Raw genomic sequence first — 60,948 nt, 5'->3', positions numbered from 1 at the left:
AAACTAAAACAAGAGAAATAAAACTGCCATAGCGTGTGTGATGGATGTGTACGAAGAGTACATCACGTATATTCACGTAATGTCGGTTCATGTAATTAACTCTGTAGGAGTAACAAGGTTTTTTAATACAGCACTCAGAGAAATAAAGATGATACTTCACTTCTTTCAGGGGCTCAACTATTGATTGCCGATGTCTGCCTTAATGATGAAAGATGACGGTGCTATGAAAAAAAAACGCAAGGAAGTAAAAGAAGAATTTGATGCGAATATTAAAAAGCTTAAGTTTGAGACAGTGAAGCAACTGTACCAGTTCTTCTGTTCGAGTGAAATCATTTTGAAAATTATTTGCGTATCTAAACATGCAACATACATATCAAATTGATTGGATAAAAGTTTTCCAATAAACCGAACCGGGCCGCAAATGCGCAGTTCTCAGTTTAGCCCTGAGCCCGTGATGACTATGACCTGGTAGCACTAAACCGTCAAGAGGATCTCTTGGATAGCATAAAACTTGAGAAAAGTCTGCGAGGGATCGATGTTCAGTGGAGATGTTAAGCGTGTCCTTTTCTAGCGTACGCATCAAATAACCACGGACGTCAGCCTTTTACAGACTTGATGTGTTTTATCCCAGTTTTGGTTTTTCTTTTCTCCATTGCCCGTCTGACACAATGAGTGACACTGTAGCCAACTGGTTGCAACGAACTTGCGAGTTCCCTTCCTCTCTCGCCACGCCCCTTCGCCCTTTCCCGCCAGTGAATGGCCTAGGAGAGCGGCCTTCACTGCATGGCAAGCATCGCAAACAGCTGCACCTGATTTCATGCTCATAGCAACGGTCCTTCCATCTTGTCAGGTCGTATGTCTCCCTGCACAAGCCTACCACGTGTGTGTCCAAACACGGACGAAACTACGCACATCTCACGGAATCAGCACTTCTGGTTCTGTCGGTGGCTCGGGTGTGAGTGTCAAAGTGAGCAATACGATCTAATTATCTAGCAGTTTTCCGAATTGAAAAAACTCGCACAAAGTTACTTAGTTATTTTTTTCCAGCTGGCACCTGCTCTTAAGGTGCGTGTGCGTCATGCTGTACGCATTCCTAACATTTCTTGTGCTTGCAGCGTCTTCTTTGTTGTGGTAAGTGAATTTTTTTTTTGACATCATGCGGAGAACAGCTTTAGTCTTGTGGTTAGCTTAGGTGAAGATTGCTCAGTGAAGCTAGTAAAGAGGACGGAGGGGGAAATCTTACTGGAGTCCGCAAAGGTTGCATAATTTTTTCCCGGTATGCCGCAGTGGAACTTTCTGCTGGGTTTCAATTGCATTTGTGCGGAGAGAATAGCGATGCCACCGCTATCAAGAAAGCAGAAACGCTGGGAGTCCTTGCAGATACGGTGCCTTACCAACGCCTTCCGCCGATTCGTCACCATATAATTTGTGCTCAGAGCTCAACAATTGCAGTGTGTTTCGCAATAAATAAAGAAAGCTTAAAGTATTTCGTTATTTGTTTTATACTTCTCTGTGCAGTGCGCCCTGTCCATATTTTTTCATCAGAATGCTTTGGCGCAATAAACTGCACTTGACCGCGGTGGGTCAGTGTAACTGCAAGATAAACGCGTTTCTTCAGAGGATATAAATACGCGAGGTAAAGACGGGGAGCAAATTGTTCTGTGTCAATGGAGCGCTTGACATTGTCCTTGTGTTTTTCTTTTGACATTCTCGCTGTTAAGAGTTGTGCTCGCGTAAATCCTGCAAGGCTGACGACGCAGCTGAAATTGAAATTATCTGATTTATCCCATATTTGCGCGAACCGAATAATGAAGATGGGTAGCTTCCCTACGGTGGTTTGTTTACATTGCTGAAAGCCGCATTACCAGGAAGGGTAAAGTAGGCTACAATGCGCACTAAAAACGGTGTCAAACGCGCTTTTATGACATGCGCCCTACAATCTTGTTGAGCGATTAATAGAATTTCAGTTATTAGTACAGAAATAAAAGTGGCGAAAGGAGCTGCGAGGAATGAAATAAGTTTCTACTGTGGTCGTTGTTGGGAGCCCCAAGAAATGTTTCCCACGAGATGGAACAGGGATTACTCATTCGCATGAGAGTATCTTTTTGGTGGCTATGAGTAGGCATGAACAAGATTTGAACTTAAGGATTACCGGGATTGGAACGATCGAAGTTAAAAATCACCCAGACATCTGGGAATTTATTACTGAAGTAGCGCGCATGCAATAAATATCCTTGGCAAATTACAACGGCGGTTGCATAGGCACATTAAGTGCTGGCATAATGTTGTCTTTGTCTTTCACCATCTTTTAGGTGGGTCAGAAAGACTTTCACGTTCTGGAGAGACAAGGGCATTGCGCATCTCACCTTCTGGCAGTATCTTCGTTTTTTATACGACATATTCACAAAGGTAAGTTACAAAATGCCGTCGGTCTCATTGAAGAAAAAGAAGTCAGTTTGCTTTGTGATTTATATTCGCTACTGTCCGAGAGGAGAAAAACCGTTTGAAGTCATTATGGCATAAATCGTATGTTGTCATCACAACGAAATGCTTCCTTTATATTGCGGCTACCGTACAACAAGAAGAATTACTCCTAATTTGTTTCTAGCGAAAACTGCGCTTGAAAAAAAGGGCGCTGACTAAAGAAACGACCGACACAAGCGCTTATGTCTGTTGTTCTCTAGTTTGTGCCACATTTTTCAAACGCTGTTCTCGGTACAAGTGGAAGTACCAAATGGACCGGCTACGTTTTTCAATGTACTTACTTTGCCTGTGTGTTTAAATGCGTCAAGGTGTCACTGACTTGTGTCAAGGCGTTACTTTAAGCCATATTGCCCACTAGAGAGAATGGACATATTTTGGAGAGTGTCGGAAAAGCTGCAATACATGGTGCACGAAAATAATTGGTCGACGATTACACTTTGCATGGAAGGAAGATATGAGCGTGCCCTTTGAAACGGGATGGCGGCAGTTGCGACCATGCTCGGTTTGTCAAGCTCGGGCATCTCTTAACGGGTCGCTGCCGCGGAGCCCGTCTTCTGGCTGCCGCTGTACCCTATTCCTTAGCTTTCCTCATCGCGCTCTCTTCGCTATCGCCCTACTTTCCGCATTCGCTCTCTTTCATCGCTCTCTTTCATCTTCTGCTGTGCTGCTCGTTCGCTCTGCCAGTAACGCTGAGGGCGACGGCGAGGGACGAAGCTCAACCCACGAACGGCCACTTAGGAGCTGCGCTCTAAAACACGAGCTTATCATTTACGGCAATTGTTTTCATCTAGCATTCCGCAGGTCTGCATTACAAATCATGAACATTATTTGAAGGCCAGCACTCGGCGTTCATCTCTTTGTAATATACACTAGTCTTGTAGTGAATAATAAACGTTGAAGAGGACGTCTACTTTCTGAAGAATCATCTCGTAGATTTGTAAACTTGCTTTTCATTGCAGCCGCTAAATGAAGTGCTCCACCGTAATTACAAACGCTATGGCCGTGTTTATGGGTAAGTGAACAACTCCACTTATGATTTACGCAAATAGCAATCCTAATGTACTATTAAAATCAGACTCTAATGGCTATGCACGTATCATAGTATGACTGGCAACTGTTTGCTACCGAAGGTGTCTTAGTAAACTGTTTTGATTCTCGCAGCATCGTTCTATGTTTTTGGAAGTCACCAGTTTTGATTTACATAGGCTTTTTATTGTAGTACAATAATTTTCAAAGCACTCTCTTTTTTTTCTATGTGTCGTAGCAAAGCATTAAACGTAAGCACCTGTAACGTTATTCTGCCTGCAAACCAGACTTTTGTGGAAGTTCTGTATCTGTTCGTTTGATCCCAATGGCCAAGGATGCTTTTGCATGTTTCATAAAGCAGACAGGTTGATATTAACGACTGAGCTTACTTCTCAATTAAACAACTGTATCATTTAATTTAAAGGGGCGCTGTCTTAAATTCACTTCGTATGTGGAACGGAACGCCGATCCAGTGATTGCTACTCTTGAACGTCTGAGAATTGTGTGGGATTTCCTTTCAGCTATTAAAGGGCCATCTTCGTTTCCGCGCTCCAAAAAACGACGTAATGGATTTAAAACAGCGCTAGTAAGAAGAATTTATGCAGTTTAAAGTTGGATTGGATTGGTGTTTATTTCTTTCAAAATGAAATGGGAACCCAGAGCAAAAGGCGGTAGACCTCACTAAGCATTGGCTCCCTGATCCAGGCGGCAGCACACACACCTTTAGCTCAAATATAACACAATGATACCACACAATATAACAACAATATGACACAAACAAGCATGAATTGAATAGATCACGTGATACCTATACGAGCCAATCGGAAAATACAAATAAAGTACCAATACTTATACTTCTTATTACAGAGAGAGACAGAGAGAAAGACTAACGGAAAGGCAGGGAGGTTAACTAGGCGACGCCCGGTATGCTACCCTACACGTGGGAAGTGGAACGGAGGGAGAGATAGAAAGAGGAGAGAGCAAAGGGAGATCACTTTTCCACATGTCTGTTGGCCGTTGCTTGCAGGGTACACAGGGCACACACTGATAGTTCACAACCTTGCACTCAGTCCTCAGTCCTTTAAGAACTTGAAAAGTGCCTTCAAAGCTGTCCTCTGCGATGAAGGCGCACTCCAAGGACCCAGAACCTTGGCTTCAGTAAGGGGCCGAGGATCTAAACGGCGGAGTGCTGCAGCCAGGAGGACACGCTCACGCTGAAACCGAGGGCAGTTACAAAGGTGTTCTATAGCTTCGTCGCACCCACCGATCTCACACGCCGGAGAGTCTGCCATTGCGATTAAGTGGGAGTAGGCTTTTGTGAACGCAACTCCCAGCCCAGCCACAGGCGACACAACAGCGTAGCACCGCAGCGGGAGAGGCCGGACGGAGGACTGAGTTAGAGTAAGGGGTCTAGGTGGTGCAGACGGCATGTGGAGTTTCCAGTAGAAGACCATGACGCTAAAAGCTCTCTTCGGCCAAGCATTCGCAGATGTCTTGCTGCGTCGGCTTTTGTCAATGGTATATGGACGATGTTGGCACTCCCGTGAGCGGCTCGAGCTGCAGCGTCAGATGCGTCGTTTCCGAAAATGCCAGAGTGTCCCGGTATCCACTGGAAGACGATGTCATGACCCTCTTCCTACGCCTGGTGTTGGAGATGTCTTAGTTAAGCTACGAGTTGATCATGATCGCCATGGCGTAAAGCAGAATTAAGACACTGCAAGGCTGCTTTTGAGTCGCAGAACACAGCCCATTTGTGGGGTGTTTGTGCACCGATGTACTGCACAGCCGCACGAAAAGCGGCCAATTCTGACCCGGTTGAGGTTGTCCGATGCGAAGTTTGCTGGTTAATACCGGTCTGTCTCGCAGGAATGACCACGGCGTAGGTTGAACTTGTACTTGAGACCGAACCATCTCTATACACATGAGTGCGGTCACTATATGCAGCGTGGAATAGGCAGAGTGTCAACTGCTTAATGACCGGCGTCGTAAGTTCGATTTTTTTCGTTATGCCCGGAATTGTAAGGCGCACGCATGGCTCCCGGAGACACCACAGCGCAGAGGCAGGCCGTGCTGTCGGGGTGAACTGTGATGAGATGGACGACTGGTGGGCTGCTATAATCTTGAAGATGCTGGGTGTGGTCTTTGATCCGCCACAGACACAAGGTGGTGCTGGGGAATCCATGTTAGATGCCGTATGTGGATCCTCAGGGTGTCAAGGGTTATATACGTCGAGAGTGGGTAGTCCTGGGAAATTGCAATGGTAGCAGCTGTTGATGCGCTGCAAGGGAGACCCAGGCATGTGCGAAGTGCCTGGCCTTGTACAGTTTGGAGGGCACGCAAATTCGTCTTGCATGTGCTTGAAAGCACCGGCGCACTACACCGCGAAAAAATCCCAAAAAGATTGCTCTGTACAGCTGCAACATTGACAGAATCGACGAGCCCCATGATTTTTCGAAAGAAATCTCAGCAGGCGTGTGATAGAGATTGGCTTTTTCTTCACAAAGCTGCAATGCGGGCTCCATGATAAATTCCGGTCTATGATAATTCCTAAAAAACGATGAGGAGCATGATAGGCAGTATCATGGCCGTCAATAGTTAGCGGATAACGAGTCATACTTATGCGCTTAAATGCCACTATAGCGCACTTCTCGGCTGACACGCTCAGACCCTGCTCTCGGAGATAGGAGGAAGTTATGGTTGCTGCCCTCTGAAGTGTTGCTCGCACCTGGAGACGCGTCACAGAGGAGGCCCAGATGCAGATGTCGTCGGTATACATAGATATATTGACGGTATTAGGTAGGTACTCCGGGAGTCTCATAAGTGTTAGATTAAACGAAGTATGACTGAGCACTCCGCCTTGGTGCACGCCCCGGTAGGTGTAATTCACGGGTGTGGAGCCATCTTCACACATAATAAAAAATGTCATTTTGGTCAGATAGCTTTGGATCCACCTATACATCCGTCCACCGATTCCAACAGCCTCTAGCGCATCAAGGATGGCCTCATGTGTCACGTTATCGTATGCACCTTTGACACAAGGGAATAGTGCCGCGCACATGCGCTTCTGGCGTTTCTGTTGCTCTACTGTGGACACAAGATCAATGACGTTGTCTATAGAGGAGCGACCCCGTCAGAAACCCGCCATGGCATTAGGATACACGTTATTGTGCTCAAGGTACCACTCAAGACGCGCCAGAAGCATTCTTTCCATGACTTTTCCCACACAACTGGCCAAAGCTATTGGCCTGTATGATGACAGGTCGAGCGGGAATTTCCCTGGTGTTATTACAGAGAAAATAATATAAAGCATATGCTTCGGTGACAAATTTTATGCAACAGGACGTCTACACAGAAGCAGAAGCACTAGTGAAAAACATGTATAAGCGAGTATTGGCCACGAAATTATACTGGATGCTCATTCAAATATGTTTTCATATATTTTTAAACACCTTTGTTGATGTCAAGAATTCCACATCTAGTGAAGTTTGGTTGATTACAAATGGCAGCTGGAAAGTTAATTTTCGTTTCCCATAGTTAGTCCGAGTGATGGGTACAAGTTTTCTTCTTGTTCTCAGATGATATATTACGGCAGGCCTGTCAGGTAGAGTGCCATACAATCTGTTACGGTGAACATACTGCAGTAAGCGAGAATAAATTTGTTGTGCTGATAGAATAGCATATTTTTTTGTATAATGGTTCGGTAGGCAAATCTCGTGATATTTTTTTTACAGTTATTTAATGGCTTCAACCTTAGAATTCTGAAAAGCAGGCCTATACATTCCTAAAGGGAAGGAATTACCGGATACCTTGAGCGTACGATTAAGAACAGAAAAAGTTTAAATTGTGAACTCTGTGAAAGTACTCGGAGTGGTCTTTTCAAGGCACCTTACATGGAGCGACCACATAGATTACTTGCATTCAAAAGTTGCATCAGCAGTTTGCGCCATCGCCCGAACAAGATACTTGCTGCCTTCTAAAATAAAACTCTTGTTATATAACGCGCTTGTCCTACCGCTCTTACAGTACTGCAGCTTAGTCTGGTGCACCATAGGGGTAACCAACTTATCCAAATTACACTTGTTGCAGAAAAGAGCATTACGGTATGTTGCGGGTGTGTCTTACCGTCATCCAACCAAAGAGCTTTTCTTGAAGTATAATGTCCTCTCTTTGTTCTCCTTTTTTGATTACAAGATAATCGTAGCTTATAAATATTTCATAAAATCTAATGTAATTATTGTCGTAAACCTTGCAGAATTAAAAGAAAATATTCGAGACCGACAAACCCGACACAAAGAAAAATATCTCGTTTCAGTGCCTCGCACGTATTCATACACTCAATCATTATGCTACACTGTACCAAAACTACTGAATAAGTTGCATGCAACTGGAATCGATCCAGTATATGAGTCTAATCGCCGAATTTGCCTTTTTTGCCGTGAACAACTGTTGTGAACCTAGTGTTGCTTTGTATTTAGAATGTTATCTTGATGTATTCTAATTTTAAGACTATGTTTTTAGGATGTGTCTAATTTTCTGTTTTTGTGCTTTACTGTGTGTCTTATTTTCATACGGACAAAAGTAATAATATGAAACTCTTCGATGTATAAAATGATGCAAACTGATCTTTCTCCTAGCTGTTGCTCTGCCAATTATTGTGGGGGGCCAGGGCCTTGTCAAGCTGTCTTTCACAGCTTTTAGTCCTGGCCCCTTTCTTTTCGACGAAAAGAAAAATAAACTTGACTTGACTTGACTTCATAGCCTGATGTCAACACGACGTAAAAACCGGTAAAAAGGGCTAGGCACATTTAGCTCAATATTTCGACATGTAATATCTACGCCACCGTGCTTTACGAGTTTCATGCACGATTTCAGAGAGACTTTTCAATCATGATAACGCCCAAGATATTTTTCTAAAATTCATAATGTGTAAGTGTGTGTCGGTCGCTACTAGCTCATGCTATGATATCTTTCAGTACGTCGAGCAGCGTGATTTCGATGGTATTGTTTTCCTTCAGCAAACTTAAACAGAGGTTTCGTTTTTCTAGGTCGTACCAAGGCACTGCTCCGACGCTTGTGGTGGGAGACCCTGATATCATCCGAGAAGTACTGGTCACAAAATTCCAGAACTTTTCCGACAAATCGGTGAGAATTTTTCCACAAGGAAGGCGTAAAGCCAGACAACCAACTCCAAGCCATATATGATACACCTTTGCGTAATGCAAAAGTTCTTCTAATATACAAAAAAAGACCTGCTGCCCCACAGATTCATTTAGGTAGCAATGAATCAGCGGAAACACGCGATCGAGTGGTAGTGGCAGCAAACTGGCGTGTCGACTCGTTCCCTTGTCGTGCTGCGATAGTCAGAAACAAGCAATGTTGCGAAGGAAACGTTAGAAGAAAGCACAGAGTATATAAAAGAAAACTTGTAACGCTGTATTAGAAAATAAGTACCTGAAGTAAAGAAATGTTCCGACTTCGGCCGCCATTGAAGTGATAGCTGTCAAAATATTAACGAATGAAAGTATTAATGGAGAATTAGTCCCGACCGCAGCAAGCAAATGATTCCGCGACTGCTGCAGCCATAGAGTTTCTTACTATTAACAAGAGGGAAAGCTGGCGCCCGCCAATGGGAATTTGCATGGAGCTTCCTCGAGACCGCCTGAGCCACCATGGGCACTCTAAGCATCACGGGGCGGAGAGCTACCGACCGCGGAACCACAAGTTTTGGCCAAAAAATAATGAAAAGAACAAACGTTGTTCGATAATCAAGAATGCGCTAACATTCAATATCCTGTCTATAAATTATAATAATAAACAAGTATAAAAGCATGTTAATGTAAAGTCTGCCCAAAATAAGCGATGGCTTGGTATCCTATTGGCTAAGTATCGCAGACAACAAAATCCAACATTTCGTGCTTAACAGGTGCTTTTTAAAAAGAAATATGTTTTTGAAAAAAAGTTTGTAGTTTCAAGACTTTAAGAGGATTTTTAATGGCACTTCGGAAACCAAAAACCTTTTATTGGCGTCGTGTGCTGTTGTGTTTTCACTACTGAAGCTTTTGCGCATTACGTCTGCGCCAAAGTCGTCTGCACCGTGGACGGAACGGGACATCTCAGCAACGCCACTCTCTGTTCCTGAAAAAAAAAAAAAACAGACTATCCCGCAATAAGTCGCTCATCGCCCCATGATTATTTGAGCACTCATGGTGGCTCAGGTGCAGCGCCGCCAGCTTTACCTCTAGTTAATAGTAAGAAACTCTATGGCAGCAGCATACACTGGCCAGTCGTAAATGGCGCAATGATGTGAGAGTAATTTTTTATATTTGAAGCTTCGGCAAGGAATTCGCCGGCTGTCGATGGTGGGCTGCACACGAGGCCTGCAAACTGGTGCTCTTTCACGCTATACTCATTATTCAGCGCTGCAGTTTCTTTTCTTCAAGCATGGTCGGACTAGCTCGCCGGAAGCGGCGCTTCATGTCTTCCACGCACTACATAAGGACGCTTTCGTTCTGCATCTGGACGCGGCAGTGGAGTGCACGCTGAGTTTGTTCGCGCCGATCCGCGCTAGCGTGGGCCTCGAGCAGCCACGACGGAACTCTCGCCACGTGGCTAAAACGTCTCCGCGGTTTTTCAACCCTGTGTGAGCGCCATCCTCCGCTGTGTGGTCCCAATGGGTAAAAACAGCGACGCGCTCAAATTGAAGCAACCAGACCTCCTCGACAACCTCGACAAGGTGCCCATTGAATGTCTTCTGAACCCGCGGGGTCTGTAAGGTGTAGTGGGCTCACGTGGCACCGGTGGCTTTCACAGTGTATAGAAGCAGCTTTCACCATGGCCCCGAAGGCAGCCCCTAGATCGTCCAAGCGATGCATCGAGGGCCAAGCAATAAAGGGCGGGCGTTTTGACTGGCGGGGGGAGGGGGGGGGGGTGTTCTTGCGTGGGCTAACGTTTACTGGCCGCCTCCATCAGACTGTCACGCACTTGTTGGTGAGACGTGCTTAAATACCTGGAGCCGGGAAAGAGGAAATGGCAGTGGTTGCGGAGACGGCATAGGGCAAGCGCTACGTATCGTCGTCTTCCAGCTCAGCTATAGTAAAACTCTTGCTTGCGCTTGTTGGTTCATGCTGGAAGATGTAATAGAAACGGCGTCAAAAGTAGAACGCACAAAAGAAGAACATGGCGCTGGTCCTGTCCGGTGTGTTCTACTTTTGTCCTCGTTCGCCGCGCAGCTTTCATGACATTTTCAAGGTAAACATGGCCAACTTGCAGACTAGATGACGAAATTAACTTTTTAATAATTGATACTATGGATTTAAAGGTTCTCGTAATTGAGGGAAGTCTCAGAGACAGTGACAAAATCTTCAGAAAAAATATACAGAAGAGCGCAGTATGCGAATATAACACGAATTGACAAAATGAACGGACCATGCACGGGTGCTATGGTCATCTGGTGAGAATCCTTTGAATTGACTTTAATCATTTCTGCAGGAAGCTCAGCGTATTGGGAGCGACGTTTGGTGCAAAGCCATTGATAACCTCTCAGGCGACGAGTGGAAGACAGCAAGGAACATATTCACGCCGGCGCTAACTGCGACCGGGCTAAGAACGGTGAGCGTTTCGTGTGAGCAACGATCGCCGATTAATCTGTTTTGAAATACGGCGGGCCCATTTCTTGGTATTCCGTTAGGTTGGCTTTCTGTTCGGTTAAGATATTTCGCATGCATGAATTTATTTCACCTGATAAATTTGTTCACTTCTGGGGCTTTATATCCTCATCTAGTATCGAGGACAAAAGTGTCCAGGACGCGTCTTCGGCAACTCAAGCCGACAACACTGTGATGAGCCGGTAGCTGGACACTACATTTGTCGAGCTGAAAGTCGGAATTGAATACTTTGGCGTGTGCTTGTAAAATCAGGTGATCACTAACAAATCTGGTACACGTACTTAATAATAATAATTGTTTTTTGGGGAAAGGAAATTGCGCAGCATCTGTCTCATATATCGTTGGACACCTGAACCGCGCCGTAAGGGAAGGGGTAAAGGAGAGAGCGAAAGAAGGAAGGAACAAAGAGGTGCCGTAGTGGAGGGCTCCGGAATAATTTCGACCACCTGGGGATCTTTAACGTGCACTGACATCGCACAGCACACAAACGCTAAGGCGCCCGTGTGCTGTGCGATGTCAGTGCACGTTAAAGATCCCCAGGTGGTCGAAATTATTCCGGAGCCCTCCACTACGGCACCTCTTTGTTCCTTCCTTCTTTCGCTCTCTCCTTTACCCCTTCCCTTACGGCGCGGTTCAGGTGTCCAACGATATATGAGACAGATGCTGCGCAATTTCCTTTCCCCAAAAAACAATTATTATTATTAAGTACGTGTACCAGATTTGTTAGTGATCACCTGATTTTACAAGCACACGTCAAAGCATTCGCACGCCAAAATCGCTTTTTGCGCGTCCTCCACACTTTTGTCTCCGATAGTACTTACTGAGATATTTACTTATTCAAATATAAGCTCATAGGGCAAGAAACCTTCTTCAAAGCTGCACTACTGTGTTGTCTGTACAAATAGAGTAGGAGAAAAAGTTAATTTTGTATCACAAAGAAAATATTCCTTAGGAAGGCATTTTATAGAGTGTGTTCCACATAAGTTTTTCCACAGTTTTTAAAGATAGGCTTTTTGAGTTAGAACGGTGCTTTTTCGCGCACAGTGCTGTCCGTGGCGTAGTGCACAGCGTGCTGCTAACAGGTGCTAACTAGGAGGATGGTTAACTTTTTAACTGTTAGGCTCCCTAATTATTGAGAGTTGTTCTGTAGCCCTCCGTACGTAATCACCATACCAGTTTTTAAAATTTTGAAAACGTGGTTGCCCTCGGCGTCATGGCCCAAAAAATTTCGGCTGCATCGTGCCAAAATACATGCGCTTTCGACAAGCCTGCAGGCAAAGCAACCGCTCCAGTGCACGTTACACGTCGAAATAACCAAAGTTTGTTGGGCCACAGCGCCGAGAGTAACCGCGTTTCCGAAATCCTATAACTGATATGTATATTACTTAAGGGGGCATACACGCCTCTCAATAATTAAGAAGTTTAACAGTAATAATGAAAAACCTAACCGTTTAATATTAGTTAACCAGCCTTCTGGTTAGCACTTCTTAGCTATAATCTGATGTACTACACAGCTGAGAATGCTACCCCAAGAAAGCGCTCTTCTAACTTAAAAAGCCTAATTTTAAACATTTTGGAAAATCTTAGGTGACTCACCCTGTATATTTCAGTATAGCGTAGATTGGCACACTAGAACAAGTGACAACTTTACATGTTACGTATTGTAGCGTGAGGAATAAAAAAAATGACCGCCACATCTTCCTTTTGACGTCCTGGGCACTGGAACGAAACGTTCACTAAAAGCACCTAAGAGCCTTTAAGATGAAAACTTTAATGAAAGCACAAGAGGAGACATTTTATTCGGCTACATTTAAATTTGGACTAGTAAGCTTGCTAAAAGGCTGTACGAAACCTTAATTGAATACTATTCTTCTGGCAGTAGGCTCCATTCCAATTTTTCCATATACTAGAGAAGCGTACACTTATTTATAAACGCTCTCATTGCAGATCGTTGTCAAGATCAAAACCATCGCTGAAAAACTTACTTCTCGCATCGTTGACGCAGCCAGCCAAGACGAGCCTGTCAACTTGAGCGAGTAAGTTTCTCCCGAAACGCTAAGCATATGCAGAACACAGAAAGTGCTGGCCTACATGTCTGGCCCACCCTGCTCCCTCTGATGTGCTCAGGAATCAAATATACACACCTGTGCTGGCAAGCCCGCTCATAATAATGATTCGCAATTTCCCAGCACTTTCGCTACCTTCAAATAGGCTATCACATCTCATGTGCCGATTAGCCAAGCTTGGGAAATAATGATAGCCACCTTAGAGTTGGCTCTGAAGATTGGTCCCAAAGCGCGTTCTGACCTTCTCACCACTTTTTCGTACAGCTTCAGTCTCAAGAAAAAAAGCAGTCACATGTGAAGCAAAGGCTAGAGTTAGAAACATTTTTCTCTTCATAGTTTCTTAACATTTTCTCTCAGCATTTTTCTCTTCTTAGCCTTAAGGCTCCCGTTGAGTCGTAGTCGGTGGCGGTGGCTTGAACGAAAAAACCCAAGAGAAGCAACCTAGGTGGGACACCTAGGTCACATGACCTTGTGTCGTCTTCATAACCTGCCCATCGTTTTGTGAGCAAAATGCCCATCGTTGCAGGTGGCAGAGAATTAATGATCGATCTCGAGAGATTGGTCGTCATGAGCAACCAGGGTTTCACAAGCCCCGCCTGTGGCAGCACCTGCCATCGCAGGGCAGTGGGGCATCGTTTAACAGCTGCACCACTCCGCCTGTAGTGGCGTGAGGACTCCCAGGGATCTATGAATGTAGAGAATGAACAGATCCACATATATGAGCATTAACGCTATCATATCATATATTTAAGGCGGAGTTTAAGTGCCCTCTCCAGTTTTTTTTTCTCAATTATTCCAACTGCCAGCTCCGAGAACACGGCATGGCGCATAGGTAACAAGCAATATATGTCTGCGGGTCTTGTGTCAGAAACGCTTTTGAGGAGTTGGTGAAATGCGACACAGTGAATTAGCGAAAAACGCAATTGATCTCAATCTCAGGTGCAAAACTGGAATAACTTGACCCACGGGCGGTGGTTGTACACCGTCTAAATACAAACATAGGTGTCGTCGTAAGTACCACCCAAATAATTCAGTGGTTGACAAATTTAAGGGCTGCTTTAGGACATTTCAAGAAGTTCCATATGAAACCAGCCTGCAAACATTAACAGGAGAGATGTTATGAAACAATAAAAATTTTTTGTTGTAGGCTTTCCTTCTATACGGCGCTGGATACTGCGGCTGCTTTGAACTACAGTATTGAGTTGGACAGCAAGAATGACCCGAACCATGCCCTAATTAGGTGTCTTGAAGGAATCTACATGAACGAAGGTGGATGGAAAGTTCTGATGCTGTGTGAGTATAACTGAATTCTTTTCGGAACAGTCACACTTGTAATATTTTGATTTGCTTTTCAATCTTATATCTGTAATATATTTATTTGCAATGTTACAGCACTTCATTCAGAAACAAGATTATTTACCTTATTATATATCTAATGTTAGTAGTGACTGGTCCCAAACTTCCAACAATCAAACGGTGCCTTCCTACAAAAGTTTTCGGCTTGTTTCATCGCCAAGTTTTTTCTTAGGTCTGTTCATCGTTATGATTGCAATTCTGACATGTGTCAGGTTTTGAAACTGCCATCAAAACAAATGCCTTCTCTGCACCGATGCGAGCCGTACTCAACAAAACAGTTAAGGTTATTAAACCTGTTGAACATATGGAGAAGCGGGCGAGTGGCGACCGGCTGTCGTAGCGAGCGGACCGGCCTCGCGTCTGCTCCGACGAGTTCTCATGCTAATGGTGCGCACAGTGCGTGAGACGGCTGAAAACCAGTGGGGATCCCGCTTAGCTTCATGACGGGCATCAGAAGACACCATTTAGAGATGGGCAGGTCAATGCTCGCTGACGTTAGAAACAAACAAAGCTGCGAGCACGCCGGAGAAGAGCTAAGCCTAATGCCAAACAAAGACCTCGGCCTACTACGCTGGGGCCGCGGAGAAGAGTAGGAGGGGTAACGAGAGGGAGGCCTACAACCCGGGAAGCATGCTGATTGTGAAATTACAAACCAAGGAAAAATAACTGGATTTTAGTTGGAAATAATGCGTTCGGAAGCATGATAAAGAGTGTGCGCACTCCGCCAACCGAGGAAGCCGACAACGGAGCAACTGGGCCGCCGAGAAGACAGGCTAGACTGCCGCCATCAGCAAGATTAACAAGGCCGCTGTCAAGATAGAAAACCACCTAAGAAGAAGCGAGGGATACCAGCAGAACCCACGACAGGGAAAAGAGAACTGATAATAGTAAGCAAACTCAGAGGGAAGCTCGACGTCAGCTAAAACCGATGAAGAGAATGACATCGGGGTAGCTGGGAATGCAGCAGCAGCAGGCGGAAACAAAGGACACAGCACCCTTAAAGCTGTGCCCATTCGGAACGAGATCTTCATAGTAGAAAACTTTAAGACCTCCAAATCATTGAGAGGAAGATCGACCTCGATGGCAAAAGATCCGAGATAATGGCCTACCTCAAGATGCCAGAAAACGCAAACCGGAAAGTCATCGTAGGCATTAAGACGTAGGCATTAAGGAAGAATTATACTCGGAAAAATCCAAATCTTAGCCGCTAAAGAACTCAGGAAATCCGGGCTGGAAATTGTCGTCTTTGAAGCCAAGGAAATCCCTTTTTGCCGGTACTACAGCATCTGTATAACGCACGCTCTGTACAAGGAAAACGACGGCCGCATGCTTCAAAATGCGGAATCCTTGGACACTGAGCTGACGTCTGCCCTTATTTTTAAAAAAAAGATTCCCGGCTTGTCGAGCAGTGGATCCGGGGAAACGCGCACGTGCTACCCCAAAAGCGCCATATGATAAGTTAAGAGTGCACGGCCTCTATTACTGACCTTGAATTACCCAGGGAAGTTGAACACGCTTTCGTAGGAATTATACCTTCCCCCCATGGCACCGAGGGTGTGCTTATGTTAAACATCTATAGCAGACCCAGAAAACACTTTATCAGGCCAGAGGTTACTTCAAGAATGACATCATGTGACTGTCTCGGGCGACCCTGGTCCAGTACCTAAATACCCTCAAAAAACAGCTGTCGCTGAAATAATAAATTTTTTTTATTATTCCCGCAGTTTTCATGCCGAGTGTATTCAAGGCGTTGCAGCCTGATTACCCGAGGAAAGAGAGCACAGATGTGTTCAGAGCGTTTGTTTCACACCTGATACAGGAGAGAGAGTCAAAGGAGAAGGTAAGTGGCGAAGATAAGTTTTAGGTTAATTATTTACCAGAGATGATTATTATGTGATTTTTTTTTACATCGTCAGTGTGTCAAGCGCTTCTGGGGATGACGCATACTTTTTCAGAATAAACACTAAGCTCATTTTATCGAGCTAGGTTGTGAAACAAAATCGAAACAAATGGAAACAGTCTCAGATATTAGGCACTACCTGGACAGATTTAAAGCGGCACAACGCAGAAAAGTTGGTGCTAAGTGTACTAAACATTTTCAGTTGCAGAAATGTATACTAGCTGCTCTGGCAAATTTTGGCAGTTCTTTTAGGGCGCAAACACTATTCCGATGGGTAAACCCTGAGCTAAATCTTGTGATGATTGTGGTTTTATGCGAAGAAAAATAAATAAATAAAAAGTAATCCAATAAATGGTCGTGACTGGCATTCGAACCCGCGGTGGCGCGAACAGATCAGCTTCGCTGGCCACTGCAGGAGAGCACTATGCTATCGCCGCAGCTGATCATGCATCGTGTTAACCTGCAACACACACTCTCGCGTTGTGCAGTGCACATCATCGTCTTCATCAGCTAATACTACTATCAGACTAATTTTCGCGCTTTGAGCTATGTGGCGCTAGTGGCAGACAGATGTGCGCGGCATGCGTTGGCGTCGACAATGCTTTGGCAGAAACATGGCACTAGAGCAAAACGCGTTGGCGTTGACAACATTGTTGCAGAAAGGCCGCACTGGAACATAGGCAGCGGGCGCCTATGTTCCAGTGCGCCTATGTTCCAATTCGGTAAATTGGCGTTGACGATGAAAAAGTAAACGACGGGCTAAAATGGCTCCCTGGGTCATTGGACACCTCAATAGCGCTTTCAGGTACGTGGCGATGGTGTCCTCTTGAAAAAAAAAAACAACTGTGCTTTCACACAATATTTAGGTGCTTAGCAATGCTAGACCGCCAGCCATTCTTTATTAAGAATCGTGAATCATCATGAACGCGGGGCAGGCAGATTTGTCAAGTGGCACTTGAAAACAAGTGTTTTGTTCAGAAAACATCCTTCTACGAGCGTTCGACTTGCATTGCCAATCATTGTTTTTCAGGAAGAAGACGACTTCCTTCAAGTGTTTATGAATGCAGACTACGACTGGGAGAAAGCTGGAAATAATAAATCAGAGAACACGGAAAAGAAAAGTGAGATTTAATGATCACCCCATCCTTAGGAACCTCTGAGCTTTCGTGGTTGTATGTCGTGGGATGGCACTATAGATAATTCAGTGTGTTAAAAAATTTAATTTCACGAATTTTTGAAAAACTGCGATGAGAACCATTCTAGAGGAAACTATTATCGCACGTCGTTCCTGTCACCAAGCGGATACAAATGGACACTGTAATCGTTGTCATTAACCTCATAATTAACCGGAATCAATAAAAAATGTTCCGCCCAGTGCAGCTAGTGTAACGAAAGCATAGAGGCGGGGATAGTTATGAATTGCCCTATTCAATAGAATTTACATAGCACGACGGCGTTCCAGATATTCGCCTCCAAATTTCGCATAACTCATCATTTTAGGCAATGGCGATCGATGCGAAACTCCTCCCCATTGCGCCGAACGCCCCACCAGCGTTACCCGTGGTTAACCTCTTGGCTAGCTTTAGTGCGTAACGTTTGTCTGTCACATTTAACAACCATGTGTAAATAATTGCAAAACGAATGCGTATATAGTTTGTAAGATGGCTTTCATCACATTGCTCGTGTCGCCGAGTGAACGAGTACGAGTACGAGTACGAATACGAAGAGAGTATCACCGCTATACCACCAGCGGGAAGAAACGAAGAAAAAAAGTGGTTAGCGTTTTAACGTAGTTAAACCGAGTAGACGTGCGAAAGCATGTGCTCATTCTGTCCCTCTTCTTTTTGGCATGTGCATGAGCGCGCAACCGCGTTTCTCGCTCTTCACCTTCACACACACTGTCCACTCGGCGGCAGCTGGCGCGACGCCCTACTCCCATTGGCTGCAGCTGACGCGACGCCCTTCTCCCATTGGCTGCAGCAGGCGCGACGCTCCTCCGAACTGACCCGAGCTTACCCGAGTTACTCCGACACTTCACACAACATTTTTGGTTGGGTTTAACCGTATTAAGTGCCTTCTCACTTAAACTGGGTGCAATTAATTGCGAAGAAAAATAAACTGCTTTGCAGATGCTACCGGAAGCTAGAAGAAAATTTTATAAGGGCTTGTCACAAGATGAAACAAAAAAGCAAAGAGCAAATGGTTCTGTTAAAATATCATGTATATTCTTGTCTCAGGACATACGTAATCAACATGAGGAAGTTGCATTACTTTGCCGAAATGCATTTCCAGAGATGTCACTGGACGAGATAACAGCGCAGGGTATAAGCTTCTTCATTGGCGGCGTGGAGGGCGGCTCGATGACCCTTGCGCTTTCCGCGTACTATCTGGCTCTCCATCCTGAATGCCAGGACCGTGCGATTGCTGAAGTGGACAAGACCCTCTCTGAGGTACCGGTGAAATGTATGCCTCTTTATGCTTCCAAAACTATATTAGCATAGGAAAGGATGCATTACATAGAAGCCCCGCTCGATGCCACGGTTCGAACACCTTGAAAAATGGGCGAACAAACGAGTGATGCAGTCTTGGTGCTAGAGACGACAAAATTTCAGCGTATTTTTACTCCTTCGTCTTACAACTAATATTTCGGGCAAGTGCCGAAAGCTGATTGTCTCTTTATTCTAAGTGTGCTGCTAAGGTACTCTTCCTCGAACCAAAAACTGGAACACCCTGAATCCACCGTAGTGCTGTACCACTATATTTTACTGCCCGTATTTTCAGTGCCTCGGAACACAGCTCGGAATTTGGCAGCTTTAGAAAGACACTCATTTTACGCTGGTCGTAGGAGTTGTTTTAATCCAGCAAGCAAGTAGTAACTTTTTCCTTTGAATGCATGAACGCTTCTAGTTGTTTGTGCTGCTTTAGTTCGGAACCGGCCTTTTCAGTTTTCGCTTTTTGAAACTTTGGCGCTTTTTTGTTTTATTTGAAAGCACAACTTACTGTTATTTTTTGGCAAATAATAATTCCTGACGGTGAATCTGCCTCTTTTATCAGTAAGTACTGCCTTATCTCTGTGTGGTCAAAAGTCACGCAGAAGCAATCTTGGCTTTCTTTTTAACCATAAGCGTCCGATGTATAGTAACTCACACCGAAATGATCGTATTTACACTTGCGTTGATAGAAGGAACTGTAATCACTGTCAGAAAAAGTAACGTGGCAGCTGAATGATAAGTTAATCGCACAAAAAGGCTAGTAGAAAAGGTTCCGACAAAATGACACTTCTTCAGGACGCCATTGCACAGTTTCGTGCCCGAGCTCCCTCGTGCAGCGGAAGAGCCTACTTAACCGAGTAAAGTCCCCTGAGCAGGTGAAGACAGCGAACAAACAGCAGAAAGTAGGCGACGCCTGGTGAGGAGATTGAGCCCTCCGGTTTGCGGAGATATATCTGCGGCCGGGGAGAAATTCCTGAAAAGGCATAACCGTATACTACTTAATTCAATGTGCCACATGTCCCATCGTAACCCTCGTGGGCAATATTCGCTTGTGCCGGATTATAAATAACATGCAGAAGCCAGCTAGCTTTGATGCACTAGCCAGTGATCCTGACCTTTATCTGTTAAATAATAATAATAATAATAATAATAATAATAATAATAATAATAATAATAATAATAATAATAATAATAATAATAATAATAATAATAATAATAATAATAATAATAATAATAAGTTTTTGGGGAAAGGAAATGGCGCAGTATCTGTCTCATATATCGCTGAACACCTGAACCGCGCCGTACGGGAAGGGATAAGGGAGGAAGTGAGAGAAGAAAGGAAGAAAGAGGTGCCGTAGTGGAGGGCTCCGGAAAAATTTCGACCACCTGGGGATCTTTAACGTGCGCTGACATTCGCACAGCACACGGGCGCATTTGCGTTTTTCCTCCATAAAAACGCAGCCACCGCGGTCGGGTTCGAACCCGGGAACTCCGGATCAGTAGCCGAGCGCCCTAACTACTGAGCCACCGCGGCGGGTATCTGTTAAAACCAATTTTATAAAATGTGCGTCCTAGGACTTTTATTCGCTTCTTTACGGTTTAAACCGAAAGATCCAACTGCTGCATATGTACAATTCTGGCGGCTAAAAAAAACGTGCAAATTTGAAAGTAAAATAGAAGAAAAGAGCAGAAACATTGTTAGTATTCTGCTATGCAGGTGATTCAAAACATTACCGCTGTTCAGTAAGAGTCATGAAAGTTTAAGCTGACAAGTAGGAAACCGAGGCCAAGTCAGTAAAGACTTCAGAGCAGATCTAACGCGCTGAATACTCTACAAATTAGGCAATTCAACGTCGGGTTTAGTTTTTCATTGTTTTGCACTCAAAAGACAACTCCGGGCATACACCATGCCTAAGTCATGTAACGCAACAAACCGAGTAAACAGAACTGGTTTGCCCCGAATTACTCACGAGGCCATGAGAGGTTTTGCTAATCTGATAAATTTTATTCTTTCAGGGTGACATAACGTACGACGCTCTACAACAGATGTCGTACCTCGAGGCTTGCATCAAAGAAGCGCTGCGCATCTGCACACCCGACAATATGTAAGAAACGCGTCAGCGCAATATGCTTCCTGCTTATCGAGCTCGATAAATGAGCTCTTTTTAATGCCGTAATAGTTTTCGTCGCGCCTCAGTGCAGCTAAGCCTAGACGCTTGGATCGCAGTATAGGACTGCAAAAATGCTAATGGCCAAGTTAACGGCTTTCGGGATCCATAACACCTTTTGCCGAGCTGACAGACACGGTTCTGGCTTCGAAATAGGCTGGTCTGCTGAACACGGAGGCGGGAAGAGTAATCCTTCGCCGTACCGGAACGGTAACAGAGCTCCGCGTTCTCGATGGCCAACGATCGCTCCTGCCCGAGGTCAGAAGCAGGATCAAGGCGAGCCCCCTCCCGAACTACATGAACCACAAACTCCACGGAGGTCCGCTCAAGGCTCGCATCGACCGGCAGCGGCGACAATTCAAGGGCGATCAGCACGAAAATACCTTTATCTTTCGCCTGCTATCCTCTCGCGTATCAGGTCATTTTCCGTTCACCTTCATGTCTTCTCAATGAAGCGCTTGCATCACTTTAATGTCGCCACTGTTGGCGCAAGACAAGCAGTAACTACATGCTGTATCCTCGTATTGGTGCTAGAATTGCAGAATTAGAATAGGTGTTAGAATTGCTGCAGAATTGGTGTGTGTAAGAATTTTTGGTGCTGCGACCGTTGTAGCATGTAATAACAAACCAGAAAAATGTTTCCGCTCACTCGACGAGCGAGCGGGAAATTGGACAACGGAGAAGAGATGCTATGTTGCTACACTAAATTTTTTGTGAGCTTGGATCTCAAGTTGTACCATAAGTTAATTAACAATTCAAGTAATTTAAAACGATTTCATTTCAAGTAGCTGTCCGTAGCAAGGAATCCAGTTCTTGACCTCCATCATCGTAATCAGCTTGACTATGTCCAATACAGGGCAAATGCCCTTCCCATGTATCTCCAATGAACCCTGCCTTGTGCCAGCTGCAACACTTGATCCCTGCGAGATTCTTTATCTCATCCGCCCGCCTCACTCTTTGCCGCACCCTGCTATGTTTGCCTTGTTTTGAAATACACTCTGTTCCCTTTAACGACCATGGGTTATCCGGTCTTCGCATTGCAAGCCCTGCTCAAGTCCTTTTCTCCTTGAATTTGTCGAGGATGTCATTAACTCGCGTTTGTTTCCTGACCGACTGGTGCTTTGCAGTTTATATTCTTAGTGACTTAGCAAGACAATTTATTCAGCGAATCGCAAATTATTGAGGTATTCTCTATTAACTGGATCTCCAACTGTTCAGAATCCGGACCTCTGGATACCTACTGTAAACAGGTGGTTAATAACATTACACGCGAGATTGTGTCACCTTGCCTGACACCCTTCCTTACTGAAATTTTTGTGAAGAAGATGACACAGAGAAAGCAGATGACTCATGACAAATAAGAAGACAGCCGTGCGCCTCAGCCGTATTGCTATCGCCACAGATGTCAATTCCTGTCTTTAGGGCGGATAACGGTGGCTGTGCATCCATTATAGATGTCTTCCAGTACGTTTACATAAGACTCTTCTACACCCTCGTTCCGTAACGCCTGCATGACTGCTGAGGTTTCGACTGAGTCAAATGTCATCTCTTTACTATGGCTATATATATAAACTCCTAGATAATTGTAGTCAACAACGGAAACAATTTTCGCACAGCGATTCTTCTCTTTCCGTGCCTTGACAAGACTCATAATGTCACTGGAAGCGCTATATTTATGTAACTAGCAACCTTTTGTAATGGGAAGACACGCAGTGAGTAATATTTTGTTCTTAGTAGTCAACGGTAAAAAAAACAAGAATACGTAAGCCTGTAATCATTACCCAGCTTTAGTATAGCGTTTGCGTTTCTTGCTTACGCAACATACAATACGGCTGCGCACGCTAAATCCAAAGTGCGATTTACGCTTTTAGCTGACTGTTTGCGGACTGTTGCGCAACAAGTGCACACCACAGAGGATACACAACGCTCAAGTTCAACCATGTTTGGATAAGCACCTAGCACCACCATGCGCGGACAAAACAAATCTGAGGCCGATTCGATCCACTCCAAGCCAAGCCAAGCGCTAGGGCTGTTTGTTGTTAGGCTTACAGACTTGAAAATCGACTGCTGTCTCTGAAGCGCCGGCAGGGCATCACATATAAGATAGCGCCCGAGTGAGATGACAGAAAGCGGAAGCGAATCCTTCCATTTACTGCCGATTTCATCGCCGAATAACGCAATGACGAGGCGTCCTAGAACCGAAGCGGGCGAGTAGGGCTTCGCCGCGTAGTCTCCGCAAGCCCCGCAAAGCCGCTACGCTATTTCCAAGAAAATTGCGTGCGTACGCAAAACGCTAAGGTCCCTTTAGCGTTCTGCCCATGCGAACTCTGCATACGCTATTTTGTTGCGTACGCAAAGGTTTTGCGCACTCTATACTAAAGCTGCCTATTTCGTCGCACATAACGATCAAGCAGAAAAAAAGAAAGATCTCAATTCAGCTCGAACGAAATACTGCAAGCGAGTTTGATAGCAGTCGGCACGAGTAGGTGAATGCCCATAGCACCTGCAGCGTCTACATTCGTAGTATCCTGATTAATATTGTTATTATTATTATGCGCTGCTAGCGGCGTCCAAGTCTCCTGTTGCAGGTCTCGTGAGGATTAGTATGAAATAATCCCTAAGTACTTTTCATTGTTCGCCATGTCTGCCGCGCAGAATATTGCGACTCTGCACTGAGGAAACCACTGTTGCTGGCATCCATTTTAAGCCTGGAATGTGTGTGGCCATCCCCTTGCCATGCATTCACCGTGACAGCGAATACTTTGCGGAACCTGAGAAGTATAACCCAGATAGGTAAGTGTGAATATTGTTGTGAAGGTGTGAGGATACCAGCTGCGCCTGTCTAGATTCGGCGCCTTTAATCCACCGTCATTTTTAGGGATCTGAACTGAAGTTGGTTCTTAGGCTCGAGGCGTTCTGTGCAAACAAAAAGCAAGATGACAGAGCATACTCTGCAAAAATATCATTGCACTTATCCTCTGTTATGCTTCAGGCTGTTTAAAGAGATGACATTTTTTTGCTGTTATCGTTTTCTGGACCAGTAAAAAACATAGCTCCGCGGTGGATCAGTGGTTAGAACACTCGGTTACTGAAATGGAGTACATGGTCTCAAACCCGGCCGCGGCACACGCCGAAGCGCAAAAGGTGCGTATGTGCTGTGCGATGTCAGTGCTCGTTAGAGATCACCAGGTGGTCCAAATTATTCCGGAGCCCTCTACTATGGCACCTGCTGCTCTCTTTCTTTTTTCACTCCCAATTTGATTCCTTCTCTGACGGCGCAGTTTAGGTGCCGGTCGATATGTGAGACAGATACCGCGTCAATTCTTACCCGGAAAAACCATTTTTTTTTTACTATTAGGAGTAAAGATTAGATATATAGAATATTGCACGCGCGGTTTGATGCCTCGAAGTGGCAGATGAGTTATGAGGAACGCCGTAGTTGTGGGGTGTGGATTAAATTGGAGCGCCTGAGGTTTTTTAAGGTTCACTGACCTCGCACAGTACATGTCTGATTTTGCCTTTCGTCCTCAACAAAATGCGGCCATCGCGGCCTGGATTCGATCCCGCATCCCTTGGCTGAGCAGCCGAACGCTCTAACCACTAAGCCGCAGCGGCGAGTAAGTAAACAGTATTGGACAACAACACTGTGGCTACCTCATTTCGGTTGCAAAATTTCGGCCACTCGCACTTCTTTCGTTGGAACCCAGCGGTTGTTACACACTAAAAGCACCAGCACCAGCACTCTAGAGAAGAGAATTCCAACTTCGCGAAGTAAACATACATTTGGCTGTGAACGGGTTGTGGAAAAAAAGAAGAACGACATTTAAAGAAGTGGCAAATCGCATAGCTAAGGCGCTCTATTTAATCTAGGTGTAAATCTAATGAACGTTTTCAAGATGCCATGACTAGTCCCTTTGATGTATTTCAGGTATTAGAAACTGCCATTCGGAGCACTAGTGTCAGCGTGCCAAATATTCTATCGGTTCTTGAAAGGTGAACTTGTAGCAAGCGGAGAGAGAATGAGCAACTAAGGGTAGTGACGCAGTTTGAAACAATTGTTAGGTCGCACCACCTTTTCATGAATAGACTTCTTGTTAAATTATGTCGCTGGCATTTCGACTTCCTTTGGGAAAAAAAAAAGTGGAAGGGCTAGATGTGCGCCGAGCAGTTTGATCTCTTTGTTCGCCTAAACATCCGGGTCCTCGTATGTATACCACTGGCTCAGATGACGTATGGGACCTTGTGCTGCTTTGATATCCTAGATCAAATCAGCAGTCAGGAGAAGGTAAGGCGTGCCTATAAGGCCATTGCTTGCGTAGATTTTCAAGACGGTGCTAAATTCACTGCAATAAAAATACACATGTGAGGCAAACTTCACTACCACAGAAGAAAGTAACACGAAGACTTGCACGGTGCAGTCAAGGTGGCTGTTGCCATACAGCACTATTCTATGCTGGTGAAATGTTTAAGAGGATTTCCCAAGGTTGAGAAGATTCGTAATAAAAAGATTTGCGGTGGAAAAGATTCTCGGCGGTCCTGGGTTCGAATCTCGGACCAGGACGAATTTTTCTTTAACTACGGAGTTTCTGAGAAAGCTGTATAGCTTTCCTTTGTAGTCGTATGGCTGCGTTTGGGTGAATGCCAATGAGTGATTACTCCCTAATTACAAATCTTCTCCACCTTGAGGGATTCTCTTAAAGATTTGACCAACACGGTTCTCACTTCGAGTTATTGATCAATTCGCTCTCGCCCTACCATAAACATGCCGTCCATGTTAGCTCAGCTGGTAGAGCGACTGCTCCGGTGAAGCGGTGGTCCCGGGTTCGAAGCCCGGAACAGGACGAATTTTTCTTTAACTACGGAGTTTATGAGAAAGCTGTATAGCTTTCCTTTGTAGGCGGCGCTTTGGTAGATGTCACTGAGTAATAACTCCCTTATTACTACACCATGCTGTTCGATAGGTTCCTGCTGAAGAACAAGGCCAGCATACGGTCCTTCACCTACATGCCTTTTGGGGCTGGACCACGGAACTGCGTCGGCATGCGGCTGTCATTGATGCAGGCCAAGGTGGCTCTCGCTTCCCTGCTGCGCCACGTCAGGTTTGAGACCTGCTCGGAAACAATGGTAATCTTCGAAAAGCTTGATTGAAACGAGGCATAAATGCGGCGTATCTCGCCACTTGGGTGGTAACCAGCACTGCGATGAAGAACGTCATCTTAAGATTATTATCAAAACGGGAAAGAGATGTGACTTACGTGTTCGTGACACACGGCACACGTCGCAAGACAGGCTGGCATTTCTTTCATCAAGCGTGGCTGCTTCTAAAATGCGTGGAGCCAGGAAAGAGCGGAAATAATGAGCGTAAAAAAAGTTATGCGCGCATTGCATGACTGATATAAATAAGTTAATAGAGTACTCAGAGTACGCAGTTCTAGAGGCGGCATAGTGATGATGATGGCTTCAGCTCCAGATTCCGGTCTATTGCTGGTGCATATCCTGACCACTTGCAAGAAAGGCCAGGTAGAGATAACAACTTTTATTCCGGTTTTAGGGCATTTTTTTATTTCTTAATAACTACCTACATCCACTCCACGCTCCCTTAAAATCATAGAATATGAATAGAAATATAAAGGGGCGATGTGTAGCAGCAGATACTAGCGGACCACATACGACAACGAATGGCAGTATGGTGGAGCCATTCACTTTAACAGTAGAGCGTAGTGGTGATCAAGAATATGTTTTACTGCCACGGTGGCTCAGTGGTTATGGTGCTCAGCTGCTGACCAGCGATAAGGATGTTCATGAAGAATATACTGATTTTCGGACTGTGCCACTGCATCGAAAAACTGTCGCTTGACCTCCTAAGCACTGAGAAGAGTATGTACAACGTATTGGTGGGTAACACACGAGCCTGGATGTTCTTGAGAAACTAGAGGGGGGTCGATCAGTGATTTCATTCATTCATTCATTCATTCATTCATTCATTCATTCATTCATTCATTCATTCATTCATTCATTCATTCATTCATTCATTCATTCATACCAAAGAATGGGCTTTGTGTGGATAACGTCTTACTAATCTACACTGCATTAAAGTCCATCTGAGAGACTTGCTGTTCAACTGTATTGCGGCTGTTTCTCCATACATATAATATGGCCGGCTGAGGTTTTGTAGCAAAGCCTCCCCCACTTTACCGTGTCAAATAGCAAGTAAATTGCTGATACACTTCAAGTTAGCACTCTGCTGTTGAGCCTCAGTTTCTTATCGGCAGCGCTGTTTTTTTTTTTCTCGAGAACTATTGAAAAACGCTGCCCTGAGAAATATTTTGTAGTTTTACGCGAATGGTTTGTTACTATAATATAAATTCTTCAATCGAAGTTAAATAACTAATCGTTACAGAAAGAATAATGCCTGTTTTATATTTACAGTGATGTGTCGCTTTTACATCTCAAGTTAAGACCGAATTTACTGAACCTCCAACATTTTTTTTTGTTTGCAGGTCCCACTGAAGTTTAGGCCTCTCCGGCTCGATCCTGACTTCGATGGTCCTCTGGTACTCCGTGCCGTAACACGTCACCATTTGGCAAACTAAGCCGCCTGACTTAATGACATTTCCTTACAATGCAAGCGGCGGAGATAAGTTACGACGCCGAATGAGCTATAAAATAACAAGACGGAAACAATACTGGGCCTTGGGTGCAAAGACAACCCAATTTTTTTTGCTCTTTGGTACAAGGAAGAGAAAAGCTTGTTTATATTACGTCATTGCGTAGAATAGGCAGCAGTAAATCTGTCGACTTAATAAAAAACTTCCCTCGAATAATACTTTGGCACAAGTTCATCCGTAATCTCATCTAGTTCGATAACGAAGCTTGTAGTTGTCAAAACACGAAGCTGTGGATATGCTGTGCGCAGTGTTTATTCTGCTCGTTCTGAAAATGCTGCGAGCTGTGGCTACTGCAATACATGGCTCGCAAGCTTGTGACACAATAGGCATAATGCGATCTATGGTGCTACCGAAGGCGTGGTTCCTATGGTTACTTTCCTTATTTAATTAATATGTATAGTTGCTGTAGCTCCGACGAACATAATTTAATCATTCAAACATATCAAACATCAAGAAATCAGACATACAACAATGTTTAGGAAAATTATGAAAACAATGAATAACTGCGCAAAAAGGCATCTTGTCACCTTGCAAGCTGTCGCGTTTGTGCAATTTAGTTAGACCAAATAAGAAAAAGAAGATTGAGTGTAGCACTAACCACAGGAACAAGTTTGTGCACTGTAGATCGAATGTAATCTATCAGATTCCGCTGAGTTGTGGTAAGGTGTACGTCGGGCAAACTGGCCGCTGCATCAACATTAGATTATTAAAGCATGCCATTTCCTTAGCTGATAAAGGGGCAACATCTGCCCAAGCATTGTAAGACCTGCAAGTATGACGACAAAGAGTGCACTCCGCTTTTCGGCAGGACTAAAATTATCGGACACGCGAGGGATAAGAAAGAGCTTGAAATTATCGAAGCCTTGGAAATCGCGAGATTAGTGCTTAACAAAATGTGTTAGCGAGGAATCCATACACTTGTACCGCAAGCAGTTGGAGTTTCTCGGTTTGACGAGATGGTTATGGCTAAGTTGGTGCGCATGCGCTTTGTTGTTGAAGGAAGGAGGCGTCGGTGCAACAAACCAGTTGTTCATCTGCGCTTGTCTCGTGTGGTTCTTCTCTCTTGTCCAGTCCTTTTCGCGCAGGTATTCAATGTTCTCATAATGTCGTATCAACTAGCCCCTCACCTTACACTTCTAGATTTCGTTTAGGAACAGGCTTGTAAATTTTTTTATTGATAATGAACGGATGTTATCCGCTAAAAAGTTCCAAACTTCAATGATGCGCGAGAAAAAGCCCTGCTTATAGCGGTCAGTGCGGGCATGACAGGACGAAATGCTTAGGACGTGGTGGCTCTTTGTTGGTGTACGTCCAAGATAGATAAATAATTATCTTGCGAATATAAGCGAGGTGAATTGATTAACCTGTGCATGAATTTGAACCTTTCGAAACGACGACGTGCGACAAAATTTGTAAGGTCCGATTGCGTAAAAAGGGCAGATTGCGAGAAAGTCATATCAAATGTACACAAAACGAAACGCACCGCTTTCTTCTGCAGACATTTCAGTTAGTTGATATCATACTGTTTATATGACTTCCAACCAACACAACCATATTCGAGAATGTGGCGAATGAGTGTTTTATATGTAGAAAGTTTAGTGACTTGAGGAGCGACACACTGTTTAGCGATGTAAGTATCGTAGTCTTTTAAGGACATTATTAGAGATGACATGAATGTATTTTGACTGCGACATGTCGTGCGTAAGCAGGACACCGGGATATTGGTATTCGTGCGCTGAGTAAGTTGATCTCATTATACCTATGTGTGAAGAAGGAAGGGTACAGACGCAGCGGAAATGACATAAAGGTGGTTTTAGAAAAGTTAATGTCCACTTGCCATGTCTTGAACCAGTTGCAAAAATCAGTGAATCAGTTGTTAACGATATCATGATAAATTGGTGATTTAATGGTATAATATAAAACGCAATCATCGGCATAATGAAGGCGCATCTTTACTCAAGTGCAAAGGAGCAAAACATTAAAAGTACCCAAGACTGAACCTTTGCGAGATTCATATTAAACTTAGAAAAGGTGAGTTGGTAGAGCTGTAGCGGCGCTGATGAAGATGAAGTTGGCGCGACCTGACTCGCGCAGACCAGAAGTTCTCGCTCGTGCAACAGAGAACGCTTTCGCCAACCGGCCTGGCCAGCAACGTCAACAGCCCGCTCCGCCCGCTCACCAGCCGCCGCTACCGGGACTCCAAACAATCTGGTTCGCCCATCCACAGAGCTGAAGCGACGCGCTGGGATGGCTGGGAAATAACTTTCGATAGCCACTTAATAAGGGGCGAGTGTTTTAGTATAGCGTAGAACTTGAGCATTATTTTAGGGCACGAAACTGTATCAAAGGCGTTTGTAAATCGATAAATATAGCATCGACCTGCCCCCCCCCCCCCCCCCCCCCGCGCCCACTTTATGTCCGCTCCTCCCTATATCGAGAGAACTGCTGGTGTCATGAACGAATTCCGTCAATTGTGCTATGGTACTTAATCCACAATGAAAACAATGCTGGAAAACACTTAATATTTTATTACTTTAAAGAAATCGCATGATATGCTTAAAGACAATGTGCTCCAGTAGTTTACAAGATTAGACTGTTAAGAAAATTGGCTATAGTTCGATAATCATTGCATATTACCAGATGTGACTAAAGAGAGAACTTCCGTAATTTTCCACGAGGAAGGAAGTCCGGTGGTTGTTAGGAATTTTATTAAGAGAACTCTGCTGGGTAACTGCTAGATCAAAGAGAGTAACGAGCGAGAAAGGTAACAGCGATGCCTTCAGGACCACACGGTTTTATGGATATCGAAGTTTATGATCTTGTTAACCACACTTTCACTCGACATTGGCACATTACCGACAGAAGAATGTGAGTCAGAAATACACGCGGGAAAAACCGAACTGTCTGTAATGAAGACTGAAAGAAAGTAAGCGTTAACAGCTAAATAAGTCGTTAATGGCTCAGAAACTGTGGTATTGTTTATTATCAACTTATTCGAAGTAGACCCAAGGGGCAGAATTCACTACTATAATTTACGTTGATTAGACTTCATTAATTTTGGCAAAGTGACCTTGTAATAAAAATATTTTCTAGCGTTCATTTTAACAGGAAGCTCCTCTTTGCCGCTAGTAAACTGCATGATCGTTACTGGGTCCCCAGTGCGTTTTGAAGGTCGTAATTTAGCGACACGGCATTGCAAATGCAATAAGGCTCTAGTCATTCAGAAAATAGCAGAATTCCTTTTCTTTCTTTTTAAAAGGATGAACCGTTTGATGCACATTCTGACACCACTTTTGAAGAAAGTTGTTAAAGTACTGATATCGCCAGTGTAACTTATATGCTGGAACTCGTCAAAACAATCGCATAGCGTGTGGTTACTTCCAGATTGTATGCGCGGCTAAAATCAGGAAACTCTGAAGCAGGCAAAATCACACTTAGGGACATTAAATGCAAGCAAAACTAACAGACTTTGTGATCGGATGTCCGCTTAGTCCTCTACAAGATCGCATTCATAACCGTTGTTTATAAGAGATGTGGTGGGCAGATGTGCAGTCGCTCCGAGAAGCTTCTGTGCCGCTACTTCGGCTCATAAGAGCTAATCCGCAAAGTGACGTAAATTACAAAGCTCCCGCAGGACACTATTCGCTCCGCCAGGGAGCAGGCGACGTCAGACACCGCCCGAATGAAGCCCTAACATGTCCGCTAGGACTTCGTAGTTAACGAGTGCAAAAAAAGACGAAGACGCAGAGAAGAAGACGACAACACGACACAAGCGCTCACTCGCAACTGAACGTTTATTAGGAAAAAACAGAAATATGAACACAAAAAGGCGAAAATACAAAGAAGCAAGAGACTGAGGTTCAGTGACGCCGCACCGGAAATATAAATCAGGAACGGATTGCGCACGCATCAACAAGAGATCCAAAGCAATGCAGTGAACATCGGCACGAAAGAAGAAATACACGAGACAAAATCATACGTACGAATAATACGTACGGGCTAGTTGGTAGGAATACGCAACAACTAGGCCAACTTCTCACGTTACCGCTCGGACATCGCCGGCTGTGCCTAGCGCTGCGGACTCTGTTCAAGCCCACCGTGGTTGCTGCTGTCTCTGCCTCTCCTTGGAGAATCAGGTCGATGCCTTTTCAAATGGGAGATGAAATGCCACATTGTTAGCTACTTGCTGGCACTGGCATGCGGTCGGATTAGGTTCACTGGCGCTCGTCGGCCTCCGCCGTCCCCGCGCGGGAGTCGGTCGGCTAAGATATACGTGCCTGCCGTGCCTAATAAAAGCTCTGACTTAGACGGTCTATCGGCCCTTGGTGACAATATTGTGGACATGTCAACACGAACTGCTGGTAGCAATTTATTTCCACAATTTCATGGCCGGCAATTTCGGACAAAAATTTTGAACATTTCAAAATTGCAATATACTTTTGCGAAAATAATGAAGGCAATGGATGATTCTTCTGATATACAGCAAAATGTTTATATTGAAGAATTTCCATCGATCGCATCGAACATTTAAGACTCCCATAGAAAATCAGTGGGGAACGCTTTTGACGATAGAAAAAACCTTAATAGAAAAAAAATTCAAAAGTACCGTCGCGTGATCTGCGACTGTATTGATTGTTATAGTTAAATCTTGCATTATATGAAAAAAATTGCGCTCATAAAATGTATCCCGCTCAAAAATGGTTTTGTCCACAATTTCTGGCTATGCAAAGTAAAAAATTCCAAAAAATTTCTCATAAATCAGTAAAAATGCCAATAAAAATTTCAGTTTTAGAAAAACGCATTTGTCGTCCTTCTCGCTGTGTCCTGTATCCTTGCCCTAAATTAGCATCGAGAACCTTCTGATGGATCGCATATTCTTTGCAGACCTTAAGTGTTCCTCTTCCGAACAAACGCGTCCACCAGCCACTGATGTCAAACACTACAAACCGGATGCATTTTATCCCACATTTGGTCTTTGCTTTATCCCTTCTCCGTTTGACTCCATGCGTGACGCTGTTTCGCAACTGCGGCCAATTGGTCGCAGAGAACTTCCGACTTCCCTTCGTCCCTCGCCTCGCCCATTCGCCTTTGACCGCCGACACATGGCGCGGCAGCGCGCGCTTCTTTGCCACTCGTCGGGAAACAGCTGCGCCTGTTTCAATACGCATGCCAACAGCCGTGACACCTTTTCTGCTCCTATCTCGCCATCCGCTTGTTTTGGACCTGGCGGCCGCGCACTTCCCTATTGTTTGCGTGTATAAATACCGCAGGCACTACTCATGTCTCACGAATTCAGCACGTTTGGTTGTTTCTGTGGTTCGCGTGTACAAGTCAAAGTGACCAAACTGATGTAATTAATGGCAGTCTTGTAAGTTGAACGAACGTGCGCAAAGTGACATTCTTTTCGCATCTAGTGCCTGCTCTTGAGGCGCGTAGACCACGCTGCACGCATTCGACACATTCTTGGTGTTTGCGGCGTTCTTTTTGTTGTGGTGAGTGTACCTGGATTTTCTTCGCATTTAGAGGAAAACAGTTTTCGCCTTGCGATGTATGGATTGCATAGTGATCGAAGCTAGAATACAGAATGTGAAGGAAATCCCTCTGGGGTGAGCTGAGCCTACACATCTTGATCGCTATGTCGCAGTAGCACTTTCTGCATGGGCTCAACCGGTGTTGCGCGCACAGGATAGTGATATCAGCGGTACTAAACTAGTGTGTGGTTTTGCGAATGGGGTGCCTGAGCAACGTCTTCCGCCGCTTCGTTGCCACTCAACATGCTCTGAACTGATTTCGCACTTCTCCAATGTAGGAGCCTGCAGTCCTCTACAATTTTTTTCGAGTTGCCTCCTCTCCCCGTTCCCCTCTTCGGCTGTTTATGTGCCCAAATACAGATCAGTTGTTAGTACAGCCTCTTGTCCTGTCTTCTTCCTCTCTGGTGTCCCTCATTGGCAGCTGTTATACTCGCTTCGCAAAATAGTAAAGTTGCTTAGAGTGCTCGCAGGCGCGGCGTTGCATGTCACGAGACGTTCTATCGCTATAAGAAGAACGTGGAGGAAAAACGCTAAGGCGCCCGTGTGCTGTGCGATGTCAGTGCACGTTAAAGATCCCCAGGTGGTCGAAACTATTCCGGAGCCCTCCACTACGGCACCTCTTTCGTCCTTTATTATTTCACTACCTCTTTTGTCCCTTCCTTTATGCCACGGTTCAGGTGTCCAACGATATATGAGACAGATACTGCGCCAATTACATTCCAAAAAACCAATTATTATTATTATTAAGCTCAGGTAACATTACACAGTACTTTGATGGTCTACTGATCGCAGCGGCACGCAAAGCGGAAAAGCAATGACTACCTTCTGCGGGATTCCTTCCGCTCACGCGTCTATTGAAGCGAAAGCCTTTATATGCTCATGGCTCGCCAGCGGGGAAAATTAATAATAATAATAATAATTGGTTTTTTGGGGAAAGGAAATGGCGCAGTATCGGTCTCATATATCGTTGGACACCTGAACCGCGCCGTAAGGGAAGGGATAAGGGAGGGAGTGAAAGAGGAAAGAAAGAAGGAGGTGCCGTAGTGGAGGGCTCCGGAATAATTTCGACCACCTGGGGATCTTTAACGTGCACTAACATCGCACAGTACACGGGCGCCTTAGCGTTTTTCCTCCATAAAAACGCAGCCGCCGCGGTCGGGTTAGAACCCGGGAACTCCGGATCAGTAGTCGAGCGCCCTAACCACTGAGCCACCGCGGCGGGTAATTGACAATTGCGTTTTGGGGAAACGAAATGGCGCAGTATCTGTCTTACATCTTGGCAGAAACCTGAACTGTACCGGAAGGGAGGGATAAAGGAGGGACTGAAAGAAGAAAAGAAGAGGTGCCGGAGTGGAGTGATCCGGAATAACTTCGACCACCTGGGGATCTTTTAACGTACTGACATCGCGCATGCAGCACACGGGCGCCTTTTGCGTTCCGCCTCCGTCGAAAGCGGCCGCCGCTATCTGGTTCGAGCACCGGTACTCCGGATCAGTAGCCAAGTGCCCTAAAAACTGAGTCACTGCGGTGGGTATTAGGCGATGTTCCCAGAAAAGTGTCAGGCTATAGTTGTCAATCAAACGCGGTTCGGGTGTCCACCGAGATATGCGAGACAGGGGGGGTTAATTCCGGTCCTCTAAACCCATTTTCGTTTCATTTTCCTTCCCTTACGGGGCGGTTCCGGTGCCCCCCGAGATATGTGAGACAGGCGTAATATCCTTTCCTTAAATTGTCCAACGGGCAAGGCGTCGCGCCGAACGAGCGATGGCATTCCGTGGACTTCTTGGAAGCGCTGCAACACGCTGTCGCGTCCAAATCTTAAAGACTAAGCTTAAGCGTCCTTCAATGCGGAAGCAGTTGTGCGCAGCCGCGATCAATCGAGATAAGTCAGGTGGCATCGCAAGGAAAATGACAAATCCGCGTGGCTGATGAGCGTGTGACTTCAGTGAGTGGCGCAACCATCGTTCTAGAGGAGCGCTCTCCGGACAGTCTTACCGATCGGCTCCTGAACGCCGATCTGGATGGATGCCGCCTAAACCCTTTTGCAGTCTTTAATCAACATCTTCATCACAAATCAGCGACACAAGCAGCAACACCGGGCTAACGGCTTTCACCTCACCGCACTTAAGGCCAACAAAGTGCCGCACTGAATTTTTGCTGTTTAACGCTGTTGCTTTATATGGTACGACAAGAAAATACACCATGCCACTAGTGAAAGAAGCCACGCTGCGACAAACTAAAGCTGCACAGTTTTTCAATGCTCGGTTTCTTCAGGAAGCTGTTTGCTTTTTCTATGAAACTGTGCGGTTCGGAAGGCAGGCACTTGATATTTTTGCAGATATAAAATTCATTGCCCCGTTCGCGAATTCTCTTATCCCGAGGAAAATAAAAATTCCTTCTCTAATAGGATAGGATAGGAAAACTTTTATTGAATCATAAGTATTTAGGCGATCAGAAGTCTTCTTGCTTGCTTCGCGTGTCGCTGTCTTCACGCTGCGCTGCAGGGAAGGGTTCTTCAGCAAAGGGTGGTCCCTCAGTCCAGGGCTCCACTGAGTTTGGCTGCATCCCGTGCGTGCTCTACCATCCTCTTTTGGACGGCGAGCTCGCAGCTGACGAGCCGGCTCTCCCAGTGCTCCGCACTCGGGGGTTTGTGTTCTCGGAATGCGTTGTTTCGTTCGCATTCCTATGTTATGTGAAATAGTGTGGGAGTGGCCCCGCACCACGGGCATGTGCCCCTATATTGCGTTGGGAACATCTTGTTGTATATAAAGAGGTTGGGGAAGGAACCTGTTTATAATTACGCCAATCTGTTGCCTCCTCCTTTGTTAGTGCTTTATGCGGGGGCGGATATTTATATGTCACCATTCTGTGATGTTGGAGTAGTTCTGAATAGCTGTCCCCGAGGATCATGGCGCTCAGACCACGGCTCTCCTGCTGCTGTCCGACTCGGAAACAAAAAGCTCGAGCTAGACCATCCGCCGCCTCATTGCCCCTTATGCCCTCGTGCGCAGGTATCTAGACTAAAATAAGTTGGACTGTTATGCTCTCTGAGAGGTTGCACTCTCTGAGCACCTTAAGAGCAGCTTTGCTAATTCTGCCCTTCGTATAATTTCGACAGGTCTCTTTTGAGTCCGTGAGAATATTCAATGATTTGTTCTCCCTATATCCTTTTGCTGCCGCCAGCGCTACGGCTAACTCCTCGGCGTCCGTTATACTCCAGATTTCCGTGGATGCCCCGGAGGTTAGTTCCCCATATTTGTTTACTACCACTGCCGTACCTATGTATTTGCTTCTGCCGCTCGCTACTTCCATAGCGCTTGCGTCCGTGTAGAAGGTGTTATCCTTCCCCGCTAGTGTTCTTTCAATGTGTTCTGCCCTGGCCTTCCTTCTGCCTTCGTGGAGCCTGGGGTCCATGTTCTTTGGAATGGGTCTGACATAAAATGTTTTACTTATTTCGGTAGGCATGTCTTCGTACCGCTTTGTGTCGATGTATTCGCAGCCTATTCTGTCGAGCAGTGATCTTCCAGTGTAGGTCCCTCCTAGTCTTTTAAGTTGCGATTTTCGTTGCGCTTCCACCATTTCTAGGAAGGTGTTAGTTAAGCTGCCGGGCTGTTGCTCAGGGACCGATCGCGCGCGCACCCCGAAGCCGGCGGCTTGGCCCCCTTGGTTGATGTGTGTTAGCTGTTTTTGGGGCTCCTCGAGAAGCCGCCATCCAGGCGCCGCCGAAATAGGTTTGTTTTGAGACAAACGCGGCAGATGTCGGCAACGACGGTTAACCGGCAGTAAGGAGGCCCGTCCTTGCAAAGTCGCACTCGGGCCGCAAGACGCGGCCGACGCGCGGACCCCTGGGGTTTCGAGAGGGGGTCGCGTGTAAATTTATTGCTTTCAACGGCGAACCGGCCGCGGGACGGGCCGGACGCCTCGGAGCAGGCAGCAGAATTGGGGGGCACGACCAGGGCAGTGTGCGTGGTTCGGACTGGGTGTTCGGTTTCCCTGAGCTTCCGCTGGCGTTTTTAGTGATTTTGTGTCTCTGTGCTGTAGCCAAGCGGAAATGCGCAACGTCTTCGTGGAATTCGCGCGGTGCCCGCGCGACAACAACAACGTGAGCATCGGCGTGCTATTGGCTTCTTCAGTTTGAACGAAATTCTCCTGATTGGCTCCGAGAAGCGCATTTCCTATTGGTTACAAAAAGGGTCCCCAGAATGCTGGGCGAAAGGATTTAAGGGCGAGTTTTTGGCGCGAACGGGGGATTGGAGATCGGAGGGCAGGTCGCCTGTGAGCGCCCGTACAATAAAGAGCTGGTGTCCCGAAGAAGTTGTCCAGTCTGTTCCGCAACGTGTCGCCGGATCACCGAACCATCAGAAGACTTCAATATCAACACCATCGATCTGTCGGTCACCAACATCGATCGATCAGTCACCCAACATCAAGCAAAAATTAACTGTGTTGTTGACGCCAAGCTGCATGAGCTTTTCGTTGGGTGTGTTTCTTGACAGGTGTAATGCTGTCTTGTATGCTTTCCTTAGAATGGTTTCGATTTCTTCATTAGACGTTTTGGTCCTTACGTGGAAGGGAAGCGAGTACGTAACTCTGCTTACTATGAGGCTGTTGACCAATCTTAGGGTGTCTTCTTCTTTCATCCCATGTCTTCTTTGAGAGACTCTGCTTATCATTCTGCTGACACTTTCTGTCGATTTCTTGAGTAGGGAAATCGTGTGGTCGCATTTCCTCCTACCGTGCAGCCACATGCCGAGGATGCGGATCATTTTGCATTCCGGTATGAGTTGTCCTTCGAGAGTGACTTCCAGTTTCGCCTTAGTCTGGTGTCGGCCCACTCTCAGGAGTTCAGACTTTTCGGTAGAACAGTTGAGGCCTCTAGCTGTCACGTAGTCTTCTACGCATCTCGCCGCTTCTTGCAGTGCGGCTTGCTTTTCTTCTAAGGTCCCTCCGGTAGCCCAGACCGTGATGTCGTCCGCGTACATCGCGTGTCGGACTCCCTGGATTTGCTCTAGTTTTCTTGCTAGGCCAATCATCGCCACGTTGAATAATACGGGCGAGATTACGGAGCCTTGGAGCGTACCTCTGCTAGGCGTTGCAAAGATATCGCTCCTTAGTTCTCCTAGGCCTACTAAGAAATTTAAGACTAATATAGAGCATTCGTCAGCCCAAACTAAAAGAATTAGCAGTGGCTTAGCTCGGCAATGCCAGGATATACATAGCGTGAGCTACGCTGAGCCGCTGAGCATCAATTATTTTCTCCTCCATGGCTATACCACACTGGCAAACACTCCGCTATACGTATACCCCCACTGATACCTCTGCGCATGCGCACAAAATGAGAGGCGCTATCAAGCGGCTCGGGCGCAGCGTCAGACTTAGCTACTGCGCAACGAAGGCGTACCGCTGGGCACGCACCGGCGCGAGTGCGTCTGCCGCGGCTATGACGTCACTGTTCTGGAATGCGCAGACCGGCGAGGCGCGTGTGGCGGCGGCGGCTCCGGGCGCCAGCTGAGCGCCGTGTGACGTCACAGCTCCTCGTGTATGCGCAGCACGGCTCTCCAGGCAAAAGCCACGCGAAACTGCTCAACCTCGGCCAGTGTACCTCACGGCACAAAATCATTCCGCTTTAGCTAAGTTATTATGCCTATCCAAAGCGCTATGTTGAATAGTCACATGCAGGTGTCACAGATAAGAAACAGAGCGAACGGCCTAATGTCTACTGACTGAAAATCGAAGAACACTACAGTATGCAGTGCAACTATATCTGCTCAATTTTGCCATCTATAGCGCATTTCTTGTCAAATGAGGGAAAATGAAAGCTGCTTTCACTTTATGAATACAACCATACAAAGTGTAAGATGACATGACCTGGGTGAAGAGCCGCTTGCGGTGATAGCTCTACGCTATCTGCTCGTCAAATAATTATTTCTATCGCCCGCGCGTTCCAGTCCCTGTAAAAAAATTGTGGCTCCAATCCACGCTGTGAAGATGGTTGGAAAGCGAAGCTGTAAAATAACACCCAATTACCCATTGCGACGTCACTTGAAAATTCACACACGTGGCTCTACAAAGAGTGAAACTAGATACAAGTGAAATGTACTTATATTACCCTTTATTACTTCCCAAAGACATTCACGACTACTTTATAATCAGTATGATATACAATTTAAATGCAGTTGGTTACTTTTCCACCCGGAGTAGCTTACGCAACCGTAATCTTTACCGGGAAACACACACGGGGAGGAGGAACGTGCTTCGCATTGTTTGCAGGACGATGGAATTTATGGAGTGGCCAAGCCAGCCTATTGAAATTATTTCAGTTAAATATATATATATATGAATAAGGCCTGTAATGTGACAAAAAACACGGAAGATTCGGTACCAACTGCACGACATGGCAGTGCCGTCGAAAACGCGTCCTCGCTAGGGAGTCGACTTAGCGACTACCATTTACTACTTCTACTTCAATATCCATATACCGTTAGTCTGAATACTAGAAACCGAACATGATGACAGTGACAATAACATCGAGAGTGTGAATGAAGAAACACAACTGAAAAAAAAGAGAAATTGCTTCGTTCTATTCAAACTGACCGGCGTCGTCAGTATGATGCCGAATGCTCTCATACTTCATAGACAAGCAGCGTAGTGGTTTCTGCCGCATTTTTTTGTTTGCCTTCGTCCATGTTTCAGGTGGGTGAGGAAGACTTTCCCGTTCTGGAATTGCAAGGGCATCGCAGATCTCACCTTCTGGCAGTATCTACGCTTTTCATAGGACATCTTCACAGAGGCAAGTTAAAAAAAATTAACCTGCCCCAGAGGAGGAAAACAACGTTTGGCTAGAGGTTTCCTATTCATAGCAGTCCAATTGGACAAACACTGTTTGAAGTCATTACTGTATGGACCGTATATTGTCATGGAAATAAAATGCTTCCATTGAATTTAGGTTATCTCGCAACAAAGAGTCTGCATCTTAGTTTGCTTTAGTTTTCGCAAAAAGTTTAAGCACCAACTATTTTGATTACTTTTTGCTGTGCGCTTACTTTGCTTGTTTACTGAATGAAAATGAAAGTCAAGGTGTTATTTTCAGTAATGTTGAACGCTGGAGGAAGCAAGCAGACGTTTTATGTGTCGGAAAATCAGCAATAAATGTTGCGCCCAGAACACCCCCTCATAATTTAAGATCATGATTTGCGTCTAGGATTCAGCAGGCCTGCATTAGAGCACATGAACAATATTAAATGGCCATGACATGGCCTCAACTCTTTGTTCCATACATTACCGTCCTTAGTGACCCATAATCGGGGCAGTGGACGTTTACATTATGAAGGTTCACCTCGCTGATTTCTTTGTTTTCCATTGAAGAAGCTAAATGAAGTGCTTCTCCGTAACTACAAGCGCTATGGCCGTGTTTATGGTTAAGTGAACAACTACTGACCACTAATACTCTTCATACACTGTTAAAATCGGATTATCATGCGAGCGCATGTAATGCAGAACGGACTAGAAGTGTTGACTGTAGAATGTTATCTCAGCTAAACTGCTCTGCTTGTCACAGCAACATCTTCAGTTATTGCAAGGGTTCGGTTCTCACTTTGTAGGCTTTTTATTGGAGTAGAATCAATTTCAGAAGCACTCACGTTTTTAAATCAAAAATATCAAAATTGGCCGTTTTATTCATGACAGCAATTCTATGAATACTTTTGAAGTCTTGTAAACGACACAGTGCCGTCTGTACGGATGCTAGAGCCATCTCCGACCTCTGTCAAGTTTTTTCATGTTTAAACTGGGGCTAAAACTTAGCCGTGACTAAGGAAAAGAACAAAGTGACATTTGCCCTAGCTTTCAAGAAATCTGTCGCTTCATCAGTCCTGTAGGACTCTACGGGGTATACGCTTTGTCCGCCTGATTAATTTGGGAGACCTTTACTGTAGCAGCCGTAATGTAATTTTGCCTGCCAACCATAAAGCTTTTGCAGTTCAGGATATATTCATTCGCTCCAAATGGTGGAAGGTCTCCTATCTGTTTCATCAACTGGTGAGGCTTGAACATACTTCCCGATTGAAAAATTGTATCCTTTAAAGGCATGCTGCTTCAAAGCCAACCATTGGTATGTGGAACGAAATGCAATCCAGCGATTGCTACAAGTTATATCTCTGAGAGTTGTGTCGAATTTTTTATTAGCTTGTAAAGAGCCTTCATTTCCACACACCATATAATGACCTATTTGAATTAAAGCCAGCCACCTAAAAGAATTTTCGGCAGCTCAAACGTATTTATTGGACTATACCCACAAAGGGCCACAGAAAGGGGTGTTGAAGCTTGGCCTTGCACTATGTAGAGTACAGGCCACCGAGCCGCCATGCCGCGTGCGAGACCTCAAAGGCGAATGGGAAATTTACAATACATTTTTAAAAATTCCGCTTTCGCCCCTGGCTGCGACGCGCGGTGCCGGGCTTTCGCACGAAAACCTGGCATACGACGTCACGTCTTGCAAATGACGTAAGCAGCCGGGGACTATCATTGGTTCACGGCGCCACATCACGCGCTACCGCGGCCGCGGCCACTCCGCGCGCGCCGCAGCCGGCGGAGGTAGGGGAGGGGTTGAGTGAGTGGGCCCGGCTGAGGAGCGCCGCCGTTTTGGCGTGCGAGAGGAGAGGGAAAGGCGCGAAGACGCGGAAGTTCAAATTTTGTCTGCATATAACTCAGCTTCCACAAAACGCATTAAATTATTCTTGCTGGAGGATAATTATGAACCGTCGTCTTTTAACGTCCCAGACATATCGCACCTTTATTGCGAGCCCATTTCTGGGTCCCTTTAATGTCTCACGAGCTATTTTGTATTCTTAATAACCTAATGTCTATGCGATGCACAAAGTGGTGAAAAGAACTTGGAACTTCTGGCTCAATGTTGCGGCGAGTAATATCTACGCCATCCTGCCCTACGACTTGGATGCAAGACTCGAGAGCCACTATCTCACAATAACGCCCTAGTTTTTTTTTTGCAAAGTCGTACCGTATAATTTGGTATGAGCCAGCACTAGCTCATAACATGATAACTTGCAATACATGGAGCAGCACAGTTACGATGACAGTATTTTGCTTCGCCTAACGTCACGGGGTTTCGTTTTTCTAGGTCGTACCAAGGCACCGCGCCGACAGATGTGGTGGGAGACCCTGATATCCTTCGGGAAGTTCTCGTAATGAAGTTCCAAAACTTCTCGGACAGAACGGTGAGAATTTATGCATGAGAAAAGAATAAAGCCGGAGTACAGGTGGCACCCCATAAACGAACCGCTTTATGCGCCGAGCAAAAACCTTCTTCTAAAATAAAAAGAAACTGCTGCTCCACAGCACATAATTGAAAGGTGCTGACAGCAGCGTTCGCTTGTCGACCTGCATGTTTCATTGTCATACCGGTATCGCCAGAAACAAATGATGCTGGCGAAGAGTTTTTAGGAGAAAGCACACGGTACATACGACACAACCTGACGCTATGTTAAGAAATAAATACCGAAAGCGAAAACATGTTCCAATTTTGGTCGGTATTGGAGAGACAGCTGCGGTAGTATGGGGACTGTTAATTGATTCATGAATAGAGGTCATGCTGATGGGATATCTGGTGGGCTTCACCATGAATGGCACAAACAGGCCAGCGCTAATTGTGTTTGTCGAGAGCATGGAAGTAGTTCTGCAGTCCTTACTGTGAGCTGAGACGTTGCAAGAAAGAGTTTAATTTAAGGAAAGTGAGCAGTGTCCCGCTGCAGTGTAACACATAAAGTTACCACTCTTCGCTTGGTTGGCGCACTATCTAGTTACGTCCCTCGAATGCGCCTCACCACACAACTCTAATACATCCTCCTCGAGTGGCTGAGTAGTTATGACTCTCGGCTGCTGGCCCGAAAGACGTGGGTTCGATCCCGGCCGCGGCGGTCGAATTTCGATGGAGGCGAAATTCTAGAGGACCGTGTACTGTGCGATGTCAGTGCACGTTAAAGAACCCCAGGTGGTCGAAATTCCCGGAGCCCTTCACTACAGCGTCTCTCATAGCCTGAGTCGCTTTGGGACGTTAAACACCAATAAACCATAAACCAACGTCCTCCTCGACACAGATCCGTTAAGGGGAAACGAAAACTTGGAGTAGGCAAATTGATTTTGTGAGGAAGTTGCGATAGGGCATTGTTCCGTTGTTTGATTGCTACCTTTTGCGCAGGTAGCTTTGACAGACTTTCGGAACACGCTGCATTAAAAAAAAAACATACTTCACACTCGTTGCCGGGCGCTGCGATTGAGATGTACAAAATCAGCAGCCGGACAGCGACCGCTATACTCCTGGTTTGCATGTGTTTAGCGTTTTGTTAGCGCCTCTGGAGGCGTGTACATTTAGCTCGCTGAGTGAGGTGCGCCTGTTGGCTGCAACCTCGGGCAAAATGAAAACACGCAGTGCTCGCAGAAGAAGCCAAGCATGTACGTGGAGCTCGTGGGTCGACGTCTACGTTAGCCCGGGTGAGCGCAGGTTCGGCTCCCAGCGGAGCCGGGAAATTTTCGAAGCCTTATGCATATTGAATGAAAAAGATAAGTGTATCAGTGCCCCATCTGTCGCGCTCGGAAAAAAAGGAAATTGATTATTTGCAGGTAAATGTGACTGTAGGTTCAGGCAGGTAAAATAGAAAAAAGAAAACAAAAAGTCTGCGATGTGCTCTTGTACGCAGTTGGTTGATTTGTCTTTGTTTAGTTCAGATGCTTTCGTCATTTGTACACCGGCGTGTGTTGATAGCTGTGAACGGTTGGTGGTGATAGTGGTGCTGCTCTGCATATAAGAGTCCCGCAAGTGTGCAATAAATTTCAGTTGATGTCCGGCGTTCGTGTTGTCTTTCTTCTTCCTTCGTCCTTGCTTCTCGCGATGGTACCATGTTCCATAATAATGCAAACCAACTAGTCCAGCTGTCTACCCTTAGTGAAATCATGAGCCTGCCCTGCAGAAACCCCGTCCGTTTTCGACTGTTTTCCAGTCTATTGAACACGGTTGTTGCAAAATGATACAAGTAGGGGAAACATGGCTGCGTGCTGGCTGCATGCTGCTATAAGCGCAGGCGCATGCGCAGTGAGCGACATCAAAGATTTCCGAAGTAGTCGAGATGAGCTGAGTTCGGAGTACATAAGCCGAGAGCACTAAGACGAGGAAGAGCCGAGACAGCATAGCGGACACATCACACTCAATTTTATAGGGAAATTAATGAGGTCACTACGCGAGTGCCTAAAACTAATAAGGCAAATTAACAGTGAAAATGTGATGTCTCATGCGGGAGTTTTTGATTGGCACAAACCATGTTTTTAGGTTAAAGGGAGCTTTGAAGATGCACGACCTGTGCGCCCTGCCACAACAAAAACAGAAGTAAAACTTCTGAAAGTTAATGAAATTGTTCACAACAATGGTCAGTCGAACATAAGAAAGACAGACGCGGTGCAAATAGATAAATAGGTAGTGCGACATATTTTTACTTGACCATCTCAACTTGCGCTATATGCCAAGGAGACGTCAATGAGAAAACGACAGAGCTTCTGAGGAGGCGACGCATGAGTGCGTGAAACACTTCGTACAACAGAGGAAAATTAATAAAGCAACGATGCACAGAGAAGGCAGGGGAGTGTGTTGCACGTGGCAACAGTTAATTTGCATGGTTGCAGCAGTAAACGTGCTTTGTTACCGATCTCGTTATTTATTAGCAAGACCTCGTATATCATTGTTTCTAATGATTTCGCTCTAACTCGGGAGGCTTTATTTAAAGCATTTACCCAGAGGGAATTGTACAGCGGCTCAAAAGAGCACCGGCGTAAATTCTCTTGTGAAAACCTGACTAAAGCATGGCTATTGTTTCCTAAAGAATCCTTCTAAGCTATGAATTGTGCTGTGTTTGAGGCAGAGGTTCTGAGACCCTGCGGAAGGAACCGTGATAACAAAAAAATTGGCAGTAGCTTAACTTGGCTAACCCTGGAATTCAGCGAAAAGCAAGCACGCTTGCTAAGCGTCTGAGGCTCGTCCATGGCAGCTCCGCTACACGCTCGCTACAGCCGTTCTATATATACCCACACGACCACGTGGCTGTGACGTGGTATCACATGGTCTTACGACACCCCCATCGGATGTCATCACGTGGCTTGGCATCACCCCATCGGATGTTCTTAAGGTCAAAGGTCAACGCAAAGATCACTCAATGTCAAAGTTCAACTAAAGGTCATGGGTCAAGGTCAGGGGTGAAGGGTTTGACACCATAACTGTACCACATGTGGTCATACACGGCTCACGTGGTTGGGCTGAAGGTCGTTCAAGGTCACTCTCCGGCCTACGCGGCGACTGCTTTACCTAGCGTAGTGGAGCTTTTCGCTTTAAAAACGACTAGGTCCAACAACGGCCTGAAATAAGTATACGACATCAGGTGGGAAGAATCGAGAAGAGAGAATATGAAGGACGGACATCCAGAACACTTGACTTTCTTCAAAAAAACTGCGCAAGTTGTAACCACTTTGTCACCGCCGCTCGTTGCCACCTTGAATGCGCGGTTACGCGTGCTGAGTTGAGACTTCGCCACACTTTTAACTCATCCGTGTAATTACGTATGCAAAGCTGTGACGAAAAACACATACCTCCTGCAGGGGTAACGCGTTATTTCTCAAAAAGTTTCGTCGGCCTCCGACGTGGAAAGACAGGCGAGACTGATTGCTGTATAGCTTACACTTTATCTATCGAAATGGAAGAAAAGCGCCGCGCAACAGCCGCGTCCCACAAGAGAGGAGTTTCACGTAGGTCGTCCCCGCGTTGTAGCGTAATTACGCGGGTTGAGTCGAAATTTTAGACTCGAGAATCTCGGAGAACGTTCATGTTAGGAGAATTCCACAAAATGAAGTAGTCTAGGATCGCGACCTCCTCGGCGATTTCACTATTAACCAATATAACGTTCACTGCATTAGCAGCGGGTTTATTGCTTGGGTAAATCAGAGGTTGTCGGGGACGATGATACCCTCACTTTGAGTGCACATGGTCGCATAACCTGAACTCGAAAACAGCTTACCTACTCGTGGTCTAGGGACTTGGGCGTCCGCCTCGGCTGCGGAAGGTTGGTTCGGAACCCACAGGCCGGCTACCCACCGGTAAAAATGGCTACACGCGCCCTCCGTCTCGGCTCCCGGCTTCCTCAAGGGTGTGTGCTTGGAAGAGGCTCCGCAAACCCCGCTGCACCCTACGGGGAGCAAAACCAGTCTCGAACACTCAGCCTGCAAAGGTGGTTCATGATTCAGATGAGAGATCCAGTTGATCTTGGCGTTCGATGAAGTTTAAATGAGCTCGCTCTACGAGAGCTCAGCACATGAGAATGTGAGTCCCAGCCTTCGAAGAGAGTTCAGCATGCTGCGCCATCAAAAAAAAAAAAAATGCCACAAATGGGCTTCTACCGCACGAGGCGGATTTAAGGTTGCTTGACGGCGGAAGTTTTCGCTGATCCGTAAAGGCAACTGTGGTCAAGGCAACTTTGCGTGTGTAGCGCTGAATATTTTGAGGACATCCAGCAAGTCTAAGTTCGAACACCGTGTGCACTTTCGGTTGTTTTTTCTGCCCTTGGCATAGGCACATGTGTTGTACGCTAAAGAGCGTACGCAGTATGGAGGACGGCCCTGAAACAACACAGTTGCTTTCTATTTTAAACTTGGCAGTTTTCCTGCACAGAGTTCGGCGCAGCTTCCGGCACAGTTTCCACTTGCGCCAAAGCATCGAGAAAGCTTGCGCATTTGGTTCATTTTTATGGCCTGCCATGCGTCACAAAGCATTTATTCAGAACGGTAGCTCCGCTTTGGTCGGAAGGGTTGTAGGTTTGAGGCCGCAGCCCCAGAACGCGACAGAAGACGCCCAAGAAGTAATCCTAAGGCATTTCGCTTACAAGGAGATCGCAGTACACCTGCCACATTGAAGATGCTGCTCTTCACTGGGCTGGTGTTTGTAGTATGGCTTATCGCCTGGTACGTACCTCATTTTATACGTATGTATTTTTCTTTCAAACAGGCCCAGCAAGTTGGCTTCTTCTGGGGACCAAAAATTAAGCATCGGTCGGGCACAATTTCTCCGCACTCGTCTGCTCAAGTGCTGCGGCAGTTTAAAAGGCAATTTTGAAGAGGACAGAAATGCGCTAATTATTTGTTACTTAATTATCGGTTTATATATTTATCTAAAGCTTTTCAAAACAGATGCCAGCCATGCAGCTCGCACATGCACCTAAAAAAAAAGAACAGGAATGAAAGCAGAGAAACCAAGCGCGCCTGGGCTCATTGCTGGCGTAATTGTGTTTTGTAAAGTGATGAAACAACAAAAGCACTGCACGGAGAGACGCTGGCAAGAACGGTGTTAATGAAACCCTCGTTGTTGTGCATACACGCTTTCAATCAATATACAAGGCTTTAAAACACACGAAACCAGCGCCTGCTTCAACTAATGTTTCACAGCTGTAAACATCGAAAGCGAAATGTCTCAATACTTTAATCAGGCTGTAACACATTCATCCCTTGTATACCAATTTCGGCTGCCTTCATAAACCTGTATATTTAACACGCTATCTAGTGTGGGAAATTGAAGCGCAAAGCATAAACGCAGTCACATGAAGGATGTGCACCGTGTACTTCACAATAATTTAAAGGGATCGCACAAAATAGTTGACGAGTCGAGTGTCGTAGCCGCTGGGTACATTCGGCGTTCTGTGTAGCATAAGGCTCGTCACATGCCTTATGCTATATTTTCATCTCTGATGTTATTAAAGAGGAGACTGCGAATAGAGGAAGTCGAATTAACTGACGTAAGAAAAATGAAACTTAATATTAGAAATTTTTCATAAACTTATCTACAAGAAGATTCGATGTGGGTGATAGTACTCGTCACGTGATTGCAGCCGAAATAACAAAGGGGAGAGAAAATATGAAAGCAGATTTTATCGCCCTGGGAAATCATGATTTCCTATTCATTATTACGTTATCAGAATTAGGTGGCGCAAAATCTGTGTTAAATATTGTGAAGGCTAGAAGATGAAGCTGGCAGTGGCGCGGAACGGAGCTCTCGCGCTAGACCAACAGCCATGAAATCATCGCTTTGCCATCATTCATCGCGCCTCATTCTTCGGCTGGCCGCCGCGTAACATTTCTTGGAGCTTGCAGGGTATCATTCAACTCTCATCCTCCTAGTCTTCTTGATGTGGAGCCCTGCGTCTGCCTTCTTCCATCGGCCGCAGGTTCCTGGTCCGCTGTGCACCAGCCTGCCAGACCGGAACCGACCTCGCCGCTGCCTCTCCCCTCCTCCCACCCCATCCCTTACCCTGACCATCTGACACGACCTACTTGCCCCCACCCCCAACCCGAAACACCGCCCACAATGAGGACACCGCCTCCCTGGTCATGTCGTTCGGCGCGTCCAAAGGCCTCGGCTGTAGGCTCCTGGCGACCTGAGGTCCGGTTGGGCCAGGACTCATTCTCCCGTCTCTTTCATCATGGGGGCCAGCACTTAACCACATTGCCATTTTTGTTGTATCGCCTTCTGAAGGGCACAACTATTTGGCGCGTCTCTTCGACGTCGGTGTCTTCTTCAATTCACGGTCGAGACGATCCCTCGGTGGCCCCGGGTCGTGTGACGGCTAGAAGAAGAAGCTGGCAGTGGCGCGGGACGACGACGGGGGGGGGGGGGGGGGGGACATTTATAGGCGGACACATATACAGGAGGTTATGCATGAGCTGACCCAGAGGGGGCCAGTTCTTACAAGTGCTAGGTGGAGGTCCCTAGTTCGGCACCCGAAAGGCGTCGGCCGCCGCCCGGACTCGCCCAACCATGGCCGACGGGGCGCTCGCGCAAGGTCGGTAGCCAAAAAATCGTGGTTTTGCCATCGGTCTTCAGGCCTCATTCTTCATCTGGCAGCCACGTAACAATTATATTCAGCCCGTTTCATGAGTGGCCTGAACTGTCTGGGGGTGGTGCTTTTGAGCCGTTACTAGAGCGTCGGACGCTTCCAAACGATGTATACAACCGAGAAAATCCGTCCTTTCTACAACGCTGGAGTAGCAGCAGCGTCTGAAAGTGCAAAGTATTGCTCAAGAAGGTTCTGCTGCACTCTTGAAGTGTACTGCATATTGCAAAAACCGACAGGTGGTAACTTAAGCTTTTACTCTTGAATGGTAACTTCCAAGGCAGTTGAAAGCTTGCGAAAAAAATTCATAGGCCTTTCAGTCACCTCTAGGAAGACATGTTCACTGATGTGCAGCGGTTACAAAACGCATGGGAACTGCAAACAATATAACCTAGCACTTATGAAATATATTTGGCGATATCCTGAAATCTTCCTCTGAATTTTTCTACTCTATTGCCCATATTTCTTTTTGATGAACGTTCTGTTTTCTATTAAATAGTTATGCATGTGTTTTGCTTTTTACTCACCGGTGTGATGTGCAAGCAGGGGTGTAGGCCTCATCAGAGGCAATGTTTTTCCTGCCTCATTTTTCTTGTTTTCAGGGCCATGGTGTAAAATTATGGTAAGATAAGCACTGTTCACATGCTGCTGCAGAGATTCCCAGTTGCTTATCTTGATTTGCGCCGTTTGTATAGCTGTGTATATATTTTTTCTGCACTGTAATGTTTTTATGTATCTGCAATGCCTTTGAGCACTACGTGTGTTTGATATTTGTTTGTATGTGTTCAGGTGGGTGAGAAAGACCTTTTATTTCTGGGATGACAAGAATGTTGTACACCACACCTTTTGGCAATATCTGCGGTTTTGCTTCGACATCTACACGAAGGTTGGTTGGCAGTGAGGCTTAATATTCGTCACTCTATTCGCAGAAAAGTCAGTGTTTTGCCATGGAAGGATTTTTTTAAAAATTTCAATCGCCCTTCTATGATGCAGATAAGAACTCCTCATTTTATTCGAGTCAGCATCCCCATTATTGTGCTTCAAGACACACGACGATTTTGGGGCCCTCTTCATTAGCCAAATATTAACTTCAGCATTAATAGACGGCAGGTGAAGCCAGATGGTTTTTAGTATGATTATCACGTTGTATGTTCTATTTTATGTACTATCTATTCATTTGTGCCGTATATACAAAATTTTATGTTGTATTAGAGTCTAGGAAAATGGAATTTATTTATCAGCGTGTACTGTGAGCTGTTCTGTGTATTACATCTTTTTTTCTTGCGTAGAAGTATTGCCGCTGTACCGCTGCATGGGGGCCTGCGGCTCTGTCAAGCTGTCGTTTGTGACAGCTTTTACTGCCGGCCTCCAGTGTCGATCATGTACCCTAAGACACAAATAAAGAGATTATTATTATTATTATTATCATCATCATCATCATCATCATCGCAGTTGATACTGCACGACACTAGTGCTGACCTTTAGTCTGCAGGCTGGCATGCTGACATCGTGGGCAGGCTTAAAAAAGAAACAAGTGTACTGAAGTGTAGGCCAGTGGACTCAACTTATGGAGGCAGTCTGTAAAAAGCGCTATGAAACAGGCTGAACGCAGTGCAGAGTTTGTTCTTGAGACTGCTTCCACAAGCCGCATTTCATTTATTGAACCTAATGGCGGTTTAAATGCGAAGCAATTTTCTAGAAATGAATTCGGAAGTCATACCAGCCTTACGGAAGTCCCGCTCTGTATTGCAAAGGCCCTGAGGGTTAAATAAACGAAAATAAATAAAAAATATATTCTGAGAATCAACAAAATTTCAGTCAATAACAGAACAGTGAAGCGTTACTTTTAAACCAGAGCTATACCAAACGTTCCTTTCCTTTTTACACCCTGTACCCAACAGCCTTTGCATGAAGTTTTAATCAGGAACTATAAAGAACACGGCCGCATATATGGGTAAGCACCAGTCCACTCCTTTCCACTTCCTAGTTTTTGGAGCCTGTCTCTGTAGCTTAGGCTTGCGAGTTTTACGTCATGGTTTATATAAGGGAAACTCAATGCAATATCCTCCTCCCCTTCCTCCAAAGTTTTAATAGAATAGTTGTCAGGATAACCTTTTATAAATAAGAGAAAGAAAAAAGCTTCTACATAGGTCTCTGCTGGTATCTAAGCTAGACGACATTCGAATCCTTTTACGAGTGGCAAGCCCCCTGTGTTGTTTTAGTGCTGAATGTTATTAGCACCGTTGTGTTTATTAACAGGTCTTACCAAGGTACTATGCCAATCCTCGTCGTCGGAGACACGGATATTCTACGTGATGTTATGGTGTCGAAGTTTAAAAACTTCTCGGAGAGAGCGGTGAGTACATTGACCGTACCACCATACCGCACTTTGTTACTGCGCCGCGAAAATCAAGGATAAGAAACAATCCTGCACAAAGGTCAAAGGTGCTTGCACCACAATTACCATGGGGGAGTGTACAATACATCCACATGGTAAAAAACTAGATACTGCGAAACTTTCAGAGTATCGGCGTTATTTCAAGAAAGCGAGGAACCATCTGCATTCACTAAGCATTGGCGCACTTTTGTTGCAGGAAGCTCAACAGATCGGCAGCGACGCATGGCGCAACTCCATTTTCACCTTGTCTGGTGCCCAGTGGAAGAAAGCCCGAACCATTTTTACTCCAGCGATGACAACCATTCGCATGAAGGCGGTACGTCAGAAGTGGATGCTAGGGGAAAACAAAATTTGAGCTGGTTTTTGCTTCCACATTGCTCGTGTCAATTGTTAGGTGTCTTCGAGTGAATGAGGTGCCACAAATGGCGCCGTTTTTTTACAAGGTAATTTAACAAGGAGTAAGCAAATAACGGGTTAACTTAGAAAACGGCGGGACAATTATTCACTCGTGCGAAGAGAATGCTACTTGTGGCTGGGATGCAGTTTCATCTTTGGCTACAGATAGGTTTTGCCGTCTTTCAAAGATTATGGCTGGGGCGATAATCTTCCTTAAAATTTTCTCGACTTCTGTTTCCACACCACTATTTTCTTTCTTATCTGGCGCACTCAGCACGATAAAGTGCATTGACTAATTGACCACACGCGCATGACAAAGGCGGGTGGGGTTAAAGCTTGCGAAGCGTTAGAATAAAGCTAATAATATAATTTGTCATGACTTCTTCAACTTTTATGTAAGTTAATTTTCACACTGGAATTGTTAGTAAACATCCCAGAGGCTTTTCATGATCTTTACAAATTTCTCGTGCATTGTTCTTCACTGACAACTGTTTGTAAACGTCCCAGAGGCGATGGTGGTTCGAAACGCTACAGTATGTAGCAAAATCTCTAATCAAAGTCATGGCTGGAGAGACGCATCAGCATTTCCGCAGCACGACTCCGGCATACGGACCGCATCTAAATCCTCTTAAGAAACAGGACGCAATCTTTCGCGAAACGGATTTCACAGGTTTGCACTAAATGCACGAATCGGAGAGCTTAACCTATTTGAGTTATCAAGAACTACTCAGGGTCACTTGACAAAATTGTCAGTACAAATTACCAGTTCAGAAATTGTAGATCAGAGGGCTACTTCAGAAATATCAGTAAATATTACCGTTTTATAAATTTTAGACTGTGAACAAGATAAAAACTATCGCTGAGAGGATGGCGTCTCGAATTCAAGAAGAGGCCATGCAAAATAAGTCGTCGAACATGACCGAGTAAGTATGTTTCACACGACATAGCTCCTTAACGCCGGAGAGAAGGAGCGATTGACGCTCTTATTTCGTAGCCATTCACAAGATTCAGTCGCATGCTTAAAGGGAAACTGCAGTTTTTAGAACTAGACGAGCTTAAAAGGGTTCCAATGTGTTAAACGTACAGGTACAGCACACGAAGGCCTTTTTGGGATAGCGTTTCAAGCAGTGACGTAATCGCCGATTACAATCGCGACGGCTTTCAAGCTTCCCCGCAGCACACTGTGCCGAGTGGCGGGCACATGATGATGTCATCTGTGGTAGTAATGCATTTCGAACGCCTAAACGCTTGCTTTGAATGCCGGAAACCAAAGCCATCGAAGCCGAAGCCCGCCAAGCATTTTTGACTGGATCCAATAACCATGGCAGGCTGTGGCTGAAGGCAGCAGAAATTTGAAACATTACCGGCTGTGACATCTCAATGAGCCTCTCCGAAGTTGTCCGTCGCTGTGCGGACAAGCCACAAATTTATTTCTTGATTACATCAACATTTGAGATGCGAGCGCAAAAATACATAGCATGTTTTACGTGTAGCTTATGTAGAGTTTGATCTTTGATTTTCATGCAGTTCCTAAACAAAATGGCCTATAGCTGCCCTGTAAAGGTACTATCAGCTACGAATGAAACGCGAAGACAATTTATACAAGAACAGAAAAATGAAAAAAAAAATTTAATGGGGAACCTAAATACAAGCGCAGGTTGAATTCACTTCGAAAGCGCGAAGACTGCCCTTCAGAAGAGTTAATCAACCTAACTTGTATTTCCTCTCAACGAACTGGTATGTTCGTGTCTTTGTGTTAGCATTTTATTTCTCTTGATCGCGTTTCATTCGCTGCTGATCGTACAGTGAGGACAACGCTACCCAACTTATGTTGTTAGTAGAGAGTGATTGTGTGGCTCTTTCTGGCTGCACCAACGTTTGCCCGTGGCAAAAGACGGATTTATTGCCGAGCGAAATGGTCGCCCAATTTTTGTGCACTTGGTTTAACTCGCGACATTTAGGCCTAGAAGGGAATCATTGGTCACAGTTTGGAAGTGGATTGCGATCTAGTCTAACCTCAGGTATCCACGCGAAAAAAAAAAAAAAAACTCTCTTGACGCTCCGCGGTGCACTAGCGAGGACAGCGCGAGATGGCAACACTGGTGCATTCTCTTTTGACCTTTTGTAACTTATAAAAGCCCCGTTTTCAGCGATTGTAGCCTCGCTATCATTAGAATGCGATAACTTGTTAACACAAACTTCAACTTGTCCTCAGTGTCCGTCTCAACCTATGCAGTTGAATGTCGTAATAGTAATGGTAAAACAATAGCAGCTTGTTCGCAACTGGCGCAACCCATAATACGGCAAGCATGTTATTTGACGGCTTTCACAGGCTGGTGAGCTATAGCGCCAACGGTGCTAGAGCTGTGCTACCATGCTTTGCTTTGGCGCCGGTGAGGATGAGCTTATTTATTGCACTAGAATGACTCCAGACGTGACCGCGAAATTACTGTCTTACGCCGTATTGCAATCGGCGAAGCACAGCAATATTCCGAAAAGCGTGTATAAAAAACTAGAGGGGATACTTAAGTTTACCTTAACACTGTGAAAGAATCGCGTACCTAAGTGGCATAGAGGAAGCGTAGGTTTGATTCAACGACTTGACCAGCAAGGTTTTCTTTTAAGCGAAATTGTTTCGCTCTGATGTCAGGACCCTCTTGACTAATCAAAAATTTTTTGTCACAACAACCACAAACGTCGGGTTTTCCGCCAGAGAGGACCCTTAACGCTATCGCGTGTTAAAAGGTGATCGGGGATAAGATCACGAGTTCTGACTGAACCGCGACAGATATCTTACTCCTTCGTATACTCGAAGAGTCCGTGCCGATCGCCAATTAAAATACGCCATTAGGATTCAGTTGTCGATCTAGCTTAAGCAATTATTGCGCTATTTCACTTAAATGAATACAAGTGGTCCGAAAACAAAGGTTCGTTGAAAAAAGCCGCGCTTAGTTCACTGCACATGGAACTAACGCAGCGAGCGAATGAATATTTTTTCACAGATATACCAGGCACTTCAGCGACGCCGTCGATTCTTTTTTCTAATATCTACTTGCGGTACAAATATGTTTACACCTTAGCAATGCCAGTTTTGGCGGATGTCGGAGAAAAAGGTGAATTACGTAAACTAGTACGTAACCAGGTTAACCAAATCTTGGCTGTTAAATTTTAGCTATAAAATGTGGCATTAGGTTGAAATGAGAGATGTGTGCCGTGCTATTACTAGTAACCATATGATTTTCTCGAAATTTTGAAGACGCGACTAGCCTTCGCGCTGTGGTGCAACCAATTTCGTCCACCCCCCGCGTCATTCGAAAATCGCGCGTCTTTGGTGCGCGCGCATCGTTTCCCACTAGTCTAAGTCACTCCGCAGCGCGATCGTCATTTTGACCTTCTCTTTTTCGACCTGGGCTCCAGCAGTTAACAGCGGCGAACACAGCAGCGCGGACAAGACACATTAGGCCCTCGGCAAGTGCGCAACTGAGTGACGTGTGCTGGTGGCCATTTTCGAGCGTGCTTTCCAGCAGGGTTTTCAAAATGGCACGTGTTTTTACCAAAGTTTATTGAGCCACAGCGCCAAGAGTATTCGTGTTTTAGAAGTTATAAAAGCTTGTGCAGCTACTACTAACGGACTGCTAAAAATTCTAATTTCATCCATGGATGTAACTTTAATAATTAAAAGGTTTACTATTACAATTTATATAAGCAGCTTACCAATTGACATGATTAATCTGTTCATTGACGTCCATCAGCGCTGCAGCGACAGTCATCTTTATGCCTCAAAGAGCCTAGGTATTTTTATTAATTGGCGGCGGGCTTCGCTGATACACTCGGTACACCATTTGCCTTAGTTGGAGGACACTACTGCGCTACTGTATGAAGGCCCCAACTATTATACCCTTGTAAGCCCTTTCCCTTTGCTGCTCTTACAAATAAACACTTTCAGTGTAGTACCAACAAAATTTTTCATGACAATTTTCATTTAATAACCTCTTCATCTAAAACGTGCATGATTTCGACTTCTCCTGACGCTAAAGTTTATTACATCATGAAAGAAAGATTAAAACCAATTAGCGCCACCTGCGCCGGCTCCGACACACTCCCGTTCATGAAGCTGTTCCCAAGCCCATACCTCTCCCGTCAGCCAGCACGTCAGAAAAGTCCACAACAGTGCCTGTCACGTGGTTAGGATGTCAAGGGCATCCAGGAGTTAGTGGTGCAACTGCCATAGCTAGCTGGAGCATGTATATATAGTGTTTACTGTACGCAAGGTGAGGTACTCGCTTCCTCGTCCTCGAACGAGGGTATAATAAAAATCATGAACTTTGCAGGCTGTTTCACCGTGCATCTGTGGACGCCACGGCTGTTTTGAACTACAGCGTCGACTTGAACAGCTTGGATGGCGATGACCACCCGCTGCTGAAATGTATTGATGGGCTTTTAATGAGTACAGCAGGCTGGAAGGTCCTTATGTTATGTACGTAAATTTTTCTCTCATCATCATCAAGGCTGGTTCACATTCAAGCGACTGAGCAAACAGCGATTTAAAGGCGCATCGCAACAAAAATTTCAAGCTTGTTGGAACCTCATCGCTCTGACCGCTCGAGCCGCCGTGACGACTAAAAACCGGTTTTTACGCCACGGCGGCGAGGATCGCTAGCGTTTTCGCTTGCATGTGAAACAGGCTTTAGCATTACAAGCGAACTTTGCTGCTTCCTTTATTCCGCGTTAAAAGCAGTTTTACAGCGCTGCGTGTATTGGGGAGCTTTTCTAAAGCAAGTGGAGTCGGCGACGTACAGTCATAAGCATTAATTATGAGCGCCGACAAAGATTCAGCATTTATTTATTGAATTCACCTTAACTATGCATGACATGCACAATTTTAATGCGAAAGCATTATATGCCTCATGCCAGAGAAAATCTGTCACCGGAAGTTGTCCCAGAGTTTCGAATAAAAATTGTGATGCAATCGTTCGTCGTGCTGCGTCCAGGGTGGTGTCATACGAGCGTGTGTATGCCACCTCAAAGGGTAAGGCGTCCCCACGTCATCCTGAAAAGAACTCAGTTCCCGGACTCCTTCCAGAAATCTCGATGAGAAACTTCCGATTCGGTCGTCCGATTCAAAGACCTTTAATGCATGTACAAATATGACGCGTAAACTGTGCATTTAGGGACAAACAGTAATGCTTTCTCATTCCCACACACAAGCAGTCTCTGGCGTCTCTTTCGAATTTTTAGTTTTTTTTTTCAGACTGAGTTTAACTTAGGCTTAATCAACAGCCAACTAACCAAGGCATAATGAGGATGCTGTTGTATTTTGGTTTAAACCGAGCTTCAAAATCTCGATTAAGCGTACTTTTATCGTTGTGCTTTTCTGCTGAAACCGAAAAATCTAATCCTCTTTATGTTATAACTTTTAGTGCAGGCTTTTATTCTAATCGCCGGGTATAAAACTAGAAAAAAACACCATCTCAGGAGTATACCGGTGCTTCTCGCAAACGTATTAATGGCATGCAGCAGTTTCGCATGTTTTAAATATTATTGTAACCATGATACTTAACGCAGCTTGGTGACGTATCTTTCGTGGGGAGCTTAACAAAGTGTGGTTCCACAATGCAAAAAAAACAGCGCGAACAAACGGGGACTAGACGAAGAATACACAGGAACAAGCGCTTTTCCACGTGACACTAAAATCCACCTTTCTTCTGCAGTTATGACGCCATGCGTCTACAAGATTCTGCAGCCTGGCTTCCTGAATAAATCGAGCACCGGCATGTTCAAAGCCTTTGTTTCGCAATTAATCGATGAGAGGAAGTCCAAGAACAAGGTAAAACCCTCAAAGGTTGAAGCCGCCATTATGTTGCTAGGGTCAGCGACTGTGTTTGTAGAAAGCCTTGGCTAGCTGCAGTGCGGGCTTGAGAAAGGTCGGGGTCAGATTTTATCCTAATGTTGCATCATGCGACGGACCACAGAATCAAACTTGCAAATGTCCTGGAGATATAAACCACCGTGCAGAAGTGCAGTGCACAAACAACAGCTCATTGAAAACAAAAAAAAATTGTGCTGGCCACGTCTTCACATCTTTACATCTAAGCTAAGAACCCTGAGGCGCAATATTAAAAAAAAAAGTGAAATTATATATGCGACAACTGATTATTACTCGTTTATTGGGCGCTGTCCATTAAAGTGAGGTACAGTTAATTAAAAAAAGCTGCATATGAAATTAAGTTCCGAACCTCCATGTGAGTATACAGTTGTGAAGCTTGCGAAAAATGTCAAAGTGAGCGAGAAAAAACTCAATGCTGGCGTGAATGCAGAAGCTGTAACACTGAAACCGTTTAACGCACTCTCTATAAATACGAATAACCCTACTTGGGAGTTAAAAGAGAGAGTGAGCTGTCCTTTAGCGCATTTCCTTTAGGGGTAAGGTTAAGCTGGCCAAGTACCGGAGTAGATTAGGTCACTGAATATACGGAATGCCTATTCTTTGCAAAGGAGGTATAGTAACAAACAACTTAATCCATCTGTTAAAGGGAGGGGGCTTTTAAACGTGGCACTCGAGTCCAGCATTCTTGGAGAAAAATTTTGAATGTTAAAATATTGGATGTTACTGCTGAAGAAATTTTGAAGGTAATAGTTCATTATTCCAATGCGTAGCAAAATCTTTCTTTTGAAGTTTTCCACCGCTCGCATCTAGATTGCCTTGAAGACCAATGGGGAAGGTTTTTTTACAATAGCAAAAACATTAATATCAAAGAAAGGGAAGCCTGCCGAGGGGAAATTTGCGGATATAATTATTGTTATAGCGGAATCTTACAATATATCAAAATTTGCGTTGATAAAGGCTTTCCCGTTGAAAAATGCTTTTGTTCAGAATTGTTGCGTGTGAGAGGTCCTAGGGTTGAGAGATAGAGAGGACTGAAACTTCGGCTAGAATCTTTGAAAAGGGAGTTTGTTTCTGTTGTGAGCTGTAAGTATTCCGCATTTTTAATCATGAGAATCTTCCTCAGTGCTCGGGCAGCATACTCTGCCCCATAAAGTAAGTGCGCTAGAAGACAGATTGCACCCCTTTACACCTTTCGTGTTTACAGTCGAGAAATCAGCAGCAGCTGGTTATTGAATGCCACTAAATCGACGCGGCTAATTCTGATAGTGTACCCCTGTTATCACAACCTTCGATTTTTACTCGCTGTGAAAGGATGCGGAGAAGACAACAAAAGGAAGAAGACGCACAGGCACACTACTAACTGTTTAGTGAACCCAGCAGGGGGAAAGGTATTTAGGCACATCAGAAACAAAATCCCATGGCCCTTCGCACAAGGTCGAAAAATCTAAGGGTTCGCAAATAGTACTTTTCAGAGGACCTCCCGAAACTTTGGAAGTAGACCCACCTCAGAAAATGAATTAAGGTGGGTTTGCGGGGACAAGTGCATGGATAACTTTTGTATTAGTGTTCTAATTAGTACAATTCCACATGATAATGTAATAGAAGGCACTAGAACATTTGAGAAAGCAATAACTCATGCACACCATATAAGGTCAGTAGAACCGGTTCCAGCCGGAGTTTTGGCCGGAAAATTGCAATAAATACACTAGTCACTCATTTTTTTTACACCAAAGCAGGCAACCTAAAGGCTATCACATTTTCTTCTTCAAGAACGTGACAAAGAAGTCCCCCAAATTATCTTGAAACTGTCATCGAAAATACCAAGTGTTGCCTTTTTCGAACTTCGTGACAATTAAAAAGAAATTGAAAATTGAGAACGGATTTGACTCGTTTGGTATAATTTTCCACATCCATGATTTAAATCTTTCATTGAATCGAATGCTAAGATATTCTATTTCCTGTTCGAGAATTTAGAATATTTGAACTCCCATACGGCAAGAACCAAACCAGGCATTACGATAAAATTTAATATGCCTAGGTCAAAAAAACAAGAAAATGGCTAGAAACGCTTCTTTTTTTGCTTTTTTGCGCAAGACTAGAAGCTCCGCTTCGCCTAGAATTGGGGTATTGCACCTATAGGCGCTCCATTTTAGGGTAATGCAAGGTTGGGTTCGTTGCTTTGTGGCACTGAGTCTTGCGAAGTTATTTCTGATGTGTAAAATCACTTACTTTTCAGAAATAACATTCACATTCTAGGTTTTGCTAGGACGAATAAACAACTGGTCGCGTACGCATGTGTGTCATACTTCTGTGTAGGTGTGTTCTCCGCGCTCTTTCACTTCTATAACGAACACCAAGTCGTCCTACAGTCTGCTATTGTGAACTTCGCCTTTAACCATCCGTTGAAATTGGTTTGGAGGAGCTTATATACAAAGCCACTCTGGGGACAAATGTAATGAGGTGTGTATATCCTGCTGTCGACACCATCTTTTCTATGTCAAGTGGTTGTTGCTGTTGTTGCCTTGGTCACATGGCACATACCCACGACGGGAAAATGGCCAGGGTTCAGTGGGGATACCGCATAGAATAGGGTAAACTGGTGTCACGCTAATGATTGTTCCTTGGGTGAAATTTGAAAGTAATTTAAAAGAAAAGGAAGAAACGAAATATCGGGATAGAATATCTGAGAATTAAATATTTAAATATATGAAAACCCCCCAAACGCTCTTTTGAATGCGGAAATTTTGGAAACAATTAGCAAGGGAATCTACCGGTAGCTGTTATATAATTGTGGAGGTATTCGGGAGCGTTCAGCTCAGTTATCGTGATATCCTCTTTTTTTTTTCCAAGTGTAACCTCTTCGGGTGACGCACGCCGACATTGTTCATTCTCCTCTGCTTCACTTTATTCGCTACTATAGTCCATAGCAGCGCTTCTGTTCGCCCCTTCCATTTGCAACTATTCAGAGGATGTAGAAATC

General features: G+C 45.2%; 2 protein-coding genes across 2 annotated transcripts in view; both read left to right on the top strand.

Moving 5' to 3' along the window:
* The first annotated feature begins 807 nt into the window (after window positions 1-807).
* LOC144121021 (cytochrome P450 3A41-like) lies at window positions 808-28,586 on the top strand. Its single transcript, XM_077653928.1, has 15 exons — window positions 808-967; window positions 1,048-1,131; window positions 2,313-2,409; window positions 3,444-3,496; window positions 8,556-8,652; window positions 10,999-11,118; window positions 13,122-13,210; window positions 14,388-14,533; window positions 16,321-16,436; window positions 17,527-17,617; window positions 18,789-18,946; window positions 21,005-21,093; window positions 23,812-23,949; window positions 26,118-26,280; window positions 27,657-28,586. Exons 2-15 carry the CDS (start codon window positions 1,079-1,081, stop codon window positions 27,747-27,749), a joined length of 1,503 nt encoding a protein of 500 aa, XP_077510054.1. The 5' UTR covers window positions 808-967; window positions 1,048-1,078; the 3' UTR covers window positions 27,750-28,586.
* Window positions 28,587-51,162: 22,576 nt separating this feature from the next.
* Window positions 51,163-60,948, top strand: part of LOC144119633 (uncharacterized) — a 45,556-nt gene continuing 35,770 nt past the window's right edge. Inside the window, exons 1-6 of the mRNA XM_077652202.1 lie at window positions 51,163-51,241; window positions 51,547-51,643; window positions 51,882-52,001; window positions 52,916-53,004; window positions 56,413-56,558; window positions 57,793-57,908. Of these exons, the coding sequence (XP_077508328.1) occupies window positions 51,563-51,643; window positions 51,882-52,001; window positions 52,916-53,004; window positions 56,413-56,558; window positions 57,793-57,908 (552 nt within the window). The 5' untranslated portion in view covers window positions 51,163-51,241; window positions 51,547-51,562. The remainder of the gene's footprint in view (window positions 51,242-51,546; window positions 51,644-51,881; window positions 52,002-52,915; window positions 53,005-56,412; window positions 56,559-57,792; window positions 57,909-60,948) is intronic.

The sequence above is a fragment of the Amblyomma americanum genome, chromosome 2, assembly GCF_052857255.1.
Source record: "Amblyomma americanum isolate KBUSLIRL-KWMA chromosome 2, ASM5285725v1, whole genome shotgun sequence".
Classification (NCBI taxonomy): Eukaryota; Metazoa; Arthropoda; class Arachnida; order Ixodida; family Ixodidae; genus Amblyomma; species Amblyomma americanum.
This window is presented reverse-complemented; position numbering and strand designations above follow the sequence as displayed.

Bases quoted from the DNA above. Each gene is read 5' to 3' on its own strand.
- LOC144121021 (XM_077653928.1), top strand. From the start codon at position 1,079: ATGCTGTACGCATTCCTAACATTTCTTGTGCTTGCAGCGTCTTCTTTG. The intron at 1,132-2,312 runs GTAAGTGAATTT...ACCATCTTTTAG, and splicing joins GCAGCGTCTTCTTTGTTGTG to GTGGGTCAGAAAGACTTTCA. The intron at 3,497-8,555 runs GTAAGTGAACAA...TCGTTTTTCTAG, and splicing joins CGCTATGGCCGTGTTTATGG to GTCGTACCAAGGCACTGCTC.